We start from the raw sequence: 72,089 nt of genomic DNA on the forward strand, positions 1-72,089 counted from the left end.
TTCTGTCCCCAGCACCCCATATGTTCTCCCAAGTCCTCTAGAAGTAATTCCTGAGTTCAAAGCCAGGAGTAAGTTCTGAGCATTTCTAAGTGTGCCCCCCTCCCAAAAAATCTTTATTAGGGACAGGGTCAGCAGGCTCGGGTACATGTTTTGCATGTAAATGCCCTGAGTTGGATATACAATACTATATGACCCTCCAATGCTGGGAGTTAATCTGGAGCATTGAGTTGGGAATAACCTCCAAACACCACTGGGTGTAATTAAAATAAATAAATAATTTGAAGTGTTTTAAGATAGGGCTAGATAGATAGTACACAGATTAATGTACTTGCCTTGAACACTGCTGACCCTGGTTCTATCCCCAGCCCCCAAGTCCCACCACAAGTGATCCTTGAGTGCAGTCAGGAGTAAGCCCTGAGCATCACCAGGTATGACCCAAAATCAAAATAAACAAACAAACAAACAAAAAAAAACCCTCTTAGTTCAAGAGTTATGTTCTTGGGGCCGGAGAAATAGCATGGAGGTAGGGAATTTGCCTGCCTTGCATGCAGAAGGATGGTGGTTCGAATCCCGACATCTCATATGGTCCCTTGAGCCTGCCAGGAGTGATTTCTGAGTGTAGAGCCAGGAGTGAGCACTGCCAGGTGTGACCCAAAAAAAAACAAAACAAAACTGGCCCAGAGAGATAGCACAGTGGCGTTTGCCTTGCAAGCAGCCAATCCAGGACCAAAGGGGGTTGGTTCGAATCCCGGTGTTCCATATGATCCCCCGTGCCTGCCAGGAGCTATTTCTGAGCAGACAGCCAGGAGTAACCCCTGAGCACCGCCGGGTGTGGCCAAAAAAAAAAAAAGAATTATGTTCTTTCTCCAAATAAACAGGCTCATGAAAAGGTGTTCCTCATCATCTATTGTTAGGGGAATTCAATTCACCATGAAGTCCCTCTTACCTCACACTGCTGAAAAGGACCTACATCAAAAAACCCCAATCATATATATATGATTGTGAGATTTAAAGGAACAGTAAGGGACTGCTGGTAGAAATGCACATTGGTTCATCCTCTAGTAAAACAGGATGGAGGCTTCTTAGAAAATAAAAATGGAAAGTCCATGAGATTTAGCAGTTCAACTCCTGCACATATATCCCAAGGAAATGAAAATACTTTTTGCAATTTAGAGAGCTAGTACAGCCAATATGGTGCTTGCCTTGCATGTGACCAACCAATGTTAGAACCTTGGCACTACATATGATTTTCCCCAAGTTCCACCAGTAGTGATCCTTGAGTTCAAAGCCAGGAGTAACTCCCTAAGCAATCTGGGTGTGGCTCAAACACTAGCAACAAAAGTGGACTTTCTATCTGCAGATGGTTGGTAAAGAAACTATGGTATATACAGCAATAAAAAAATTAGTTAAGGGCTGGAGGGATAGCATAGAAGGTAAGGTGCTTGCCTTGTGTGTAGTCAAGCCCAATTCAAATCCCCAGCACTACATATGGTCCACCAGGTATGTGCCCCCTCAGAAAACCCAAACCAAATTAAAGATGAATGAATCTATTTTATTTCCTCCCCTTTGTCATTTCTGAAGTTGCTACAATGACTGAAGTTGGCTCAGATCCCTCTCTGTGATGCTTGCACACTCTCAGCTGTAATACTCACATATCTGGTTGCTCCCACATTTGGCACTAATGCTTCCTAAGTTTGCACTCCTTTAGATATGATGCTTGCACACAAATCTATGGTGATGAAGCCCACTGGGCCCCACTGCAGTGACCATACACACAGTGACATACACACACATGCCTGATGTCACAGTCCCTCACTATGGAGATCAGAGATCTTTTTAATTAATTTTTAATTGAATCACCAGAAGATACAGTTACAATGTTGTTCATGATTGAGTTTCAGTAATACAATGTTCTGAAACCCATTCTTTCACCAGTGCACATTTCCCACACCAATGCCCCCGTTTCCTTCTCTCCCCACTTTTTATTCCACAAATAAGTGTGATCATTCTATGTTCATGACTCTTCTTAGCTGCAGTTGCTCTCTAAAAATCGTACCCTTTTTAGTCGTCCTTACATAATAAACACACAAAGCTCTGGCATAGTCAGAAATTGTTTGCAGTGTTAGACATTGAGACAGCAGAGCTGGCAGAATCACACCAGTAAATGTGGAACACCAAGAATCTGAACTGAATGACCATATATTTGCAAGGCAAGTGCTATAAGTCAGCCCCTGTACTATTTCTCTAGGCCCAAAATAGATAGACAATTACTAGGTGGTTTCACTGATATGCAGAATATGAGTAAATAAAGAAAGCTAAGGGACAAAACACAAAACTCACCCCTAGACTCAGGGAGGAAGGGAGGGAGGGAGGGGAGGAGGGAGGGAGGGAAGGAGGGGAGGAAGGAAGGAAGGAGGGAGGGAGGGAAGGAGGGGAGGGAGGAAGGAAGGAAGGAGGGGAGGAAGGAGGGAAGGAGGGAGGGAGGAAGTCAAGAGGGAAGAAAGGAAGGGAGGAAGGAAGGAAGGAGGGGAGGAAGGAAGGGAGGGAGGGAGGGAAGGAAGGAAGGAAGGAAGGAAGGAAGGAAGGAAGGAAGGAAGGAAGGAAGGAAGGAAGGGAAGGAAGGAAGGAAGGAAGGAAGGAAGGAAGGAAGGAGGATGGATGGGAGGGAGGGAGGAAAGAAGGAAGGACGGAAGGAAGGAAGGGAGGAAGGAAAGAAGGAAGGAAGGAAGGAAGGAAGGAAGGAAGGAAGGAAGGAAGGAAGGAAGGGAGGGAGGGAGGAAGGAAGGAAGGAAGGAAGGAAGGAAGGACGGGAGGAAAGAAGGAAGAAAGGAAGGAAGGAAGGAAGGAAGGAAGGGAGGAAGGAGGAAGGAAGGAAGGAGGAAGGAAGGAAGGAAGGAAGGAAGGAAGGAAGGAAGGGGGGAGGGAGGGAGGGAGGGAGGAAGGAAAGAAGGAAAGAAGGAAGGAAGGAAGGAAGGAAGGGAGGAAGGAAGGAAGAAAGGAAGGAAGGAAGGAAGGGAGGGAGGGAGGGGGGAGGAAGGAAAGAAGGAAAGAAGGAAGGAAGGAAGGAAGGAAGGGAGGGAGGGAGGGAGGAAGGAAGGAAGGAAGGAAGGAAGGAAGGAAGGGAGGGAGGGAGGGAGGGAGGAAGGAAGGAAGGAAGGAAGGAAGGAAGGAAGGAAGGAAGGGAGGGAGGGAGGGAGGGAGGGAGGAAGGGAGGGAGGGAGGGTGGGAGGGAGGAAGGGAGGGAGGGAGGGAGGAAGGAAGGAAGGAAGGAAGGAAGGGAGGGAGGGAGGAAGGGAGGGAGGAAGGGAGGGAGGAAGGGTGGGAGGAGGAGGGAGGGAGGGAGGGAGGAAGGAAGGAGGAAGGAAGGAAGGAAGGAGGAAGGAAGGAAGGAAGGAAGGAAGGAAGGAAGGAAGGAAGGAAGGAAGGAAGGAAGGAAGGAAGGAAGGAAGGAAGGAAGAAGAAAGATCAAAAATGTAAAAATTTCATTCAATTTCAGACATATTTATTTGTATATAAGAAATTAAAACCAGGGGCTGGAAAGATAGCATGGAGGTAGAGCATTTGTCTTGAATGCAGAAAGACAGTGATTCGAATCCTGGCAACCCATATGGTCCCCGAGCCTGCCAGGAGCGATTTCTGAGCATAGAGTCAGGAGTAACCCCTGAGCGCTGCTGGATGTGACCCAAAAAAAAAGAAATTAAAACCAGAATATTAAAAGGATAAACACTGATGAAAAGAAGAGCACAAGAAGTAACCAAGATGGGAGACTAAAGGAATGGGGGAGGAGCAGGAGCAATAGCACAGCAGATAGGGAAGTTTCCTTGCATGAGACTGCCCAGTTGATCCCCGGTCTCACAAGCCCACCAGGAGTGATTCCTGAGTACAGTACCCTGAGAATCGCTGATTGTGGCCCCAAATGTTACAAAAGGAATGAGGGAGTAAGTATAACTGTACTAACTATTCACCTTTTATAGCAGAAAATCAATACTGTATAAAACTGAAATATGGGGTTTGAAAAATCAATGATTCATAACCTCTTCATTGTTTAAAGGTTTTCATAATCCTTTTCCTTCAACTATTTTTTTTGTTTTGTTTTGTTTTGTTTTGTTTTTTGGTTTTTCGGGCCACACCCGTTAGATGCTCAGGGGTTACTCCTGGCTACGCGCTCAGAAATTGCCCCTGGCTTGGGGGGACCATATGGGACACCGGGGGATCGAACCGTGGTCCTTTCCTTGGCTAGCGCTTGTAAGGCAGACACCTTACCTCTAGCGCCACCTCGCCGGCCCCTCCTTCAACTATTATGAAGGAATAATATTTACTTTATATCTAGTTCAATTGTTCTTCTTTGCTGAGTTCAATTTCAACTGATCTTAGATTTTGATCATATAGCAAGTAGAGATCAATTTTTACAAGATTCTTTCTGTCTAATCTTATCTAAAATTTACATGTACATTTTTATTTTTTCTATATATAAAATGCTAGGAGATGTTTGAAATAACACTGCAGGTGTCTACTTAGGAACGCCAAAGCAATGTTCAAGGGACACTTCCTTGGAAGCAATAGGGTAGGGTGATTCATTATCATGTTGTGGTGCTGCTCAATTGTGATGCTCAGTCTTCAAGGACACACCCAGAGGTGCTCAGATGTGCACACACACACACACACACACACACACACACACACACACACACACACCACCTCCCATTATCTTCTATCTTCGAGTTGGGAGTTGAAGGTAAGTGGGCAGCAAGAATCAAACCCAGGAATTCACATATGCTAGTGCTCTGTTGCTGGCCAGCATCCCCAACTTTTTCTCCACATTCTTATTTCTGACCTATTTTAAGATCTCTAAGAGAATTTCCACCAGTCATGTCTGTACTTGGGCTACAGAAACAGCCATGCCCTAAAGAACACGGAAGATAATCCAGGACCATGGACAGTACCAGTCACAGCTGCTCAAACAAAGTAATCTTCACCCAGCGAGTTTCCCAGAAGGAGTGCCAGTCTAGTTTGGCAGCCGGCACCTCATAAGTCAAACTCATGGTCCTTTTCTAAGTCAGTCTTAGAAAACCCTCTTGAGCAAGATACCAGGAATGTTTGAGGAACAAGGGCCATGCTCTCTAACAACTAAAAGTAAGAAATTAAGTCAGTAAAGTTATGTTAATATTTACATGTTAACCAGCACTGAACCACTTAAAGAAATATAAAATCCTAAAATACTGACAGTCAAGTCTCCTGCATTCTAGTCCTCCAGTTTCTCTCCTAACAAGCATCTGGTGACATTGGCTTCTTGAGTCTCCTGTGTATAAGTCAGCAGATGAATACATTTATATAAAATGTCCCCCTTTATTTATTTTTGGGGGTGCCATACCCAGCAGTGCTTGGGGCTTACTCCTAGCCCTGCACTAAGGGATCACCTATGGCAGTGCTTTGGGGGACCACATTGAGTGCCAACGATCAAACTAGGGTTGACCACATAAATGATAAGCCCCTTACCTGCTGTACTATCACTTCAACACCAATCTTTCCCTTTTGAGAAGTGGCAACATATTACAAAGTGGACTTGGTGTACCCTTTTTTTATAATAGAGCTTGAAAAATCTTCCTAAGTACTTCCCTTAAAGCTGCATTTTTATAAAGCCCTATAACTTGTACAGTCTATCTCTTTATACTGAAAGAATATTTAAATATATAAATGTAAAAGATATTATCTTTTTAATATAACAATAACAATGATCATGAGCCTTTAGGCATAAGGCAAAAGCTTTATACTGTAGTAAGATCCAACAAGGTTCAACTTATGTTTTCTAATATTCTAGGCCAGTTTTAACTTTAGACCAGCTAGATGCACTATCTATGCTTGGTTTCTCACCTGCAAAGTGGAAATACTAACACTGCCCTGGCATCCTTTTTAGAAGGAGCAAATGAGAAGGTGTGTGTATATGTATATATTTAGTACAGATTGTGTCCCAAGAGGATGACAAACCTAACAATTGTCACCAAATATTGAGTATTTATGACATCTTATGCTCTTTGATGAAAATTCATCCTTCCATCCTCACATTCCAAAATGTAAAGACAGCTATTTCCTGGGACTGGAGAGATGGCACAGGTAGCACAGCTAGGGTGTTTGCCTTGCAAGAAGCCGACCCAGGACCAAGGGTGGTTCAAATCCCAGCATCCCATATGGTCCCCCATGACTGCCAGGAGTGATTTCTGAGCACAGAACCCCTGAGCACCACCAGGTGTGGCCCAAAAAACAAAAAACAAAACAAAAAAAAAAAGATAGCTATTTCCAAAAAGTAATAAAACAATTCATCAGTGTGGCCCTCAGCTCAGAAGGCAGCAGAGCACGTTTCAAGTTTAAGGCTTGCTGATATCAAACCTTAATATCAAAACTTGATATCAAAGTCCAGCTCTGAATTGTGTCCCCATCAATCACCTGTTAGCCTCCACCTTTCATAGGCCCATTGAATACTGAGTCATCCATCTGTACCTCACCTTTTGTCTTCAGATTCACAAGCTTTAGGTGCAAAATAAAAAAGAATAAAACTGGTTTGTTTGTTTAACCATCAATGCATAATATGCAAATATAATCTGATGGTCAGTAGACTTTTAGAAACAACTGTCCTGGAGCCAGCGAGGTGGCGCTAGAGGCAAGGTGTCTGCCTTGCAAGCACTAGCCAAGGAAGGACCGCGGTTCGATCCCCCAGTGTCCCATGTGGTCCCCCCAAGTCAGGGGCAATTTCAGAGCGCTTAGCCAGGAGTGACCCCTGAGCATCAAACGGGTGTGGCCCGAAAAAAAAAGAAACAACTGTCCTTTGCTGATTTATTAATCACTTCCTCTGGCTTCAGCTCCCTCTGTATGCATGTATTTATGTGTATGCCTCTGCATATACCCAGAGACCCTTCACCAGTCACGTACTCAGAGAAATTGCTCTAGGAACTAGGCTTTGGCAGGTAGAGCACTCATTCCACATAGTGTTGGTTTGAAAAGATTCATATTTCATGGTCCACTGGGTCAACATCAGGAGCAGAGGCAAAGAACAGTAAAGAGGGGCATGTAGGAAAGGGTGGCTTGTTCAACATGGAGGTAGTACATCCCCTACCAGATGTTCCCAAACTTATTTAACCTACCATCTCCTTTTCACAAAAAAAAAAATATCTCTCTCAGTGTGTCCCTGGAAATGCACCTTTTTAAAGTAGCCACCAGTGGTACCCAAGACTACTACCACCTTCTAGAACATTCTAACACCCCTCAGGAGGCAGTGTCATTTCTTTAGGGGTGGCTCCCAACTCCTCTAATCACTCACCAGTAACAGCGATAATAGATATAGAATATAGTAGAAGAAATGAATTAGCATGGAGGTAAGGCATTTGCCTTGCATGCAGAAGGACGGTGGTTTGAATCCCGGCATCCCATATGGTCCCCTGAGCCTGCCGGGGGTGATTTCTTTTTTTTTTTTTTTTTTTTTTGGTTTTGGGGCCACACCCAGCTTGCTCAGGGGTTATTCCTGTATTCCTGGCTATCTGCTCAGAAATAGCTCCTGGCAGGCACTGGGGACCATATGGGACGCTGGGATTCGAACCAAGCATCTTAGGTCCTGGATCAGCTGCTTGCAAGGCAAGCACTGCTATGCTATCTCTCCAGCCCCGATGGGGGCGATTTCTGAGTGTAGAGCCAAGAGTGGCCTATGAGCACTGCTGGTTTGACCCAAAAACCATAAAAGAAGACCACATCTCTGAATTCTCACAAATAAGAAAACTAACTGGACATCCTGAGGTCAAGTGAGCTACCAAAAGTCAAAGTAGCACAGCATAGCAATAAAGATTTGAATCCAGGGGACTGGAGCAGTGATGCAAGCTGTAAGGCATCTGCTTTGCTCAAACTAGCCTAGAACGGACCACAGTTTGAACCCCTGGTGTCTCATATGGTCCCCCAAGCCAGGATAGAGACCATGGTAGCAGGGAAAAAAGAGACCCACTGACTAAATGAGGACAAGCTGCAAGAGGAGTGAGGCCATAAACACCTGCAGGTCCTCAGAGATGCCTTGGTGTGAACACTCCAGAACTGCTTAAAGCCCAAAGCACTGATCCAAGGAATCAGGTTCTTTCCTCTGAGGAGGCATCGTAGGGGTGTTTGGGGTGGGGGTGGGGGACACAACATGGACTAGGGCCAGGAATAAACAGTGTTGAATACAAATGTTCCTGATTAAAGCCTCTCTCTTTCTCACTCTTTCTCTCTCCCTCCCTCCCTCTCTCTCTCTCTCTCATACACACACACACACACACACACACACACGCACACACACTTGATCTTCATGTGTGCACTAACACCACGCTAAGTATATGAAGCAGAAACAAGTGATAACTCACAATCAGGCCAACCCTGGTCCCAATCCAGATTCCACTTTTAATCATCTGTGAGATCCTAAGTGACTAGAAAAACATCAGTTTTGGGCCCAGAGAGATAGCACAGCAGCGTTTGCCTGGCAAGCAGCCGATCCAGGACCAAAGGTGGTTGGTTCGAATCCCGGTGTCCCATATGGTCCCCCGTGCCTGCCAGGAGCTATTTCTGAGCAGACAGCCAGGAGTAACCCCTGAGCACTGCCGGGTGTGACCCAAAAACCAAAAAAAAAAAAAAAGAAAAACCTCAGTTTTATCCTTGTTAAATGTCGCTGAGATTCCCTTCTGGGCCAGAAAGATAGTATAGGGGTGAAAGCTCTATGTTTGTCTAGCATGTGGCCACCGTTGATTGGATCCTTAGCACCCCGTAATGTCTTCTAAGCACTGCCAGGAGTGATCACTGAGCACAGAGCCAGGAGTAACCCTTGGGCATTGCCAGGTGTGTCCCCAAAACAAAAACAAATAAGCAAAAAAAGAAGATAGTAGATACATAGATGGTAGATAATAAATTGTAGATAGCAGATAGATAATAGATAGGTAATAGATGATAGCAGGTAGATAGATTGATACACATCATTTCCAAGTAACTTCACTGCATCCCAGAAAATCTTACTGATGGAAAAAGTAAAACTTATTAGGTGTCTATAAATTCCATAGCTGTGCAGCTATATGCTGTATGTATATTATATATCATACTTCATAGTACTCTCACTTTGATGACCCTTCCTGAGTGTTGCAATATTAGTTCCAGTTGTGCAGATGATGAAGGAAGGCTAAGGAATACACAGGAGGTCCACATTCAATAAACAGTGCTTCCCTCAGCTCCCTCCCCCTCCTTGCCTGCAGCTAACACTACCCAAAAGACTCTTCTCTAAGGGCACATCCACTTCAGAAAAACCAGTCTTCAGGAGACCAGTGGTCTCTGGCCAGGCTTCTGGGACAAACATAAATGAATAATGAGTTGGAGTTGGGATGCCAGCTTCAATTCACTGGTAGGGAGGCCTGAGTCCCCTCTCCCTCTCTGAGCCTGTTTCACCCACCTGTAGTGTGTGGGTGGAAAGAATTCACATCAAATTTCCTCAGAGCCAATCAACTTTTTAATTTCTTTTTTTTGGGGGGGGGGCACACCCAGCAGTGCTCAGGGGTTACTCCTGGCTCTGTGCTCAGAAATCCCTCCTCGTTCGGGTGACTATATGGGATGCCAGAGATCTAACCCGCATCTGTCCTGGGTCAGCCGTGTGCAAAGCAAAAGCCCTACCGCTCTGCTATCACTTCAGCCCCAACTCTTTCATTTCTGAGGTCAAAAGACCTGAATAATACTCTCACTAAAATCTGATGGTGGTGAACTTCATATCTTGAGCCAATCCTTACGGCCCTCAACTCTGGAAATTATTTGAATGTCTTGAGTGCAGTTAGAGAAATAACAATGCTGAGAACTATCATAACAATGCCATGGAGTGAGGGATGTAGAAAGTCTGTCTCGAATATAAGCTGGGGTAGGGAAGGGAAGAGGTGGGAACATTGCTGATGGGAAGGTTGCACAGGTGAAGGGGGATGTTCTTGTTATGACTGAAACCCAACTACAATTACGTTTGTAATCATAGTGTTTAAAGAAATTACTTAATTAAAAATATCTGATGGTAGAGGATGTCAAATACAGGAAAGCAAAAAGTATTTTTCTACTTGTCTAGCCTTTCTTTAGAGGTTTCTTGCACCTATAAGAAATCGTTCTTCAGGGCCCGGAGAGATAGCACAGCGGCATTTGCCTTGCAAGCAGCCGATCCAGGACCAAAGGTGGTTGGTTCGAATCCCGGTGTCCCATATGGTCCCCCGTGCCTGCCAGGAGCTATTTCTGAGCAGACAGCCAGGAGTGACCCCTGAGCACTGCCGGGTGTGGCCCAAAAACCAAAAAAAGAAAAAAAGAAATCGTTCTTCAAAAAAAAAAGAAGAAGAAATCGTTCTTCTTGGGGCCAGAGAAATAGCATGGAGGAAGGGTGTTTGCCTTGCATACAGAAGGATGGTGGTTCAAATCCCAGCATCCCATATGGTCCCCCGAGCCTGCTAGGAGTGATTTCTGAGCATAGAGCAGGAGGAACCCCTGAGCTCTGCCTGCCAGATGTGACCAAAAACAAACAAACAAAAAAAAAAATCGTTCTTTGGGCTGGAGAGATAGCATGGAGGTAAGGCGTTTGCCTAGCATGCAGAAGGTCGGTGGTTCGAATCCCGCCATCCCATATGGTCCCCTGAGCCTGCACTACCGGGTGTGACCCAAAAACCAAAAAAAAAAAAAAAAAAAAGTAAGAGAGAGAGAGTGTGAAAGAGAGAGAGAGTGAAAGAGAGAGTCAAAGAGAGAGAAAGAGTGAGAGAGAGAAGAAGAGAAGAGAAGAAAGAAGAAGAAGAAGAAGAAGAAGAAGAAGAAGAGAAGAGAAGAAGAAGAGAAGAAGAAGAAGAAGAAGAGAAGAAGAAGAAGAAGAAGAAGAAGAAGAAGAAGAAGAGAAGAAGAGAAGAAAAGAAGAAGAAGAAGAAGAAGAGAAGAAGGAAGAAGAAGAAGAAATCGTTCTTCTCAGGGAGGCAGAGATAAAAGTGTGTTGGCGTTCCACATAGCTGAAAGAGCCAGAAGCCAGAAGCACCACTGGTCCCGGGAAGAGCTTCTCTTCAACTTTTGTGTATTACCCAGTTTGGCCAGAAGATGGCACTGCTCCTCTGTGTGCTTTCAACACCATTTCTTCTATCAAAAAACTTTATACTGGGCACATAATAAATTCTAAGAGGATTGCAATATGGATTCTCTTTCCAGAACCTAACTTTGGTTAGGTTGCTACAACCTAAGGTAACAAGAGATTACAGAGGAACTTTGATTCTTCTGTAAAGAAGTTGAGTATTATTTTAAAGTACTGACTGCTTTACAACCTTTCTTTTAAAAACTAAGTGGTCTATGCCAGGACTTCTGTTCCTCTTCCACTGGCATATTGGGGGTACTGAGCTGGACAGCTAGCCAAAGACCCCCTGACTGACAACTTAGTCCAGAGGACTAGATCCCCCCACGCCAGAATGGCCTTCACTGCCTGACCTGGTAACCTGGGCCCTGGGGGGAGGGAGGTAGAGGAAAACTCCTCCCCTATGCATTTTCAAACTGTAGAGGGAGGCTGCAGTTGGACTCAGGAGACCCCACATGCCAGGGCTTTGTCTCTTCCACTGGTATGTTGGGGACACTGGGCTAGACAGCTAGCTAATGACCCCCTGGACTTGACCACTTAGTCCAGGGGACTAGATCCCCCCAAGCCAGAATGGCCTTCAGGGACACACCTGGTAACCTGGGCCCTCCGGGGGAGGGAGGTGAAGGAAAACTCCTCCCAAATCCATACACAAACAGCAGAGGCAAGAGCTGGGCTCAGAGACCCCACATGCCAGGACTTCTGTTCCTCTTTCACTGGTATGTTGGGGGTACTGGTTGAAAATTCCCATATGCATACTAGGCCCCCTGCAGGGGTGTCTTTTCTTACTGATATTCATTTTCAAAAGTGCGCAGGCGCAAATACCCTTTTTAACATCATCCAAAATATTCTTATCCTTAAGTTATGTTTTGTGTATGTAGAATGTCCATTTTGTATTCTGCCCTTTCACACACCCCACAAAGCTCATTTTTACTCCCTAACTCTCTCACTCCCCCAACCATCAGTACCCCACATTACTCTTTTTAATTTCAGTACTGCACAATCCTAATCACAGACCAAAGCCGTGCATTGAATCTAACAACCCCCAACTATTTCAAAAGACATAAAATGGACACATATGTCTTTTGAATATTTTATGTGTTTTTTCTTTGACAGCTACATCTCTTACTAAATATTCTCTTATACAGTGATGGTTCTACCCACTTTTTATCTTTTCTTCTCTTTGTGAGCTGTTCAATAAGGAATTTTGGTGAAAGAGTCCCTCAGTTTAATGCTTATGATTGAACCATGTCATGGGTATTGTTGAACTTGTTCTTATGGCCCCCATATGCGCTGATAACGCCACGTGGCATTGTTCCTTGTTTGCATAGGCACATTAAAATGGGAAAATACTATATATACAAATAAGATTTTATCTATTGGAACACACAAATCTTGTAGTGCAATGGGACCTTACACCCTGAACATTTACCTAATGATCTGGCACAGCCTCAGAAGAATGGGCATTCCCCATTCACCCCTGAACCAGGGAAGCTATCTTTGAAACATCCAAGGTTTTTTATAACATCACCTGGAAGCAATCCTCTACCAGGGAAGACCCTACCGCTGCTCTGACATCGACCTGCTCAAAAGAGACTTCCCTTAACACTAAGAAGACTTGACAACAACAACGACCTGCTTACAGGCTGTGGCTCTCTGCATTGCCCTTTAATTGTGAGGTGAAACGAGAGGACGCTTCACATCCTGACTTCAATGTAGGATATGAAGATTCCAGGATCTTTAAAACAGAAACATGATACCAACAAAAGAGACTGTGAAAAATAAAAGTGTGTTGGCACTACAGGCAATGACTTGGATTGAACAAACTAGTTTGCCTGGAGCCTAGAGTTGGTCTTATGCCAGGAAACTTCAGGGGTAAGGTCTCCTTGTATTTAGTCCAAGGCTTTTCCTTTCCATGTCCCTCATATGGGCCTATGCAAACAATAACTGCGAATCTAACACCATTTTTACTGTGCTCCTTTGACTCTAATTCTTTTTTTTTTTTTTTTTTTTTTTTTTTGGTTTTTTGGGCCACACTCGGTAACGCTCAGGGGTTACTCCTGGCTATGTGCTCAGAAGTTGCTCCTGGCTTGGGGGACCATATGGGACACCAGGGGATTGAACCGCAGTCCGTCCAAGGCTAGCGCAGGCAAGGCAGGCACCTTACCTTTAGTGACACCGTCCGGCCCCCGACTCTAATTCTTAAAAAAAACAAAAACAAAAAAAACAAAAAAACACTTAAACTTTTGAGGTTAACTTAAACAAGTATGCATGTGCATGGAAATGTAAAAAAAATACTATGCTGGGGCCGGTGAGGTGGTGCTAGAGGTAAGGTGCCTGCCTTGCAAACGCTAGCCAAGGAAGGACCGTGGTTTAATCCCCCAGCGTCCCATATGGTCCCCTCAAGCCAGGGGCAATTTCTGAGTGCTTAGCCAAGAGTAACCCCTGAGCATAAAACGGATGTGGCCCAAAAAAAAAAAAAATACTATGCCTTTAATGTTTAAGGAGTTACATAAGTTTTATGGCTTTAGATTGCTTTGTGTGCTAAGAAATATTATAATGTATTACAATCTGGGGACTTGAGGGACAAAATAATTGTACATGGGTTCTGTTTTATTTTTCTTAATGTTCTTTGGCCGAAAGTTCCTAGTTAAGATATCAGCAAGGGGACTTATTCTGAAAATTCTGTTTATGGGTGATTGTCCTTTCATTGTAACTTTACCTTGTCCTCTTTTTTTGCATATTTGTCCTCATAATTAAAAAATAAAAAAAAAAAAAAACTAAGTGGTCTGTCTCCAAAAGACCCCAGGCAATCCCTAGCACCGAGAGCAAGGCAGCACACATCTTTGAGTCTTCACGTTGTTGAATCTCCAGACTGCTTGGCTAAGAATAACTAGAGTGCCCCCAGGCCTCCTGGGCACTGCTTGGGAGACCCCAAAACAAATACCACCAATATCATCATTTTGCATTACTTGGATTGAGTGAATCAGTTGTAACTACAGATGGAGATCCAGAGATTCAGTAGGTGAGGAGGGCCAGAGAAAACTCCATTCAGACCTACAATTTACAATTTCTGGAGACAAAATGAGGAATGAAGGAAGAAAGGGGACGAGGAGAGAGCCAATATGTAAGACACCAAAAATTGACTTTCTTCCAAACCTGATGTATTAATAAAATGTTTTTCCTTTATCACCATCTGCTCTATAAGTTAAATCTTTATGTCCCCACTTAATAGATAAGAAGACTGAGGCTGCCACAATTCATAGATGACTTAGAAGTATAGTATGTATAGAAGTATAGTATGTATTATCCCCAAAAGTAATAGTTTATCTCAAAGGGGACAGATGGGAAGGGGACACCAAGACAATGGTGGAGGGCAGTAATTATTCTGGTGGAGTGTGGATGCATAAAATTTTATCACTAACAATACTACAAGTTACAGTGCTTCCTATAAATCTTTTATAGGAATTACAGTTTGGGCTGGAGCAATAGAACACAATAGGGTGTTTGCCTTTCCCTCAGCCAACCCGGATGGACACTGGTTCAATTCCAGGCATCCCATATGGTCCCCTGAGCCTGCCAGGAATGATTTCTGAGCACAAAGCCAGGAATAAACCCTGAGAGGTGTGATCCAAAAACCAAAATCCAAAAACCAAAAAAAAAAAAAAAAAGACAAGCTTATGGGCCAGAAAAATAGTACAGTGTTTAGGGCATTTGCCTTACATGGGGCCAACCTGGTTCAACCCTGAGAATCCTATATAGTTTCTCTCTTTGATGCCCCAACACCACCAGGAGTAATTCTTGAGCTCAGAACCAGGAGTAAACTCTGAACACCACCAGGTGTGGCCCCAAAACAAAATGATAGTTTACATTTTAATAGTTCCTGATAGTTTCTCAAGCACTTTCATATATACTTTTGTTTTTTGTACTCTGATCAGTACCTCCCCATTCCCCAAAACTGTTACCTCTGGCAACTACCATGCTATTCTGTTTTTACTAGTTTGACTTGCAATGAAATCACAGTATTTGTCTTCTACTGGCTTAGCATAGTGCCCTCAAGGCTCAACCAAGTTGGCCCTGAGAAGCCTAAGTGGCTCCTAGATGCATTTCTAGGAGGGTGTAGAGGAAACCTCAGACCCCCAGTGATCGGGGAATGCAGGTCTGGAAGCAACGCCAACACAAGAAATAATACACACAGGAGGGGCTGGAGAGATAGCATCAAAGTAAGGCATTTGCCTTGCATGCAGAAGAACAACGGTGGTTCAAATCCCGGCATCCCATATGGTCCCCTGAGCCTGCCAGGAGCGATTTCTGAGTGTAGAGCCAGGAGTAACCCCTGAGCACTGCCAGGTGTGACCAAAAAACAAACAAACAAACAAAAATACACATAGATTAGGGAGATAAAAACAGGTTCAGGAATTTCCACCATCAGTTAGCGGCAAGCAGGTAAAAGGCAGATAGGCAAGCTATGGAACCAAATACTGGTGAAGTCTCTTTAACACAAGGTCTTATTGGACAGAGTACGACCACCTCCAAAGGTGAAGAACAGGTAAGGACAGGGGGCCAATCCAGAGATTCTTACAGCCCAGGCAGGACAAGCACATTCAAAGAAAAAAAATATTGGGGCCGGGCGGTGGCGCTAAAGGTAAGGTGCCTGCCTTGCCTGCGCTAGCCTTGGACGGACCGCGGTTCGATCCCCCGGTGTCCCATATGGTCCCCCAAGCCAGGAGCAACTTCTGAGCACATAGCCAGGAGTAACCCCTGAGCATTACCGGGTGTGGCCCAAAAACCAAAAAAAAAAAAAAGAAAAAAATATCATGGGCCGGAGAGATAGCACAACGGTAGGATATTTGCCTTGCATGCAGCCAATCCAGGATGGACGGTGGTTTGAATCCCATATGCCCCATGCCAGGAGTGATTTCTGAGCACAGAGCTAGGAGAAATCCTGAAGCACCACCGGGTGTAAACCAAAAAATACAAAAAAATACAAAAAAAAAAAAAAAAGGAGAAAGAAAAAAATATCATGACTAGGGGAAGACCAGTTGTTCCAATAGATGGGAAGATGTAAAAAGTTCAAATCAGGGCCAGAGTGATAGCACAGTGGTAGGGCATTTGCCTTGCACATGAATGACCCGGAATGGACTCGGGTTTGATTCCAGGCATTCCATATGGTATCTTGAGCCTGTCACGAGCAATTTCTGAGCACAGCCAGAAGTAACCCATGAGTGGCACTGGGTGTGGCCCAAAAACCAAAAATAAAAATAAAATAAAAAGTTCAAATCAGGGGCCGGAAAGATAGCACAGCGGCATTTGCCTTGCAAGCAGCCGATCCAGGACCTAAGGTGGTTGGTTCGAATCCCGGCATCCCATATGGTCCCCTGTGCCTGCCAGGGGCTATTTCTGAGCAGATAGCCAGGTTGGCACCGCTGGGTGTGGCCCAAAAACCAAAAAAAAAAAAAAAAAAGTTCAAATCAAGGGACTTGGGATACAAGAGAAGTGGGTCCACTACAACATGCCCAGGCTAAAGAATCTATGCTGTGGCTGGTGAGTTCTTTTTCCATGTGAGAGTTATGACAAAGAAAGAAAAAATTACATTAGTGCCACTTATTTGAATTTTATAGGTCTTGTCATGTCATTTGTATGAACTTGTAATTTTGCTTTCAGTTTTATAATCAAATGAAAGCTATAAGAATACATTTATATCTAGTTCTATGCTTATACATACTTAAGTAATATGACAAAATTAATTTGTCAATACTTGAGTTCTGGGAAGCTTTTTTTTTTTTTTTTAGAAATGGACAAGTTTTGGGGTCAGAGCAATAGCACAGCAGTAGGGTGTTTGCCTTGCACACGGCCAACCCCAGACAGACCAGGTTTGATTCCTGACATCCAGTATGGTCTCCCGAGCCTGCCAGGAGCGATTCTGAGCGCAGAGCCAAGAGTAACCCAAGTGCCACCAGGCGTGTCCCAAACGCCCTCCCCAATAAAAAAAAATAGAAACAAGTTTTTATTTTTGTTTTAGGCCACACCTGACAGCACTCAGGGTTTACTCCTGGCTCTGTGCTATAGGCGGCTTCTGTCCTATGGCCATCAGTGAGATTTTGGTGAATCCACTTTAGGGAGAGTGGGTTGCACAGAAGGCGAAATATGAAATAATTGAGGCCACACAAAATGCATTATATGGGGACCCACGTCTATGAGACGAGAGACAAACTTTACTTTTCAGCTGATGACATTTTAAGCACAACTCTGGTATGCAAGGTATTTTCAGGGAAACAAAGGGCAGAGGATCCTTAGGAGGGACAACACAAGGGTACCAAACCCTAGAATCTACATATCAAATAACTAGCGGATGTAGGTGAGAAAGAGCCCTGCTAGAGGTAAGGCAGGGGAAAACATGAGATGGAGGTGTTCTGGTTTGCAAGATGTTTGCTGTCTCCGAAAAGTAGAATTCAAGAAAGGCAGAAACTATTGTTTTAGCACCAGGAAGCTGAGAGCAGGAAAAAGCAAGTTGCTGAGAACAGGCTTGGCTCAACCTTTGAGTTGCAAATATACTAGCCAGCGGGGAATTTAGCAGTCTTGGTGCTGAAAATTTCTATAAGATTGCAGGATAACTGAGGCTGAATATCTGTAGTTTAGCAAGGGAGGCAAAGCCAAATAAATAAAAGTAAAGAGATATATAATGTCACAGCATGTCAGAAATATAGCCAGTAATCCATGCAGGGGTTATGATTGACTTCCACCGACGGGCCTTCTGGCTGAATTATTTCTTGGGGAAAATTAGGCACTTCACCAGGAAAGCCAAAAGACACATCTGGAGTATGCTTTCCCTTATAGTGGAGACATCCATGTTACGTGCAGTGACAGCTCTGCTCTAAGAAATCACTCCTAGCAGGCTTGGGGGACCAAAAGGAATTCTGGGGATTGAATTTGGATCAGCTGCATGCAAGGTAAAGGATCTACACGCTGTGCTATCACTCCAGTCCACTTGGAAATATTTTCCCTTTAAAAGAACTGTTCAGGGGGCCGGGAAGGTGGCGCTAGAGGTAAGGTGTCTGCCTTACAAGCGCTAGCGTAGGACGGACCGCGGTTCGATCCCCCGGCGTCCCATATGGTCTCCCCAAGCCAGGGGCGATTTCTGAGCTCATAGCCAGGAGTAACCCCTGAGCGTCAAATGGGTGTGGCCCAAAAACCAAAAAAAAAAAAAAAAAAAGAACTGTTCAGGGGCCAGAGCAGTGGGTAGGGCTCTGGCTTTGCATTTGCCAACATGGGTTCAATTTGACATCCTCTAAACCCCACAAGAGTGATCTCTAAGTGCAAAGGCAAGAGTAAGCCCTGTACACAGCTGGGTGTGCCCCCCCCAAAAAAATTTTTTTAAATAAATAAAGACTGGGGCCAGAGCAGTGGCGTAGAGCGGTAAGATGTCTGCCTTGCCAGGGCTAGCCTAGGATGGACTCTGGTTTGATCCCCTGGCGTCCTGTATGGTTCCCCAAGCCAGGAGCAATTTCTGAGCTCATAGTCAGGAGTAACCCCTAAGCATCACCAGGTGTGGCCCAAAATAAATAAATAAATAAATAAATAAAAAGACTGGGCCAGAGAGATAGTTTAAAGAGTGAAGCTGGGGCTGGCGAGGTGGCGCTAGAGGTAAGGTGTCTGTCTTGAAAGCGCTAGCCAAGGAAGGACCGCGGTTTGATTCCCTGGCGTCCCATAAGGTCCCCCCAAGCCAGGGGCAATTCCTGAGCGCTTAGCCAGGAGTAACCCCTGAAGTGAAGCAAAGAGCTTTCAAGGCCTAATTTTAATTTTCAGTATTGCATACCTCCCCCACCCCCACCCCAGCAATGCCAAGTGTGGTCCTGGGAAACCCAATATCACTGGGTCTAAATAGTACATAACAGGTCTACATAACAAACAATTGGGCCCACAAAGCCATGCCATGTACTGCCAGTATTTACCAGAGCCATAAGCACTGCTGAAAAGTGCCCACCAAAAAGGAAGAAAAAAAGGCACATAAAGGATTACTGGTGCTGGAGCACAGCTGACCCCAATTTGATCCCTGGCACCACTTACAGTCCCCCAAATCCTGCCAGGAGTGACCCAAGTAAAGAGCTGGGAGTAAGTTCTGAGTACTGCTGGATATGGCCCAAAAACAAAAAGAAAAGAAAAATTGAATTTGTTGGGGCCACTTTGCAAGCCGCTGACCCGAGCTCAATCACAGCACTGAGTATAGTTGCTGAGCACTAAGAGTGATGTCTGAGCACAGCCAGATGTGTCAAACTGCCCCCAGACAGAAAAAAAATTTTTTTTTAATTTTTAATATTTTTAATTTTTAAAAGCCTGTTCACAGAATTAGGGTAAAACATATGTCTTATATGTTTAAGACCCTGCTAACACATAGAAAAGGAAAAAATTCGGGCCTGGAGAGATAGCACAGCGGTGTTTGCCTTGCAAGCAGCAATCCAGGACCAAAGGTGGTTGGTTCGAATCCCGGTGTCCCATATGGTCCCCCCCGTGCCTGCCAGGAGCTATTTCTGAGCAAACAGCCAGGAGTAACCTCTGAGCAATGCCGGGTGTGGCCCAAAAACCAAAAAAAAAAAAAAAAAAAAAAGAAAAGGAAAAAATTCTTCACTCAAAAAAATCTTAAGACACCAGTGATTGTTTGCTCTCAAGTTTGAGCATCAAAAAAAAAAAAAGACTGGGCCAGGGAGATAGGTCAGCAGACTGGAGAGCATGCTTTGAATGAAGGAGACCTTGGTTCCATCCCTGGTACCAATATGGTTTCCTCAGCACTTCCAGGATTGAGCCTGGAGCAGAGTCCAGAGTAGCTTCTGACAATGGAAACCTGAGAACTGGGATTCAGTATGATATACGCCACCTAAGGGGGTTGAGGAATATGGAAGGGAAAGCAACCTCGGTGGGCAGGAGAAGGTGGTGCTGAAAGGCAGTAAAGTGTTTATGTATGAATATTGTTATTATTAGCAGCAGTACTATAATTCACAACACAAAAACTTTATATATGAGCTGCAGAGATAGTACAGTGGGCAGAGTATTTGCCTTGTACACAGGTTCAATCTCCAGCCTACCATTTGGTCCCCTGGGCATTATCAAGAGAATCCTCTGTGCAGAGCTAAAAATACACCCTGGGCATTGCCAGATGTCACACATACACACTAAATAAAACTACCCAAGCATATATATATAAAGTGTTCCTCTTGGGAGTGGAGTGATAGCACTACAAGTATGGTGTTTGCCTTTCATACAGCTTCAATCCTATGGTCAATCATATGGTCTCCTGAACACTGCCAGGAATGATGCCTGATCGCAGAGCTGGGAGTAACCCCTGAGCACCGCTGGGTATGGTCTACCAAAGAAAAAGTGGGTAGGAGCAAAGAGTGGGGGCTTTGGTAGAGGGGAAACTAGTGAAAGGAGGGGTGTTGAAACAATGTGTATCTAAAACCCAATCATAACTTTGTAATTTCAGTGGCTGAATAAAATAATTTTTTAAAATAAAGTGTAGCCCCTGAATACTGCTGTGATTCCTCCTGAAAATTTTTCCTCATTAAAAAGACAAACAAGGGGCCGGAGAGATAGCACAGCGGTGTTTGCCTTGCAAGCAGAAGATCCAGGACCTAAGGTGCTTGGTTCGAATCCCGACGTCCCATATGGACCCCCGTGCCTGCTATCAAATATTTAATAACAAAAGTTGGAAAAATTAAAGAGATTAGATTGGTTCCCAACTCATTCTAAGAGGCTAACAGTCTAATGACAAAACCAAAGGTATTATAAAGAAGGAAAATTACAGCAGACATTCCCCCTGAAAATAGGTACAAAGTTTTTGGATTTTTGGGGGGAGTGTTGGGGGCATACCCAACAGTGCTGGGGGCTTATTCCTGAGACTCAGAGACCATATGGGAGGTCTGGGGACCAAACCCAGATTAGCCATGTGAAAGGCAAGTTCCCTACCCATTGTACTATCACTGACCCTTTATTTTGGGGTGTGTCATGTAGTGGTTGGTGCTCAGGGCTCATTACTGGTGGAGCTCAGGGGAATCATGCAATCCTGATTTTAACTTTTTTTGATTTTAGGGCCACCCCTGGTGGCACTTAGGGGTTACTCCTGGCTCTGCACTCAAATATTGCTCCTGGCAGGCTCAGAACCATATGGGATGCCCAGGATAGAACCCAGGTCAGTCCTGGTTCAGCCACATGCAGGGCAAAAGCATAAACACCATGATCAGGTGAAATTTATTCCAGCAATGCCAGTTTAGTTTAATGTTCAAAGATCAATGCAATTTCCTATATTAGGAGGAAAAGGGGAAAATACATGATCATTTCAATGTGTGGGATAAAATATTGACAAATGTTATAAAAACTTCCAGAAACTAAAAAAGTAAACTTAAACTTGAAAAAGGTCACAAGTATTACATATAAGTGTGTATATGTATATACACTTATATACATATAATGTACATATATATACCGCTGGGTATGTACATATATATGTAATCATGTATATATACACACTTATATACATATATACACACACACGTATATATACATATATATATATATATGAAGTCCTGATAGTTTATACTGAAAGATTTCACTTAATGGTAAGTTAAATGTTTTCTTCCTAAAATCCATAGACCAAATACTTTCATCATCCCTATACAATAAATACTGAGAGTCCTAGAAGTATAAAAAGGAAAAATAAATAAAACTACTTCCATTTCTTCTTACTGAAACACAGGATAACTATATTACATTGGGTAAATTTTTACTTTTTTTGGGGGGGGTCACACCCGGTAGTGCTTAGGGGTCACCCAGACTCTACGCTCAAAAATCACTCCTGGCAGGATCGGGGGACCATATGGGATGTCGGGATTCGAACCACCAAACTTCTGCATGCAAGGCAAATGCCTACCTCCATGCTATCTCTCAGGCCCCAAACATTGGGTAAATTTTAGGTGCCATTTTTTTTTATTTGGCAAATAAGCATAGACCAAGACAGGGGTGAGGAACTTCTAACAGTAAATTCATGGGATCTGGCTCTGGCATATAACCAGATAGAAATATGCTTCCCGGGCCCGGAGAGCTAGCACAGCGGTGTTTGCCTTGCAAACAGCCGATCCACGACCTAAGGTGGTTGGTTCAAATCCTGGTGTCCCATATGGTCCCCCGTGCCTGCCAGGAGCTATTTCTGAGCAGACAGCCAGGAGTAACACCTGAGCACCGCCGGGTGTGGCCCAAAAAACAAAACAAAACAAAAAAATGCTTCCCATTGGCTGTTGACAGCCTGTTTGCCTATATTTTATGATTCACAAATGATCTTATATTCCAATGGCCCTTGGCAGAAAAAAGTAATTTCTGCCCTTGGACTAAGGAATGTGTAGAAGTGGCATGTTAACCAAATGAGAACAATGATGGCCAATTTTATGTATTAACTTGATTACGGTCCTATACCTAAATATCAAACACTAATTTAGGTGTCAGGTGTTGCTCTGAAGGTATTTTGTTGATATGATTAGCATAGAATCAGTTAAAGTTATACAGGATATTTTTAATTATGTGGATAGCTCTGATCCAACTAGTTAAAAGATCTGAGTTTTTGGGGCCGGGAAGGTGGCGCTAGAGGTAAGGTGTCTGCCTTGCAAGCGCTACCATAGGACGGACAGCGGTTCGATCCCCCGGCGTCCCAAATGGTCCCCCCAAGCCAGGGGCAATTTCTGAGTGTATAGCCAGGAGTAACCCCTGAGCATCAAATGGGTGTGGCCCAAAAACCAAAAAAAAAAAAAAAAAAAAAAAGATCTGAGGTTTCACGAAATTCCACTTGCAAAATGACAGCATCAAAGAAGTTTCCAGGCTGACCTTCCTTACAGCCTGCACTGAGCCTTCCAGACTTACCTACCTACCCAGAATTATATAAGCCAATTCTTTTTTTTTTTTTTTTTTTTTTTTTGTGGGGGGGGAATAATTTGTATTTTGGATTAGCCAGCTGGACTGTTTAGATTATCCCAATCTTATTGGCAACATCCAAGGCATCATAGTCAGGAGCCAGCCGAACATATGCTTTCTTCTCTCCATCAGGTCTAATCAGGGTGTTGACCTTGGCCACATCAATGTCATAGAGCTTCTTCACAGCCTGTTTAATCTGGTGTTTGTTGGCTTTGACATCCACAATGAACACGAGTGTGTTGTTATCTTCTATCTTCTTCATGGCCGACTCAGTGGTCAGAGGGAATTTGATGATTGCTTAATGGTCAAGCTTGTTTCTCCTAGGGGTGCTCTTCCGAGGATATTTGGGTTGCCTTCGCAGCCTCAGAGTTTTGGGTCTTTGGAAGGTGGGTGATGTTCGGATCTTCTTTTTGTGGCTGTGAACACCTTTCAGGGCGGCTTTCTTAGCCTTCAAAGCTTTAGCTTTGGCTTCAGCTTTGGGAGGTGCAGGAGCTTCCTTCTTGGCCTTCGGCGCCATCTTCGTAGAAAGGTATGTAAGCCAATTCTTAACAATCTATGAGTAGATAGTCTGAGGCCTCTGATTTTAAAAAAAACTGCTATTAAAGGGGCTGGAGCTGTGGCGCTAGAGGTAAGGTATCTGCCTTGCAAGCGCAAGCCTAGGATGAACTGTGGTTCGAACCCCCGGTGTCCCATATAGTCCCAAGCCAGGAGCAATTTCTGAACACATAGCCAAGAGTCAACAGGTGTGGCCCAAGAAATGCAAAAACAAAAACAAAAACAAAAAAAAAAAAGATAAAAAAAAAAAACTGCTACTAAAGCCACTTAACATACAAAAATATCATGCACACCTTAAGAATTGGAACTTGTTTTTCATCAAAAAGGAATCACATTTATCAGGTTTAGTAACCAAAACTCCTCAGCAAGTCCCAGCAGTTGAAAGGATTATTCTGCAAACCAGAGCTAGTACAATGTATAGGATTTGTTTCGGAGACATACCAGCTGTGATTAGGGCTTACTCCTGAGTGTGTCCAGCTTTGGGCACTCTGGACACTCCTGGACAGCTCTGGGGACCATATGGGATAACAAGGATTTGAATCTAGATCAGTTACCGTATTTTCCGGCATATAAGACGACCCCCTAATTTTACAGTTAAAACATAGGTTTAGGCCTATATTTGCTGTATAAGACATAATGTTCCTGTGCTGCAACTGTATCTTCCACAGTGAGCCAATCACAACAAGCAAAGGTCCAAAGGTTATACTGTCATAGACTCCCTCTCTGACTCTGGCCAATCTGAGCTACAGTGTAGATTTGGGTCCAGAACATTGTCTAATTTGCATGCATCAAAAGCCTGCTTGGATTGGCTGAGTTAGAGAGGCGTCTGAGCAGCCTGGCAGTGATTGGTGCAGGATCGAGTTGGAAAATTCGTTTTGTGGCAATATTCAGACAATTTTTGTTTAGCGGCATATTGAAACATTTTTCGGGATATACTCGGCGTATAAGACGACCCCGATTTTCGGTTGACTTTTTTTTGTTTCAAAAGTCGTCTCACACGCCGGAAAATACGGTATGTGAAAGGCAAGCACCCTACCCACTGCACTACCTCTTCCACCCTATTAGGGCTTTTTGTTTTGGAGCCACACCTTGTAGTGCTAAGTGGCTACTTCCAGCTTCTTGCTGTGCACAGACCAAGTGCTACTTGGGATCCAACTTGAGTCTCCATATATAAAGTATTCACTCCAATCTATTAAAAAGAGGGAAGAGGTTGGCTTTGGTTTTGGGGTCACATTGGGTGTTCAGAACTTACTCCTGGCTCAGGAATCACTCCTGATACTGGGAGACCACTTCGAATGCTGGGGATTGAACCCGTCAGCCAAATGCAAGGCAATCTCACTATTCCCTACACGATCTTTCTAGTCCTAATTTTTTTTTTTTAACCTGGTTTTGGGCCACATACAGCAGTGCTCAGGGGTCACATCTGGCTCTGCACTCAGAAGTCGCCCCGGCAGGCTGGGGAACCATATGGGATGCTGGGAATCGAACCGACGGGTCCCTCCCAGGTCGGCTGCATGCAAGGTAAATGGCCCACTGCTGTGCTATCTCTCTGGCCCCTAATTTTTTTTTAAGCTGTTCCAAGAAAACTGAAGGAATTTCTGCAGAGAAGTTGAAAACTACCTAAATGTCAAATAATGAATAAGCAAAATGTGTTATATTCAAATAATGAAGCATCACTTGGCCAGAAAAAGGAATGCAGCACTGTTAAATGCTGCAATACAATTTTTAGTCTTAAAAATATAATAAGGGCATCGTTATCTGATTTGAGATCCAAGATTCATCTGTTGTGATGCACGGATGACTCCATGAACACATCAAATAAAAGAAAGGAAAAATGATAGAAGAAAATTTAATTCAAAAATTATAATTGCACCAATTGGATTTTGTTCCAAAAATGTATGCTAAGTGAAAAGCCAGATACAGCACTATATTGTATGGTTCCATTCCTGTAGCAAAGTGTCCACAACAATTCAGGCACAGAAGTAATTTCTAGTAGGTAGGGAGAGTAGAGTGACTATAGATGACTGTTAAGATTTCTTTGGGGAGTGACAAAAACGTTCAGGATTTTCTATTAACCTAACATTAACACTTCAGTGGGTTAAAAAAGGAATCTGATAGGGGTGATAGCCACACAACTATAACTATTATAACTTTTTTTCCCCCCTTCTTATAAGAAACTTTTTCTTTTTTTCTTTTTGGTTTTTTGGGTCACACCCGGCATCGCTCAGGGATTACTCCTGGCTCTATGCTCAGAAATCGCTCCTGGCAGGCTCAGGGGACCACATGGGACGCTGGGATTTGAACCGATGACCTTCTGCATAAAAGGTAAATGCCTTACCCTCCATGCTCTCTCTCCAGCCCTTAAGAAACTCTTAATTTGTATACCATCAGCAGCTATAGAGCATTCTGAAGCTTAGTAGGGAGTCAGTTGTGAGCTAGTTAGTGCCTCCTCCATCTCAAACCAGGATTTGATCTGGGAGTCAGAAAAGAAAGTTTTGCATGCCAGTAATCTCAAACCTTCCTGACCTAAATTAAAATTTCCCTCTTACGGGTGCCAAAGAGATATTATGGAGGTAGGGCATTTGCCTTTCATGCAGAAATACGATGGTTCGAATCTGGCATCCCATATGGTCCCCCAAGCCTGCCAGAAGCGATTTCTGAGCACAGAGCCAGGAGTAGCACCGCCAGGTGTGACCTCCCCGCCCCAAAAATTCCCTCTTACATTTTCTTACTTTTGTTTTGTGGTTTTTGGGTCACACCCAGCAGTGCTCAGGAGTTATTCCTGGCTCCATGCTCAGAAATTGCTCCTGGCAAGCACGTGACCATATGGGACACCTGGATTCGAACCAATGAGCTTCTGCATGAAAGGCAAACGCCTTATCTCCATGCTATCTCTCCGGCCCCACATTTCCCTAAAGATTTAACTTCTTTATAATGGTGCCATTGAACAAAGGATGATGTCACAAAGTATGAAGTTGCGGGGCCACAGAAGTAATATATAGCAGGTCACTTGCCTTGCACAAGACCAACCTGGGCTTGATCCCCAGTACCTGACATGGTCTCTCCTTACGCTAGCCAAGAGTGAGCCCTGAGTACTGCTGGGTATGGCCCCAAAACACAAAGTGTGAGAGGGAATCAGGAAAGACTGACTTCCTCTAAAACTTTCTCTTTTCCCCAATCAGTATCTTCATCACTTCTACTTCAAAACACTTTCACATACAATGTCATTTGCTCTTCATACCACCTTTTGGGTAAAAAAATAAGTCTTTTAAGTCGAATGACTTCTGTTCATACAATGGGCTGGCTAAATGCTGGAGTACTGACTCAACCCCAGGTCTATTGGCCATTGATATGTTCTTCCCATACCTCGTTTTCCTATGGCCTCCCTGGAAATCAATATCCAATAATCTCACCACACACTACAAAACTATTGAGTGAAGCAAGGAAGGGCAAGAACCCTTGAGCCATGAGTTCTCTTTACTAGCCTTTATATAGGCACAGGAATAATCTACACCTGCAGCAAGAGTATGTCTATATACTGACATGTACACTACATGAGTTAAGTCATCCATGTTTGCTTATGCATAAATGTGGCTGTTGTAATTCAGTGACATATAAACTAAGTGTCTGAAAGGGCAAGGCTTGAACACACAATGGCTATTCATTCCTCTCCAGACAGCAGAAATTAAGAGCCTAAAATGCAAGAGTAGTAGAACTACAGGCAGCAGTCTCTTCAGGAAATGCCAGGTTGCTGCCCATACTTGTTAGCATTTTCCCTCCACCCCCCCTCAATTTGACACTTAATTCTTGTGAGATAGTTGCTGTATACTACACTGAAAGACAGTAATGGGAAATGATTCTGCTCACACACAGCTTTTATTCTTGCTGTGGAAGACTAATAAGTAAACAGGCACATCCAATGTTGGCAGGTGCTATGAATAAAACTGGGTTAACAGTGTAAATAGATGGGCCAGAGTACAGCAGGTAGGACTTTCAGTCTTGCCTATAGTTGATCCAGGTTTGTCTCCAGCACCATATATGGCCCCACCAAGAATGATCTATGAGCACAGGCCCAGGGAGCCTCAAGTACAGTCGGGTGTAACAAAAATCAAAAGATGGCGAATGTGGGGCCAAAGCAGTGGTGCAAGCGGTAAGGCATCTGCCTTGCCCACATTAGCCTAGGTCGGACCGTGGTTCAATCCCCCGGCGTCCCATATGGTCCCCCAAGCCAGGAGCAATTTCTGAGCGCATAGCCTGGAGTAACCCTGAGCGTCACCAGGTGTGCCCCCACCAAAAAAAAAGATGGTTAACAAGTGCTATTTCATGGGGAAGATCTGTAGACCCATGTAAAAGAAACCTAGTAGACCTAAAGAAGTGAAAGGAGGGGCCGGAGAGATAGCATGGAGGTAAGGCGTTTGCCTTTCATGCAGGAGGTCATCGGTTCAAATCCCGGCACCCCATATGGTCCCCTGTGCCTGCCAGGAGCAATTTCTGAGCCTGGAGCCAGAAATAACCCCTGAGTACTGCCGGGTGTGACCCAAAAAAACCATAAAAAAAAAAAAAGTGAAAGGAAAAAGATTTAGAGAGAAGATATTATGTACCCACTCTCCTGCCAGGCCACTCTGACAATATCTACATTCCTTCACAATTCCCAGTGGATTTACACAGAACCCATCCTCCCCACCCCTGAATGAAGGTTCATCCTCTCCATCTCTTGCCCAGAGTCCTTTTCAGATTAGTTTTGTACACCTACCTGTGCTGTGATGTATCATTCATAAATGTCATCTGAAACGCCTTTTCCCAAAGCTGGAAGAGGATGAATTTGAACCACAGATACCCATGATAAGCAAAATGGAGACCTCAGTCTCCTTGCCCCAAAGCTCCAGTTTACCACACTAACTACATCAGCACAGGCAGATATCTATATTGCGGGGCCGGAGAGATAGCATGGAGGTAAGGCATTTGCCTTTCATGCAGAAGGTCATCGGTTCGAATCCCGGCGTCCCATATGGTCTCCCGTGCCTGCCAGGAGCAATTTCTGAGCATGGAGCCAGGAATAACCCCTGAGCACTGTTTTTGGGTGTGACCCAAAAACCACAAAAAAAAAAAAAAAGATATCTATATTGCATTTAGTTCCGTGTCCCTTTAGCAGCTGGGGTTTGGGAGTTTCTGGGATTCTCCCTCAGGATCTCACTATTCCAAGTTTAGATGTCTTAAGATCCAGCCCATCAAATTGGGAAGAAAAGCTAATCTACCTACACCAGCTCAGTTAAATTTATTTCATGGAATGTTTAGCACCACTGAAAAATGCTCATCATCACTGACTATATGAATTCCTATTTGAATATATATGCAATGGAAACTTACCTATATCTTGTTAACAGCTTTGTAGGTCCAAACACACAAGCAAAAGTTCACAAAATGTTTTTGCTAAGTGACAGTTGAAATGAGTAAAAAAAAAAAAAAAAAAAAAAAAGTACCCATATGCTTACACCTCCCAGGCTACAAAGTCATAGCCCAAAAATCACTGTCTTAAGGCTATGGGGTAGGCAGACTCTCAAAAGTAAACAGCTGACTTATAAAAACCTAACTGGGACAACCAGAATAACTTATGAGACAGAATTCAGGTGTCCACCAAAAGTTTGCCTCTTGAAGTTTTTCAGCTTTTTCATTAAAGCTGATCGTCTCTAATGTCAAGGAAATCTAGAATGAGGAGAGCTATGAGTTTTTGGCCAAAGATGTTAAGCAGCAAACTCTTCAAATCTAGGAGAGTAGGTAAAATCTGGGAGATGGGGCCGGAGATCTAGCAGGTTTTTGCCTTGCATGCAGAAGGACGGTGGTTCAAATCCCATATGGTCCCCCGAGCCTGTCAGGAGTCTGAACGTAGAGCCAGAAGTAACCCTGAGTGCTGCCGGGTGTGACCCAAAAACAAAAACAAAAACAAAAAAAAAGAAATCTGGGAGATGGATGAGGCCAAAGAGATAGCATGGAGGCGGGGTGTTTGCCTTGCATGCACAGAAGGATGATGGTTTGAATACCAGCATCCCATATGGTTCCCCCCCAAGCCTGGCAGGAGCGATTTCTGAGTGTACAGCCAGGTGTGACCCAAAAAAACTAAAAAAATCTGGGAGATGGAAATCAAAAACCCATGAGTGCTAGTTCTCTCAAACTTAAGAAGCCCAAGAGTAACGCCCTTCAACTAAAGGCCCAATTCAAGCCAATCAAATCTGTTTTGTCTTTCCACTTCATCTGTCACAGGAGGTCTACCCTAGATAGATACCTTCTATCAATATCTGTGTAGAACCATAGCCACCAGTCCAGTCCAACCCTTTGTCCCCCAAAGAAACCCAAACAGTTCAGAGGTGCATCAATCAACCTTTAATGTCCAAAAGAGGCATGGATGCAGAGCATAGGAGATGTGGAGGGGTATCAGCCCCTGCTCCAGAAATGAAGGAGAGATGAACACAAACCAGACATTTCCAACTGGCCACACAAGTCTGGGAGGGTAAGGAGAAACAAAGACTTATACATTCATTAAAAAAATAAAATCAAACAACCAATCCTATACCCAAAATGTTTGATATAGGGGACTCATTCACAATCCCAGTCCCCACCCTCCCCAGTCAAAGAGAAAACTCAGTCTTTCTCCTGCCTCCCCACTAACCCCAAAGATGGAAGGAAAAGAAATGAGCTGGATCCCAAACCCACCCCACCCAATGTCAACCCTACACACGAAGAGATTTGAAGGTGATGTCTAAGAGTCTAAGAATCAGCAGCTCACCAGCAATGACTAGTCTCCCATCCCCATTTGATAAACAGACAAAATTTCCCTTGTACTCTCCCTCGAATCTCTTCCCATAGTGGTCCTGTTCCAATTTCTGTTACCTGGCCTCATTGCTCCAAGACTGACCTCCTAACAAAGCTCCTCATAATATACTAACACATCCACTGGTACCTCTCAACAGTTCAAGAAATTATAGGACTCCACAGTCACTTTCCCTCTCCACCAAGACCCAGCTCCACAGAAGGGGGCAGTATGGTTATTTCATTGTAGACAATCCTCTAAAGGTCTTCCAGGAGCACAGTCACAGGAAAAGCAGAATGTTTGAGCTAGATGCTGAGGGGGTGACATCTGTCTTTATTCCCACAACAGTCACCCCAGAGGTTTTTAACATCAAGTCCACTTATAACTAACTGCATCCTATCTATCCAAACTCTCTAGAGATTCCATTCAGTTCTGCCCACCCTCCCCTCTACTCCAAACCAATACACATACATACACACACACACACACTTAAACACACAGAATCAAAAGACATTGGTTTGGTTTGATTGCTAAGACTTAACTAAGGAACTACAGTCATCAGAAATTCCCTTACTAGTCAACTAGCAGGGGCTGCTCTAAAGAGAATTCCAGAGGAATGAGAAAACTGAGGGCTAAGCAGGGAGCAGACAGGAGAAGAATGAAGGGGAGGGGGGCTAAAACAAAAAAAACAAAAAATAATTCAAGCTAATCCTACCCTCAACATCCTCCTAGCATGAGCTCTAGCAGGAGAATAAAAAGTAATCCACAAAGACACAGCCCTTACTTAGAAATTCTTTTGACAGACAGCAAGACGAATCTGCTCCCCACTCCCACACACCACAGACAAACACGTCTCAGGGCCCCTTAAGAATCTACCCTCCCACCCCACCCTCTGCCCCAAGCCGTGGAATCACAGTTCAGTGGAATATTCTCCCTGGTACTAGAGATCAATCTCCCTCACCCTCCATCCTATCCCTCTCTCTCTTTGCCAATCCTAACACTGCCCACTCAGCAGCCTCCTTTGTCCTCCCAAAAAAGCAGCATCCACCACCAGAAAGAGGCAGCTGTACAATTTTAGTTCCACCTCCAGAAACCTGTTTCTTTTCCTCAACCCTCTAATCTTACAAATAGTTGAGGTTTTTTTTTTTTATTTTGTAAAGGGAGAGAAAGAGAAAAGAGAGGGGTGAAAGAGATTTCCTAGTGCAATACAACCAAAAACTTTTAAAGTCTTAAAAATAAACATAAAGCAGCCTTCTTCCCCAGGCAACTAAACAGAAAAAGTTTGGTTTTGTTTACTGCAACATACACATGAAATCGAGTATACAGTCCATGCAGTAGCACAGCCATTGGAGAGGACATCCTGATGCTGGCCCCAGTGCAAAACAGTCCCAGCAACGCCGCCTGCTTGCCATCGCTGCCACCGCCACTGACACCTTCACTGTGGCCATCTAGCCTGACTTGAAAAGGAGGATTGCAACTTGACCCAAGTAAAAATAGATGAAGTGCTTTGTCTCGTGTGTGACGTAGCTGCCAAAATTTCGGCCCACAATACAATGCCAGGTAGGATTATATTTCTTGTCAAATTCCTAAAATAAGAAACAAAAAACAAATGGATTAGAACAGTGAGCGAATGAGAAATCAATTGGATTTGTTCCCTAGAAGTCCAGCACCCACATTTTAATTATCATCCTACTCCCAGCCCATGGCATCAGGCCCCTGAACCCCAAGCTCAAGTTCTAGGACACTCCTTCCCTTGTTAATAATTTAATACCAAAAGGGCTCCATTATTTCCCTCTTAGCATGCTACACCCTTACACCCAATCGCTCTCCTCCCTCTAGACACCTTACTCCCTACCCTACACCATGTGATAATCAGCAATGGAACCAGAGAAGTCAGTGGAATAAAGGAGCAATCCAGAGTCACACAGCTTGAGTTAAACAGAGGAGCAAGTCTCCATAACTCACCCTTCCCTGAATCTCACACATAACTAAACAAGTATTCCAAAACTGAAGGAGGGGGAAGTCAGAAGACAACAGACACTAGAGCAAAGTAGGAACCAAACATCAGAAGTACCATGAAACAATCTGATATATTTTAACATTAAAGAGGCTAGGGAAATAGTTAAAGGGGATGGACATGCTTCGGGAGGCACAGAGTCTGTTTCCTAGAAAAGCATAGCCTGGCCCACAAGTACCACTGGGGTGGTCCTGGCAGCCACCAGAACTACTGGGTCCAAGCAGCACTGGATAAAAGAACAGAACATGAATGTCATTAAACCAAGAAGCTCATGATTTCTCTTGAGGCACAAGTTCAGCATGATTATCACCTATAAAATTCTTATGATTGGATGGGGGCCAGAGTGGTGGCTCAAGCGGTAAGGGGTCTGCCTTGCCCCCACTAGTCTAGGATGGACTACGATTTGACCCCCCAGCGCCAGGAGCAATTTCTGAGCGCATAGCCAGGAGTAACCCTGAGCATCACCGGATGTGACCCAAAAAAAAAAAAAAAAAACCCTTATGACTGGAGCTGGAGGCACAATACAGCATTTGTCTTGCACAGACGACCCAAGTTCAATCCCTGGCACCCAATATGGTCTTCCCTAAACCCATTAGGAGGGATCCCTAAGCACTGTAGAATGTGGCCCAACAAACAAACCTTTATGACAATCAGACAGGGAACTCCTTCTACCCTATGGACACAGAAGACAACTCTAAACCAGTGTTCCCAGAAATGGGTTATAGCATACCCTCCCCCCATGGGGTGTTTGCTTATGTGCTGTAACAATCCTAGTGATGGTAATAGTCCAGAGGGAACTTTCTGCTAAAATATTAGGAATGCAAGGGACTGAAGAGAGAGCAAAGCTGTAGAGCATTTTTGCCTTGCACGCAGAGGACCCAGGATGGTCCCCCAAGCCAGGAGCGATTTCTGAGCATAGAGCCAAAAGTAACCCGAGTGCCGATGGTATGGCCCAAAAACCAAAAAAAAAAAAAAAAAAGAATTAGGAATGCTTATTAGCAGGTTTCTTTTGGGGGGGGGTTAGGGGCTGGAGAGACAGTACATGGGTAGGGCTTTATCTGATATGCAGCCATCATAGGTTCAATCCCTGACATCCCATATGGTAGCCGGAGCACCACCAGGAGTAATTTTTTTGTTGTTTTGTTTGGGGGGGCACACTCAACAGTACTCAGGGATTAGTCCTAGCTCTGAGTTCAAAAATCACTCCTGGCAGTCTCAAAGGACCATATGGGATGCCAGGGATCGAACCCAGGTCCATCCTGGTCAGCCACAAGGAAGTCAAAGGCCCTACTGCTGTGCTATCACTACCAGGAGTAATTTCTGAATGCAGAGCCAGGAGTAACCTGATCACTGCCAGGTGTGATTTTTAAAAAGGCAGGGAGTGGTAAGCCCATAAACTGGGGAACTTCTGCTCTAGATGCTTGTGTCTTATATAAAATATAGATCGACCAATGCTACCAAACTTGGACCTTTATCCCCCAAGGGTTCAAAATGCAACTCAGTTAGCCTCTTTAATCACTATAGAACATAACCCCCTAAGAGAGATCTCTGTAAAGGACATTATCAAGGACAGGGACCACCAAATCCAGCTTTAATCTTAGCTCAAGACTGACAACAATAGCTAGAGTCACTTCCCTAGGTATTTTCTTTAGAAACAAAATAAGCTGGGCCAAATATAATCAAATTTTTCTGGCTCAGAGTCCTTAATTCTGCAACCTTGCTATGTACAAGACACACTGTCACCATCTCCCTCAAAGTACCAGTACCCTCCCCCTGAGCAGACTTGTCTCCACATCCAGAAAAATTTCAAGATACCAAAGTTTTCTTTTCTCTCCCCCATTAGTCTTGGTAGGTAGGAAAGCAGAGATCTTCAAAATTCAAAGATCTGGACCAAAGTAATAGTGAAGCACATGGCTGTCCTGGGTCAGATCCCTAGCATCCCCTAAGATCCCTGAGCTCGTCAAGAGTTGATTCCTAAGCACGGAGCCAAGAGTAACTGCTAAGCACCACCAGTGTAGCCCCACCCACCCACCCACCCAAAAAAGGAAAAGCAAAAAATAAAAAAATTTCAAGGAGTTACTACCATCTCTATATACCAGAATGGCAATTCTCAGGCATCTTTCTTGAAATACCAGATTTAAGAATATAAAACACTGGGTCTAGGTGACTTGGATCCTGCCTAGGAATTGGCCCTCAGCAGTTTCTTCCTCATGGTAACCACTCAAGGAATTTTTCAGGGGCTAAGCTTGCTAATACAGCTAATCCACTGTTTAAAATTACATAATCGGGGGGCCAGAGCAATAGCACAGTGGGTATAGAGCTTGCCTTGCATGCTGCTGATCCAGGACCTGGGTTAGATCCCCGGCATCCCATTTGGTCCCCCCCTCAAGCACCACTAGGAGGAATGCCTGAGTGCAGAGAACCAGGAGTAAGCAAAACTCCTAAGCATCATTGGGTGTGCCCCCCCCCCCAATTATATATTCAAGCCTACTCCTCTACCAAAGAAATGTTTGGGAGAAGGTGGTAATGCTGTATGAATCCTTTTTAAAAGAAAAGGAAACCTCTCACATTAGGAGGATTATAGGGATGGGTCCCTTAAAAATGATAGCTTGCAGGTTAGGTATGCAGAGCAATTTCCTTCCATATGGGACCCTGGTTTGATCCCTGGTACCACCAAAAACAAGAAAAATCAGTTCCCTAAAAATGTATATATTATTACTGATTCAAATATCCTTGACCTTTATTCTAAATAGACCAGTTATATTTAATTCTGAGGCTTCTCTCACTAATGCCTGTACACACACATATTTATGTTTGACTTGAATGATTTGACAATCTCTCCAGAGATAGTAAAGCCAGTACAGAACTGCCTTGCTCACAAACGACCTGGCATCAATATGGTCCTCTAAGTCCAACCAGGAATGATCCCTGAACACAGATGGATATAGCTTCCCCGCCCCCCAAAAAAAGTCACTTCCTTATACATCTGCCCTGCAATAATAGGAAAGGATATATTGCTTTCTTATGTCACTAATTCCAGCCCTTCCTGAAGCATAGTCATCTACTCATCCCCACCCATGGTCAACAGTCACAGCTCTCCCCACACACCTTCTTGATATAGGCAGCAATGTCTTTCTCTATGTTATACTTCTCCATAGCCTGTGTGGCGCAGTCAACAGCATCTTGTTGCATGTCCTCAGACATGTCCGCATTCTTGATTACTGCCTTCCGGTCAGACATCGTGACACTGTAGAAGAAACAGAGAAGTGAGACTGATAACCCCACGATCAATGGGCATTAGTTACTCGGTATTAATGGGTACTAATTAATACAGGGGTACAGAATGTAAAGGCAACGGAAACACAAGTGGCTACGCTTTTGGCCACTTTCAGCAGCTTCAACTATTTCCAACAGCAACAATGGCTGGGAAATACTAGTAAAAAGGGCAAAACGCATAATAAAATTGTTTTTTCAATTCATTTCCATTATGATTAACATTAGCACCAACAGCCAAGATAGAACAATGTATTAGCTGTACCCTGGAGCAAGTTACTCAGCCTTTGTGTTTTCATGACACCATCTTAAAATAAGAACTATAGGATTATCCTGAGGTAAACTAGATGGCATAACACCTGAAACACAATGAACAACTGACTTAATGATTGTTATATCAGTGGTATCATAGTGGAAAAATGATAAGCTAGGAATCAATAGGCCTGACTTCTAGCCCTGATTATGATCTCTGGTGGTATGAACAAGTCACTTAACCTTTCTGCATTTGACTTACTTCCATTTTAGCAATAAGACTTCGTCTATTGGGAGTTGTTATAAGGATTAACGAAGGTTGCAAGAACATTTGCAAAGATAATCTATATAGGGTTCCATCCTATTCATCAAATTTAGTTCGCCACCTACTTTTGTAAAGTTTTTATAGGAAGGAACACACTCCACTGGCAGAGTTGTCACAGGGCTCATATAGCTGGTAATGGCTAGAATGCTTACTATCTGACCCCTTCACAAGATGGCAATCCCTAGAGTACCAATGCCCACTTTATGACAGTTAACAAAAGATGGCTTTTATTCAACAGATTTCATGTCCCTGCTCTTCACCCTATACAGAAACCAAATTTTCCAGGGTACACCTCTAACGACCCTTCCTAGGATGTCATAACCACAAGCTTGACCATCTATAGCGAAGCTCGCAGAAATGAGAGCTGCAAAAACTCCTAACCTGTCCTTGACCACAGGAGCATCACTCAGAGTAACAATCTATGACCCATCCACCAAACAGCCAAAAGTTGCCACACTGTGGCCCGCCCGAAGGACAAGACAGTCACTACCAGCCCTTCCAGATAAGAGGTTATTCAAAGAGCCTGCTCGCTCAAAGCGATCCCCAGTACTATGCAAGGCCCCTTGTTCCAAGTCCACACTAGCCTGAGGGCTGGTTTGACTGAAAGGGGAAGCAGAATCCCTGAGGACTCCTCACCAGTGGCAAGGAACTCATTCATGCCAACTGCCAACGAGGCAGCCCTTGATCCAAAACACCTTTGTCGGGCATAAACGAGGCAAAGCTGGTCACACTTCAGTAGAAGTTGGTAGGGCAAAAGATAATAAGTGATCAGCAGTCGACCACCCCCAAGCCCCCAAAATGAGATCCATGAGAGAAATCTGCGCACCACTAGGTACTGAGAAAAGGTGCTAGGCCTGACTAGCCAGTGTGACCTTGGACAAAAGATTATCTTCGTTTCCAAAAAGAAAAGCGGGCCAACTTCAGTGGTGTGGAGACAGCAGCAACACCTGGCGAGGAGGTTCTGCTACCATCAAGATCTGGATTCCTTTAAGGAGTGTCACCTGGAGGCCACTCACAAAGGGGGGCACTGTTTATAAAGGTGGGGGGCGGAGAGGGGGGAGAACCAGTCACTTGCAGCTAAGTGTCAAACTGGCACCATTTCACGAAGCAAGCTCACCGGCAGGGCTCCACTCACTGCCTCGCCGTCCCCAAAGTCCAAAGGTGCAATTTGGTTCAGAGTAATTAAAAGGCACCTTACTCTCCAGGAGAGGGGGGGGGGCTATTGCTCTGTTGGAGAATACAAATCACCTGATTTTTCTTCACCCTGCACCGGGGGGGGGGGGGAGAATAGATGAATCCTAGTAGCCCCACCAGGTGCCCAAGAAACCCATGAACCAACGGGGGAAGGAAAAAAAAAAAGCCCAACCAAGCCCCGCACACCCCACACCCCACCTCACCCCAACCGCGGGGTGCGGGAATGGCGGAGGGAGACAAATCTGAGCCTAGGGGAAAAAAAAAAAAAAGATAAGACAAGATTGACCACAGGGACCTAGGCCAGCAGTCAGTCGGTCGGTCGGTCGGTCACGAGCTCGGGGCGCTCTCCAAAGCGAGAAGGGCACCTGCGGGGAGCGAAAACCCCCCATGCCCGACCCCTCCGAATGGACTTGGGTGGGGGATTTTTTTTTAAAAAAAGAGCCTTTCCCCTCTGCACGCCCACCCGCGCCCCCACCACGTTTATTTCCTCCCCGGAGCGGACGCCCGTCTCCAGACGCCACCGGCTCTTCCTCCGGGGCGGCCTCCTCCCCGCACGCTTCAGGGGCCAGGTCCGCAGGGGCCCGGCGCGGGGTGACGGGGCGTCCTCGCCGCAGGAAGGACGCCCCTGGGGGAGAAGGGAGAGGGAGAGGGTCAAGGCGGCGGCGGCGGCGGCAGGAGCCGCGTCACGCCCGCGCCCTCGCCCTCGCCAAGCCCTCCGAGGCCTCCGTGGACGCAGCCCCGGGCGCCGTGCGGGGCCGAGGGGGCCGCGGGAGCAGCCGGTGGCGCAGCTCGGCCCAGGCGGGGCGGGCTGGGGGGTCGGCGCCGCAGCCCGGCCGGAAGGAGCCGCTCGCCCTCCGCTGGGCCGGCCCCGGGCCGCCGCTCACCTTCGCGGAGGCGAGTCCGGCCGGGGCCCGGGGCTGGGCGGTGGGTGCGGGGAGAGGCGCGAGGGCCCGAGGCAGGGACGCCGGCAAGGGCGGACTCTCTCTCTCTCGCAGCTCCTTCAGGCTCCGGCCGCGCCGCCGTCGAGGCCGCCGCGGTGTCCGGGCTGCCGCCGCCTCCGCCGGCGAGCTTCCCCGGCCTTCCGCGCCGCTTTTCCTCGCGGCCCGCCTGCTCCGCGTCGGCGCCCGCTTCACAGCTCTCTCAGCTCCGCTCCGCTCTGCCGCTCCAGCCAGCCGGGCCGACGCGCCGGCCCCCCCGCCCTCAAATAGCGCTCCGCCCCGCCCCCCCCGCCGCACGCGCCGCCGTCCGCGCTTCCCATTGGCTGAGCCCGGCCGGCCCCGCACTGCGGGCTTCTCCCCGCGCCGCTCTCGCCCCACATCTTGTTTCCTCCCACAATGCCTCGGGGCGGGGAGCGGGGCGGGGTGGGGAGGAGGAGCGGTTCGGTTGGGGTGGGGGGGGGTGGAGATGGAGGTGGGGGAGGGAGCTGGGGCCTTAAGCAGGAGAAAGAGAGAAGAATGCGGACTCTGCCACTCTTAAAGGGGTTGGGGGGGTCCCAGGCCTAAAAGGGGGCAGTCAGGGCTCCAAAAAAGGGGGGAGCGAAGGGGACACCAAGACCTCAGCCTGAAAAAAAGAATAAACTGGAGAACTGGATGGAGATTTCAGAGCTTCTGGGGAAGGAACCAGAAGAGGGAAAAAGAGAATGGGAAGGGAAAGGAGGAATGTCACCACTTTATCAAGACAGAACTTTTTTTTCATGCCAGGTCCAGATCTGGAAAAGAGATGAAGAGCCTCTGTCCAGCAATGAGGGGGGCCCTTTTGGGAAGGTGGGAAGGGCCCACCCATGTTTTCTTCCAGAGTCTCAGGGCAGCAGGACCTTAGCTCCCAGCAGAGCAAGAGGGCACCTCAGCATAACTGCGAGGACGCAAGTGGTCCAGGGGCCTCCCTGGATAGAGGTGAAAGTCTGCCATTGCTGATGGCACACACATAGACACATGTGTGTGGTGGATGGGGCTGGAAGGAGGATGGAAAGAACCTAGAGAGATGCCAACATGGTACATCAGAGCTATGAGCTAGCACTTCAGGGTTAGGAGCTGGCATATCACCCTCTGGATCGCTCACATCCTAAAGAAAACTAGGGTACAGAAACGACCACCTCTCAAATGGCTACAGGGCAGAGCCTGGTCCACTGAAAACCAGTGTTTCCTGGAATTAACTCTTCTAGAGAGGCCAGGCTTGGGGCAGTGTGTGTGTCAACTGAAACCAGCCCATCAACTCCAGAAGGCAGAAATTATGCTTTATTTCCTCACTTCTACCCATCCACAAAGGAAGTGTCTTAGCAGGAGTGCTGTGAGTACTAAGTGCCAGGCATTTGTGCCCCCCAGTGAGGATACGGTGCTTCTACTTGTTGCATCTCTTCCCCATTCACCATGGTGAAATAGTCAGACATGCCCTAGCCACTCTGAGTTGGAGCATCATTTGGGATACATTATATGTCAGTGAAATCTGGAAAAAAATCTCCCCACACACACCTTTTCACTGCCCTATGACTTTCTAACCTCAGTCAAGATAATTTCAGAGAAAGAGGCGAGGGGGGAAATATTCCATCACCTCCAGGGTATTCTGATGTCAGCAACCCTGAGTGAAAAGGGTCAGGGCCCCTGTGGAAAAGGAAGAAGGGAAATAGAAGAAGAAACATTTAATCACTAGGCCTAACCTCTGAAACTGCAAAAAGAAAAAACCTTGAAGTTCCAGCCCCTCTTAGGACTAAAAGGTATCGGGGCCTGAGTATCAGCACAGCGGCAGGCACTTGCCTTGCACCTGGCTGACCCAGGATGGACCCAATTTTGACCCCCGGCATCTCATACAGTCCCTCAAGCCTGCCTGGAGCGATTTCTGAGCACAGAGCCAGGAGTAACCTCTGAGCGCCACTGGGTGTGACCCAAAATAAAAACAAATAAAGGTATCATTGCCACGTATGATTATACATATTGTCTCTAGACTTTAGTAAGTGGAAACTTAACGCTGCCCACACTCTACTTTCTGATCTCTGTGCCTGCTACAGAAAGATATGCAATGTCCTTTTCAAGGCTGTATCAAAGTCCCTACTGTCCCTTTTAAGATTGCACTGCCAGGATATCAGTTCTCCCTCTGCCTGGTCCTTTGTGCAAGAACATTTCATTCCCAGTCCTGGGTTGTGATTATGTGGAGGTAGAGGCACAGAGAACAGAAATCAGAGTCAAGACTTTTGACTTCTAATAAATATGGACTTCTGAACAATGGTGAAGGGATGCATGTTGGAATATTGTATGACTGAAACTTAACTATCAACAACTTTTTTAGCTCTGTATCTCACAGATTTAATTAAAATAAAAACTGCAGATGGGAAGCATCATATAATGCCCACTTCACAAAGAAATCGGGGCAATGGAGTAAGCCGGGAGGAAAATCAATGGTTTAAATTTCCCAGATGTTAAAAATAAAGCTGAGACCCATTTCCCAATAGTAATTATAATATAGTAATAAAAATGGGTTTCAGTGTATATGTGTGTGTCAGGTTAAGAGAGAGTGGGAGCCAAGGTTATTGAAGATATTTGTTAATAATAGTGGTTTATAGGTGGTAATGTTTATGCACACTTCATTCTGCCAGGCTCTATTCTAAGTGTGATAAATGTATTACTGCATTTAGCCCCAAGAATAAGCAGAATGTATCACTACAGCCCTGCACAAGGAAGAAACCAGAAACCACCTCTGAGGGATATTCAATACCTTACCCCAAACTATCCAGCTTGTCAGTGGCAGATTCAACCCCAGCTGTCTGTTCCCAATATCTATGTCATACTTATTCCACTGTTCAGCCTCCTAATGGAGAAAAGTGTAAGCTTTTCTTACACTTTGGTTGGCTCTATCGAAACTCAACTGGCACTTCATAGCTCCAAAACTCCTTTTTATCCAAATATTTATTAACATCTCCAGGAACTACTATTCCACAGGACTCGGTTTGGGAAACTTGTGCTATACTAATTACTGCTATTTATGTAAAATGCTTACTGTTTAGGATAATTACTGTGCAAGATAGTAACTGTTATAATTAATATGTCGCCTTAACTGGGTGGACGCTTTTCCTTGAAGCTGCTGCATTGTGATTGCCCACTTGTGTGTTAACAGTCATGGCTTCGGATTTGAAAATCAGAGGAGACTGTTTTTTTGTTTTGTTTTGTCTTCATTGGTGGCTTCTTATCCTCTGACCACTTCTATTTCCTTAAAGTCTATGTTCCCTTGGATAATCTCAACTTAAGTAGTTTTTTTTTTATATTGATAGTTCACCATGTTCTGGGCCCTGATAGTTTCCCTAAATCCCAGACCTCTCTCTATAGCAGACTCTATAGACTCTACATACATGTACTTAAAGCCTGCTCAATAAAAGCATTGGCTTAGCCAAGGCCAGTTTCAAACTCGTGGCCCTCCGTACAACATTTTGTGGCCCTGCCCTAGAGGAATCTTTTTTTGTTTTGTTTTGTTTTAGTTGTTTGGGTCACATCCCCCAATGTTCAAGGCTTACTACTGACTTTGCACTCAAGGATCACCCCGACTTTGCCTCCTGCGGCCCCCAGGTAAATTGAGTTTGAGATCTCTAGGAGCTATATTATAGCAGGTAGGGCATTTGATTGCACACAGCTGACCCAGGTTTGATCTCCAGCATCCCAGATGGTCTCCCAAGTCCACCAGGAGTGATTCCTGAATGAAGAACCAGGAGTAGTCCCTGAGCACCATCAGGTTGTGGCATGAGGGTGGGGAGGGAGGGAGGGAGAGAGAGAGAGAGAGAGAGAGAGAGAGAGGAGATAGGAGAGAGAGAGAGAGAGAGAGAGAGAGAGAGGAGAGGAGAGAGAGAGAGAGAGAGAGAGAAGGAAGAGGGAGAGAGGGGAGAGGGGGGGAGAGGGGGAGAGGGGGAGAGGGAGAGAGGGAGAGAGGGAGAGAGGGAGAGAGGGAGAGAGGGAGGAGAGAGGGAGACGAGAGGGAGACGAGAGGGAGAAGAGAGGAGAAGAGAGGGGAGGGGAGGGGAGGGGTGTAAAAAGAAAATTGACCTGGAGCCAAGTGTTTCTGAATTCAAACCTCTTTGCCACTCTAGCTGTACAGATCTACTCAAACTACTCTACATCTCAAAATTTAATTTTTCTCTTCTGTAATTGGAAACTAGCAACGAGAGAGAGATGGGCCAGAGTGTGAGATTTGTATGTGGGAGCAGGCCCATGTGTGAACTTTGGCATCACATGATCTCCCAATATCTCCAAAAGTGACCTCCAAGGCACAGAGCTGGAATTATCCCCCAGCATGGCCATGTGTGGCCCCCCCCAAACAAAAGTACATGAAAGCTCCTCGCATAATGTCTGACACATATAAGTGGTTAATAAATGTTAGCCATCACTACTCTCCCAAATTTGTTCCCTTTCTTTCTATTTTGTATGTCAGTTCATGGGCCCTTAATCCACTGTGTCAGAAATTTTCAAGACATCTGCATTTATTTCTATCACTCACGAGCCTTCATCACTGTTCCAATCCATCTCTTCTTTCATTATGAAACCTTCACTCTCATAATAAATGAGAAACAGGGAACCTGAGAGATAGTATAGCAGGTAAGGTGCTTTTTCTGCACGTTTTACCCTATTCAATCCCTGGCACCCTGAGTGGTCCCCTGAACTTTACCAGGAGTGATCCCTGAGGACAAAGCAAGGAGTAAGCCCTGATCACAGCCAGGTGTGCCCTGCAAGAAAAAGAGACTCAGGTTGGATCTATCGTATAGTGGGTAGGGCATTTTACCTTGCTCACAGCGGACCCTTGTTAGATCCTTGACATCCCATATGGTTCCCCTGAGCAAAAGGCTAGGAGTAACTCCTGAGCACTGCCAGGTATGGTCCAAAAACAAAAGAGGAAGGGAGGGTGGGAGGAAGGATGGGAGGGAGGGAGGGAGGAAGGAAGGAAGGAAGGATGGAAAGAAGGGAGGGAGGGATGGAGGGAAGAAGGGAGAGAGGAAGGGAAGCAGGGGGAGAGGGAGAGGGGGGAGAGAAAGAGACTCTCACACCCCTCATCTATTCCAGTTGGTTCTCTGACCCCATTCTTGATTCTTTCTCCTCAAATGCACTTCATCCCTGCTCAGAAAAAAATTTACATCTCAGCCTTACCTTTCCACATTTCCCTCACACTTTCCATGCTGTAGTAACAACATCAGTTACTTGGGGTTTTCCCTACACCCAGATTCCACACCTTTGTTCGTGTGGTTCTGGAGCCTGTGAGGTTTTGGCTTTCTCTCCTGCTGACTCTTGAATTTGAGTTTCCCTTGTGAATCTCCCCTGAGCCCATGGAATGCATACTCCTCTTTTGTGCTTTGATAACATCCAGGACTTGTTGACCCAATTCTATTAAAGCAACTAATCTTGTGCTTGTCTTAGTTTTTGCAAACAAGTATCATCTCTTATGTGTGGGCTCCAGGACCTAGCACAGTTACTATGACCTGGAAAATACTTCCTAAATACTAATTAAAATCATCATGTCCATTAATGACAAAGATATAGCTTGGAAGGATATGCCACAGTTGCTTCTTCTTAAAGAACTGTGGCCAGCTTTTTCTTTTGTCTCTGTCCCAGAACTAACAATGTTTACTATTTTCACTGGATCCTTCCTTATCCAGAGCAAGTTGCTATCTAAAGTAAATAATTTCCAGCCTTTGGAGTCCTACCATTTTTCTCTTCTTTTCCAGGATTCTTTTTCTAATCTGGGGCACCTAAATTTCCATATGACTTTCAGGAGTAGTTTATTAATTTATTTTTTAATCCATGGGTGAGAAAGATAATACAGTAGGTAAGATGCTTGCTTTGCACACTGCTGACCTGGGTTCAGGTTTAATCCCCAGTACTACATACATACCCTAAGCATTATCACGAGTGAATCCTAAATACAGAGCCAAAAGAGAGCCCTAAGCACAGCGGGTATGGTCCAACAGCTAACAAAAAAGCCAACTGAACTATTTGCAATAGCCAGAATCTAGAAACAACCCAGGGGCTCAATAACAGATGAGTGGCTAAAGAAACTGGTACATCTCCACAATAGAATATTATGTAGCCATTAGGAAAAATTAAGTCATGAAATTTGCTTCTACATGGATGGACCTGGAGATTATTATGCTGAGTGAAATGAGTCAGAGGTAGAGGGATAAACATAGAATAATCTTACTCATCTGTGAGATATAAGAAAAATAAAAAACTGTGGCGATGCTACCTAGAGACAATAAAGAAGAAAATTAGTAGGACCAGTTTATGGTAGGAAGCTTGCCACAAAGAGTAGAGTGCAGTTAGAATAGAGAAAGGTTGGGGCGGAGAGATAGCACAACCATAAGGCATTTGCCTTGCACACAACCGACATCAGGACAGACCGGGTTTGGTTCCTGGCATCCCATATGTTCCCCTGAGCCTGCCAGAAGCGGTTTCTGAGCACAGAGCCAGGAGTAACCCCTGACCACATGTGTGGCCCAAGAACTAAAATAATAATAATAATAATAATAATAATAGAATAATAGAAAAGGGTCTACTATTAGAGTGATAGTTGAAATGATCTGTTTGGATAAGAACTGGGTACAGAAATGGGACAAAATTACATATATGGTACCCCTTCATTAACAGTAACAAACCACAGTGTTAAAAAGAAAGAGACAGAGAGACAGACAGAAACAGAGACAGAGAATGAAGTAAATGCCTTCCTCAGAAGCAGGCAGGGGAAGGTGGGTGGGAGGGAAGAGGGTACTATGGAGTGTGAAAAGGAAATTGGGGGACGTTGCTGGAGAGAAATGTGCTCTGGTGAAGGTGGTTGTACATTGTATGACTAACTCAATCATGAACAACTTTGTCTGTGAAGAGGAAAAAAACTGTATTATGAACAATCTTTGTAACCAAGGTATTTAAATAAATAAATAAATAAATACATAAATAAATAAATAAATAAATAAATAAATAAATAAATAAATAAATAAATAAAAAATAGCTATGGTCCAGAGCCACAGCACAGCAGTAGGAAGTTGCCTTGCACACAGCCAACTCAGGACAGACCTGGATTTGATCCCCAGCATCCCATATGGTTCCCCAAGCCTGCCAGGAGCAATTTCTGAGCGCAGAGCCAGGAGTAACCTCTGACCACCGCTGGGTGTGGCCCAAAATCCAAAAAAAATTTTTTTAACTAACTAAATAAAAATAAAAACCAGCTGGATGGGACCATAGTAATAGTACAGTGGATAGGGCATTGCCTTTCATGCAGCTAACCCAAGTTCAATCTCATGCATCTCATATGGTCCCCCAGGAGTAATTTCTGAGCACAGAGCCAGGAGTAACTGTGGAGCAATGCCAGTGTAGCCCCAAAATCCAAAAAAAAAAAGCCAGCTAGGATTTTAATAGTGACTGTTGCATCATAGCTGAATTTGGGTGTATATCGCTACTTAGCAATATTAAGTTTTCTGATCTGAGAACATGTAATTTCATATCATTTGTTTAGTCTCTTTTAATTTATTTTAATATGTTGTGATTTGAGATTCAGAGTAATAGCACAGTGGATAAGGTGTTTGCCTTGCATTCAGCTGACCCAGGTTAGATCCCCTAGCTTGACAGAAGTAATTTCTGAGTGCAGCTGGGTATAGTCCAAATAAATAAATATGTTGTGATTTGAGACTAGAGAGATAGTATATCAGGTAGGCTACTTGCCTTATTCTCAGCCAACCTAGATCTGATCTCTATTACCCCTTAAAGTCCATAGTGCTCCAGGAGTGATTTCTGAACTCAGAACCAGGCATTGCTCTTTTAGGTGTGGCCCAAACACACACACACACAACACACACACACACACACACACGTGTATATGTACATATATATCTATAGAGAGTGCTATTCAGGACATATGTTTTGTATTTATTTTGGGAAATACATTTTTAATGCTATTGTAAATTAAATTGTCTTGAGTTCAAAGAGATCTTTACTTGTATGTGGAAATACAAAAATAACTTTGTTTCTTGGGGCCAGAGAGATAGCATGGAGATAGGTTGTTTGCCTTGCATGCAGAAGGACGGTGGTTCAAATGTGGACATCCCATATGGTCCCCTGAGCCTGCCAGGAGTGACTTCTGAGTGTAGAGCCAGGAATAACTTCTGAGTGTTGCCAGGTGTGACCCAAAAACAAAACAAAAATATAATAATTGCGTTTTTTCTTTCCAGTCTGGGTGATTTCTTTTGGGGGAGGGGATCACACCCAGCAGCACTCAGGGGTTATTCCTGACTCTGTGCTCAGAAATTGATCCTCAGGGAACCATATGGGATGCCAGGATTCAAACCACCATCCGTCCTGGGTCACTGTGTGCAAGGCAAATGCCCTACCACTGTGCTATCTCTCCAGCCTCCAGTCCGGTGATTTTTATTACATTTTCTTGTCTTATTGTCTTGGCTAGAACCTTCATTAAACTGTTGAATAGAATAGTGAGAGCACACTACCATTGAGCTACAACCTGAGATCTCCACTTGAAGTGCAAAATTTTCAATCCTTTACTACTTATTATAATGTTAGAGTTGGGGAAAAAGATAATAGCAGAAATGCTTTATCAAGCTGTAGAAATTCACATCTATTCTTTGGTGTTTTTTCTTTTGTTTTTGTTTTTTGGGTCATACCGGCAGCACTCAGGGGTTACTCCTGGCAGGCTCAGGGAAACATATGGGATGCCAGGATTTGGACCACTGTCCTTCTGCATTCAAGGCAAATGCCTTGCTTCATGCTATCTCTCCGGCCCCTGGTGGTTTTTTCTTTTTCTTTTCTTTTTCCTTCCTTCCTTTTCTTTTTCTTTCCTTTCTTTTCCTTTCTTTCTTTCTTTTACTTTCTTTTTCTTTCTTTCTTTCTTTTTCTTTCTTCTTTTTTCTTTCTTTCTTCTTTTCTTTCTTTCTTTCTTTCTTTTTCTTTCTTTCTTTCTTTCTTTCTTTCTTTCTTTCTTTCTTTCTTTCTTTCTTTCTTTCTTTCTTTCTCTCTCTCTCTCTCTCTCTCTCTTTCTCTCTCTCTCTCTTTCTCTCTCTCTCTTTTGGGGGGAGGGTCACACCCAGCAACTCCTGGCTCTCTACTCAGAAATTGCTCCTGGCAGACTCGAGGGATGCCCATATGGGATGCCAAGATTCGAACCACCACCTTCCATCCTGGGTTGGCCATGTGCAAGGCAAACACCTTTGCATTGTGCTATCTCTCTGGCCCCCTTCTTTTTTTAAGAAAAACAGTTGGTGGGGCCGGAGAGATAGCATAAAGGTAAGGCATTTGCCTTTCATGCAGAAGGTCATCAGTTCGAATCCCGGCGTCCCATATGGTCCCCTGTGCCTGCCAGGAGCAATTTCTGAGCATGGAGCCAGGAGTAACCCCTGAGCACTGCCGGGTGTGACCCAAAAACCACAAAAAAAAAAAAAAAAAAAAAAAAAGACTGCCAGAAGCAATTTTTGAGCATAGAGCCAGGAGTAACCCCTAAGTGTTGCTGGGTGTGACCCAAAAACCAAAACCAAAACCAAAAACAAAAACAGTTGGGTTTAGGGAGAAGGGGTATTCTTAGGCCACACCCAGTAGTCTCATGGATAACTCATTGCTCTGTGCTTAGGAATGACTCATAGCACTACTTGAGAGACCATATATATCAGCTTTCAAACTGAGGTTGGATGCATGCAAGGCTAGTAGTGCCTTAGCCCCTATTTCTCTTTTTTTTTTTTTTGGTTTTTGGGCCACACCCGGCTGGTGCTCAGGGGTTACTCCTGGCTGTCTGCTCAGAAATAGCTCCTGGCAGGCACGGGGGACCATATGGGACACTGGGATTCGAACCAACCACCTTTGGTCCTGGATCAGCTGCTTGCAAGGCAAACGCCGCTGTGCTATCTCTCCGGGCCCAATATTTCTCAAACCCCAAGAAAAAACTTGTTTTATTGATGAGAGGAAAGGTGAAAAAAAAAAGATTCAAGGAAAGAAAAATAAAGAAATTATATACCCAAGTTGGGATGTAGGTAACTCCCAAAGAGTGCAGACATAGAGAAAAGGGAAAAGGTTGGCATACCCAGTGTAGGGGGGTGTGGGCAACTCCCAGGATGGGAGGTTTTTAACATAAAAGGGTATTGTATTTTTTTTTCAGTTTTGGGGAGCCACATTCCAACTTGTTGGAATTCCTTCTTTGCATATAAGAGGACTGGGTGTGTTTGATCTCAAGCTCTGTATAGTTTCCCTCCCCATCCCCCCACTACCGCATCACCAGAAATGACCCCAAGATACAGCCAAAAACAGCCCCTGAGCACTACTGGATGTGGCTCCCTGCCAAACTGGAAAAACAATACAATAATACCCTTTCATGTTAAAAAACAAGCATAAAAATCTTAAATTTTTAAAAATATTTATAAATATTAAATTAAGTCTTGTAATCCTGGGATAAATTCCACTAAGTGAGAATACATATTCTTTGTTTAATTTTTAATTTTTAATTGAATCAACATGAGATACACAGTTACAAACTTGTTAATGACTTAGTTTCAGTCACATAAAGTTCCAACAATACTCAGACCTTCACCAGTGTATATTCAAGATATAGAAAGAACTTAAGGCACAGAGACTGGCACACATCACAAAGAACAAGAACAAACAGTGCTATCAGGGATGTGGAGGGAAAGGAACTTTTATTCACTTCTGGTGGGAATGCCGTCTAGTTCAGCCTTTATAGAAAACAATATGGAGAGTCCTAAAAAACTGGAAATTGAGCTCCCATATGATCCAGCTATACCACTCCTAGGGATATACCCTAGGAACACAAAAAATGCAATACAAAAAATCCCTTCCCCTCAGGCTGGAGAGATAGCATGGAGGTAGGGCATTAGCCTTGCATGCAGAAGGACGGTGGTTCAAATCCCAGCATTCCATATGGTCCCCCGTGCCTGCCAGGGGCAATTTCTGAGCACAGAGCCAGGAGTAACCTCTGAGCGCTGCTGGGTGTGACCCCAAAACAAAACAGAAATCCCTTCCTCATACCTATATTCATTGCAGCACTATTTACAATAGCCAAACTCTGAAAATAACCAAGATGCCCTTCAACAGATGAATGGCTAAAGAAACTGTGGTACATATACAACAATGGAATATTATGTAGCCATCAGGAGAGTTGTAGTCATGAAATTTTCCTATATGTGGATGTACATGGAATCTATTAGGCTGAGTGAAATAAGTCAGAGGGAGACAGATAGACACAGAATAGTCTTACTCATCTATGGGTTTTAAGAAAAATTAAAGACATTATGGTAATAATGCCCAGAGACAGTAGAGATGAGGGTCAGAAGGTCTGAAGGACAATATGAAGCGCACCACAAAAAGTGGTGAGTGCAGTTAGGGAAATAACTACACTAACAACTAGCATGACAATGTTAATGAGTGACAGAAGTAGAATGTCTGTCTCGAATAGAGGCAGGGGATGGGGGAGGAGGGAGATCGGGAGCATTGGTGGTGGGAATGTTACACTGGTGAAGGGTGTGTTCTGTTTATGACTGAAACCTAACTACAATCATGCTTGAAATCATGGTGCTTAAATAAAGATTTTATATTTAAAAAGTAATAAAAATAATAAAGGGGGTATAGAAAAGATAATAATAATAATAATAAATGATTCTAATTAGAAATTTATATGCCCTGCATTTTGATTTGTTTGGTTAGCCATTCTTTGCAATAAAGTTTTAAAAAAAAATCTTAAGGAGAAGTGGTAGATCCTGAACAAGTATCAACTTATCATGGCTTTTTGGGTTTTTTTTTTTGGTACAAAGTTGTTCATAATTGATTTGGGGGGGTGGTTTTTTTGGGGGGGTTGTTTTTTGGTTTTATTTTTCCTTTCGTTTTTGGGCCACACTCAGTGACGCTCAGGGGTTACTCTTGGCTATGCGCTCATAAATCACTCCTGGCTTGGGGGACCATATGAGACACTGGGGACTGAACCCAGGTCCATCCTAGATTAGTGCATGCAAGGCAAACGCCCTACCACTTGTGCCACCATTCCGGGCCCATAATTGAGTTTGTTATACAATATCCAACACACAACTCTTCCCTGGTGCATATTTCCTGCCACCAATGTCCCCAGTTTCCCTCCTCCCATCCCCCTGCCCTGACCTCCTCAATGCCTGCCTCTAGGCCAAACATTTTCCTTCTGTCTCCCCGCCACTATAGCAGGAATCCTCTCTTTCTCTCTCTCCCCTCTCTCATATGCACACTCTTTTTCCCCTTTTTTTCTTTCTTCTAGACTAGACACTGTTTGCAATGTTGTTATTGAAGGGGGTCACTTTACCTTATTTCAGCACCCAGTTCTTGTTCAGAATGATTATTTCCAAGTATTGTTGTCATAATGGTCTCTTTCTGCCCTAACTATACTCCCCCACTCTTTGTGATAAGTTTCCTACCATGGACCAGCCCTCCTGGACTTCATCTCTATTGATTCTGGATATTATTACTATGCTATTTTTTGTTTTATATCCCACATATGAGTGGACTCATACTATGTCCATTCCTTTTCCTCTGACTCATTTCACTCAACATAATACTTTCTATATAAGCAAATTTTAAAACTTTATTTTTCCTAACAGCTGTGTAATATTTCATCTACATGTTAAAAGTACCAATTTCTTTTTTGTTTGGTTGTTTTTGGGTCATACCCAGCAATGCTCAGGGGCTACTCCTGGCTCCAGAAATTGCTCCTGGCAGGCTCTGGGGACCATCTGGGATGGCAGGACTCAAATCACCGTCCATCCTGAATGGGCTTTGTGCAAGGCAAATGCCCTACCACCGTGTTATCTCTCTGGTCCATGTACCAATTTCTTTATTCACTCACCTGTTGTCGAACATGTAGGTTGTTTTCAGATTCACTCTATTTTAAATAGCACTTATAGAAATGCAGGTGCTTTTTCTGCATTGTAATTTTGGATCCTTAAGGTATATTCCCAGTAGTACTTTTGCTGGATCATATAGGAGCGCAATTTCTGTTGCATATGAAGACTTCCAAGAAATAAATTTAGCTAGAGAACTGATATAATCCATGGAGAGTGGCAGAAAGAGATGATTTAAGAACTCTTAATTTGATGAGGGTCCTGTATTCACTTAGGCTTGGTTACCATTAGATAGGAATTTTTGTCTATTAACAACATCTGCCTTTTCTCCCATGTTGATTGACACTCAATAAATATCATATGTAGGGCCGGAGAGATAGCATGGAGGTAAGGCATTTTCCTTGTATGCAGAAGGATGGTGGTTTGATTTTCGGCATCCCATATGGCTCCCTGAGCCTGTCAGGAGCAATTTATGAGTATAGAGCCAGAAGTAACCCGAGTGCTGCCAGGTGTGACCCAAAACCCAAAAATAAATGAATAAATAAATAAATAAATAAATAAATAAATAAAAAATATCATATGTAAAGGACAGTCTGAGCATTCACTCCACGAGGCTGGGAGTTCCCTTACCCCATGCTTTTCTCTATTATATCTGTCTAGTTTTCTTTTCTTTTGGGGTGTTACTCCTGGCTCTATGTTCAGAAATCACTCCTGACAGGCTCAGGGGACCATATGGGATGCCGGGATTCAAACCAATGACCTTCTGTATGAAAGGCAAATGCCTTACCTCCATGCTATCTCTCCAGCCCTGTCTAGTTTTCTTTTCTTTCTTTCTTTTTTTTTTTTTTTTGATGAATTTTTTTATTTAAACATCTTGATTACAAATATTATTGTGATTAGGCTTTAGTCATGTAAAGAACACCCCCCTTTAACGAGTGCAACATTCCCACCACCAATGTCCCAAATCTCCCTCCATCCCACCCCACCCCCACGTATACTTCAGACAGGCTTTCCAGTTCCCTCATTCATTCACATGATTATGGTAGTTCTCTGTGTAGTTATTTCTCTCTCTCTCTTTTTTTTTTTTGTTTTGTTTTTTTGTTTTTGGGCCACATCTGACAGTGCTCAGGGGTTACTCCTGGCTGTCTGCTTAGAAATAGCTCCTGGCAGGCACAGGGGACCATATGGGACACCGGGATTTGAACCAACCACCTTTGGTCCTGGATCGACTGCTTGCAAGGCAAACGCCGCTGTGCTATCTCTCCGGGCCCTGTGTAGTTATTTCTATAACTGCACTCACCACTCTTTGTGGTGAGCTTCATGAAGTGAGCTGGAAGTTCCAGCCCTCCTCTCATTGTCTCTGAAGATTGTTGCAAAAATGACTTATTTTTCTTAAAACCCATAGATGAGTGAGGCTATTCTGCGTCTCTCTTTCTCTCTCTCCCTCTGACTTATTTTACTCAGCATGATAGATTCCACGTACATCCATGTATAGGAAAATTTCATGACTTCATCTCTCCTGACGGCTGCATAATATTTCATTGTGTATATGTACCACAGTTTCTTTAGCCATTCATCTGTTGAAGGGCATCTTGGTTGTTTCCAGAGCCTGGCTATTGTGAATAGTGCTGCAATAAATATAGGTGTGAGGAAGGGGGTTTTGTGTTGTATTCTTGTTTCTTGTGTTCTTAGGGCATATCCCTAGGAGTGGAATATCTGGGTTGAATGGGAGCTCAATTTCCAGATTTTGGAGGAATCTCCATATCACTTTCCATAGAGGTTGGACTAGATGGCATTCCCTCCAGCAGTGGATAAGAGTTCCTTTCTCTCCACATCCCCACCAGCACTGATTGTTCTCATTCTTTGTGATGTATGCCAATCTCTGTGGTGTGAGATGGTATCTCATCATTGTTTTGATTTGCATCTCCCTGATGATTAGTGATGAGGAACATTTTTTCATGTGCCTTTTGGCCATTTGTATTTCTTTTTTTATCAAAGTGTCTGTTCATTTCTTCTCCCCATTTTTTGATGGGATTAGATTTTTTTTTCTTGTAAAGTTCTGTCAGTGCCCTGTATATTTTGAATATTAGCCCCTTATCTGATGGGTGTTGGGTGAATAGTTTCTCTCACTCGGTGGGTGGCTCTTGTATCCTGAGCACTATTTCTTTTGAGGTACAGAAGTTTCTCAGCTTAATGTATTCCTATCTGTTGATCTCTGCTTCCACTTGTTTGGAAAGTGCAGTTTCCTCCTTAAAGATGCCTTTAGTCTCAATGTCATGGAGTGTTTTACCAACGTGTTATTCTATATACCTTATGGTATCAGGTCTGATATCAAGGTCTTTAATTTATTTGGATTTTACAATCGTACATGATGTTAACTGGGGGGGTCTATGTTCGCTTTTTTGCAAGTGGCTAACCAGTTCTGCCAGCACCACTTGTTGAAGAGGTTTTCCCTGTTCTACTTAGGATTTCTTGCTCCTTTGTCAAAAATTAGGTGATTGTATGCGGAACATTGTCTAAGAACTCAAGCTTATTCCACTGATCTGAGGGTCTGTCTTTATTCCAATACCATGCTGTTTTGATAACTATTGCTTTGTAGTATAGTTTAAAGTTGGGGAAAGTAATGCCTCCCATTTTCCTTTTCCCTACGAGTGCTTTAGCTATTCGAGGGTGTTTATTGTTCCAGATGAACTTCATAAGTGTTTGATTGTATGTCTGGAGAACATTGTCTGAGAACTCAAGCCTATTCCACTGATCTGAGGGTCTGTCTTTATTCCAATACCATGCTGTTTTGATAACTATTGCTTTGTAGTACAGTTTAAAGTTGGGGAAAGTAATGCCTCCCATTTTCCTTTTCCCTACGAGTGCTTTAGCTATTCGAGGGTGTTTATTGTTCCAGATGAACTTCATAAGTGTTTGATCCACTTCTTTGAAGAATGTCATGGGTATTTTTAAGGGGATCGCATTAAATCTGTATAATGCTTTGGGGAGTATTGCCATTTTAATCATACACTACGACCAAGTAGGTTTCATCCCAGAAATGCAAGGATGGTTTAACATCCGTAAATCTATCAACATCATACACAACATCAACAACAACAAAAAAATAAAAATCACATGATCATATCAATAGACACAGAGAAAGCATTTGATAAGGTCCAACACCCATTCTTGATAAAAACTCTCAGCAAAATGGGAATGAAAGGAACCTTTCTCAACCTAGTTGAAGCCATCTACCACAAGCCAATGGCAAATATTATCCTCAATGGAGAAAAACTAAAAGCCTTTCCTCTAAATTCTGGTACAAGGCTGTCCGCTCTCACCACTCCTTTTCAACATAGAACTGGAAGTGCTTGCTATAGCGATCAGGCAAGAAAAAGATATCAAGGGAATCCAGATAGGAAAGGCAGAAGTCAAGCTCTCATTGTTTGCAGATGACATGATACTCTACTTAGAAAACCCTAAAGACTCTACCAAAAAGCTTCTAGAAACAATAGACTCATATAGCAAGGTGGCAGGCTACAAAATTAACACACAGAAATCAATGGCCTTTTTATACACCAATAATGATAGGAAAGAGATGGACGTCAAGAAGGCAATCCCATAAACATTAGTGCCACACAAACTCAAATACCTTGGAGTCAACTTGGCCAAAGACATGAAGGACCTATACAAAGAAAACTATAAAACCCTGCTCCAAGAAATAAGAGAGGACACACGGAAATGGAAACACATACCCTACTCTGGGATTGACAGGATTAACATCATTAAAATGGCAATACTGTCTAGTTTTCTTAGTTTTTGTGGCACTGCTTCAGACCTATTTACCCAGGGCTGGAATCCAGAAAAATTTTAATTTTTTTTGAGGAATGTCCATATTGTTTTTCAAAAAGGCTGTATTAGTCAACATTCCCACCAGCAATGAATGAAAGTCCCTCTCTCTTTGCATACATTAGCCCTGGTTTTTCTTCTTGGTGTGTGCCAGTTTTCAGGCATGAGATGACATCTCATTGTTTTAGTTTGCAGATCTCTGATAATAAATGATGTGGAGCACTTTTCATGTGCTTTTTGGCCATCTGTATTTCTCTGTGGAAGTTTCTGTTTATATCTTCTCCCCATTTTTTGACACGGTTAGATAATTTTTTTCTTGTTAGTTCTACCAGTGCCTTATAATATCATAGATATTAACATAATTCTTTATGTACCTGATTTGTTTTGCTAGTGTTTTGGGCCACACCCCGTGGCGCTCAGGGGTTACTCCTGGCTATGCACTCAGAAACCGCTACTGGCTGGGGCGGGTGGGTGGGGGGATACCATATGGGACTCTGGGATTGAACCAAGGCCCATCCTGGATCAGCCATGTGCAAGGCAAACGCCCTATTGCTGTGCTATTACTTCGGCCCTTTATTCAGGTTTGGTTTTTTTTTTTTTTTTCGTTTTTTTGGGTCTCACCCGGCAATGCTCAGGGGTTACTCCTGGCTCCATGCTCAGAAGTTGCTCCTGGCAAGCTCAGGGGACCATATGGGACGCCGGGATTAGATGACCTTCTGCATGAAAGGCAAACGCCTTACCTCCATGCTATCTCTCCGGCCCCATTATTCAGGATTTTTACATCAATATTTACGTGATACTGCTGGAGCAATAGCACAGTGATAAGGTATTTGCCTTGCATGTGGCCAACACAGTACAGACCCCTGTTCAAATCCTGGCATCCCATATGGTCTCCCAAGCCTGCCAGGAGCGACTTCTGAGCACAAAGCCAGTAGTAACTCCTGAGCACCACCAGGTGTGGCCAAAAACAAAAACAAAAAAAAATTAATAATATTAAAGTATACTTTCTTTTTGTTGTTCTTTCATTTTGTTTTTAGTTTTTGGGTCATGTCCAGTGGTATTCTTATAACTTATACCTGGCTCTGCATTCCAGGGTCACTCGTAGAGGTGGTTAGGGACTATATGAGATGCTGGTAATCAAACCTAGGTCAGCTGCATGAAAAGCAAGCTCTACCTATTGTACTATTGTTCAGATCCTGAGGTATACTCTCTTGTGATGTATTTGTCTGATTTTGGTATCTTTGGTATCTACACTCATAAATACACTCATAAAATACAATGAAAAATGCTCCCTCCTGTGTTTTTGCTTTTTATTTATTTGGTTGGTTTGTTTTTTGGACCACAGCTGGCTCTCCACTCAGGAATCACTCTTGGTGGAATCAGAGGAGCATAAAGGATGCTGGGGTTCGAGCCCTGGTCAGCAAGGCAAATGCCCTACCCAAGGTACTATTGCTCTGGTTCCCCTCCTATGTCTTTTGAGAGTAAAGTTTATTCTATATTCTTTAAATAATAGACATAATTCACCAATCAAGTCATGTAGGTATGAAATTTTCTTTATGAAATGTTGGAAAACATTCTAATATAATCTCTACCTGTTTTAGATTTATTAAAACAATTCCTGAAGATGATTTTATTATTATCTTTTTGAGGATGTATTAAAGATAAAGATGTATTATAGATAAAGGTTATTTAATTTAATGTCATGTAATTGTCCACAATATTCCTTTACAGCCCTTATTTCTTTAGGGTATGTAGTAATGTCCTTTCACTCTTGATTTAAAAATTAAGTCTTCCCCTGTATTCTTAGTGAGTATTACTAATGATTTATCAATTTACTCAGATCTTCAAAGAACTCACTTCTAATTTCATTAATTTTTCTAATTTTTTCTACTAATAATGTGATTTTTTAGCACTTTAATGATACAAGCTTGTAGCATCAATGAAAATTCAGGCATTCAGAACTATTTTCTTAAACTCAAATGCAATTTCTTGCCTGTTCCCCCTTTAAATTGGTGTTCTCTATTTTACTGTCTCCCTTAGCTCCTTTACCCCTGAAGTGAGATAACAAAAGAGACAGAAACTAAACTATTATTTGGGGGATCTGATGGACAATAGTTCTATTAACTTCATAAACCATGTTTAAACATGTATAAAGGAATAGGAATGAATAGCTATACATAGTCTCATACTTTTCATATTCAAGCTTACTGTATCTTGTGAATAGAAGATATGTATATAGGGCCCGGAGAGATAGCACAGTGGTGTTTGCCCTGCAAGCAGCCGATCCAGGACTTAAGGTAGTTGGTTCGAATCCCAGTGTCCCATATGGTCCCCCGTGCCTGCCAGGAGCTATTTCTGAGTAGACAGCCAGGAGTAACCCCTGAGCACCGCCGGGTGTGGCCCAAAAACTAAAAAAACAAACAAACAAAAAATAAACCAGAAGATATGTATATACATATATGTATATGTATATATGTACACAACCAAGTTCAATAGAGGTCATGTGTTATGATGGAGACTGAGCAAACTACTCTGGCAGCATGGGATGAGGAGAGGACAGTTAATCTGTCCAGAAAAGATAGAGAACACATGAGTTAGCACTTAAGTATTAAATTTTAGGTAGGATTCTTTGAGGGACAGGTAGGGGAGAATGAAGAGAAGGGGGTCCATCAGTCAGAGAAACATGCAAGCCTAGGCAGAGAATTTGGCCTGGCAGAAACAATATGAACTGGCAAGGGCACAGAAAAGCCAAGGCCAGATTTTGGCAGGATCTAAAGGACCTGCTAAGAGCTAGAACTTTATCCTGAAGAAATTAGGAGTTCTCTGAAGAGTATTGAGCAGAATGAGATGACTCCACTTGGCTTTGTTGGAATTTATGGCACAACAGACAACTAAGTGGTTCCTTCACTCTCAGAAAAGTCACAGAGAAGGCCCTTCTCACAATTGTTGAAGGATTTCCCACCCACCCCCTACTTTCCCTAGCACAGCACTTACTTGATTTCCCTCTTACCCCAATGGCTGTCCTTTCCAGTCTCTTCAACAGGCTTCTCTTCCTTTGTCCTTCCTTAAAAGTTGGTGTTTCTCAGATTATTTTCTCTTCGTACTAGAACATTCTCTCTTGGTGATCTCATATGTTACCATGGACTCAATAAACAACTCTAGATCAGAACTCCCAAACCTATGTACAGTTTCTTAGGACTCTTTTCTATTTTTGTTTTGTTTTGTTTTGTTTTGGGGTCACACCTGGTGACACTCAGGGGTTACTCCTGGCTATATGCTCAGAAATCACTCCTTGCTTCGGGGACCATATGGGATGCAGGAGGGGGGAGAGGGGAGGGAACGGGGATCAAACCGAGGTCCATCCTAGGCAAGTGCGGGGAAGGCAGATGCCTTAATGCTTGTGCCACTGCTCCGGCCCAGAACTCTCTTTTTATTGGAGTCCATCAGCTCTAACAGGCCTTTGGACATCTCCATTTAGGTACTATACTCGTTAGAAATAAATTCAGGGACTGGAGAGATAGCATTGGAGGTAGGGTGTTTGCCTTGCATGCAGAAGGTCAGTGGTTCGAATCCCGGCATCCCATATGGTCCCCCAAGCCTGCCAAGAGCGATTTCTGAGCATAGAGCCAGGAGTAACCCTTGAGCGCTGCTGGGTGTAACTAAAAAACAAACAAACAAACAAAAACAAAAAAACAGGGGCCAGAGATATAGCACAGTGGTAGGGCTAGAAGAAGAAGGACGGTGGCTCGAATCCCGGCATCCCATATAGTCCCCCGAGCCTGCCAGGAGTGATTTCTTCTTCTTTTTTTTGGGGGGGGGGGTTTGGTTTTTGGGTCACACCTGGCAGCGCTCAGCAGTTACTCCTGGCTCCATGCTCAGAAGTCGCTCCTGGCAGGCTCAGAGGAGCATATAGAATGCCGGGATTCAAACCAATGACCTTCTGCACGAAAGACAAACCCCTTACCTCCATGCTATCTCTCTGGCTCCAGGAGTGATTTCTGAGTGTGGAGCCAGAAGTAACCCCTGAGCACTGCTGGGTGTGACCCAAAAACAAAAACAAAAAAAGAAAAAGAAATAAGTTCAGCTGTGGGTAGAGGGAAAAGATCCAGCAAAGTGGACCAAAATAAATAGAAGATTCTTTTTCAGATAAAAGAAGCCCAGAAATACTAAATCCAAACCTGTTATGGCAGCCTGGGAGTCATATCTAGAAAGCCATCCCCAAGTCAACATCATCCTCCAGATCACCACAACCACTTCACCATTCTTGATCTTCTCAAATGTTTTCCCTACAGAGATACTATCTACCATGGGAGGCACTAAACAAGTTGTAAGTGAACACTCAAAAGGGTGCTGCAAACTAAGGCGTGTTATAAGTATTAGATGCAAATTGAATTTGGGGGCTTGATATGAAAGCTAATATAAAATATCATATTAATATCTTTTTTTGTCCCCCAATTCACAATACAGACCAGGCAAAGGGCCTGGGTTGAGGTGTATATGGGGTGCATTTACTGTACCTCCTCTTTTTATTCATATTAATATCTTATTAGGAACAATAGTACAGCAGGTTTGCCTTGCACGCAGCTGACCCGGGTTCAATCTCTGGCATATGGTCTTTCATATGGTCCCAGAGCCTGCCAGGAGTGATTTCTGAGCGTAGAGCCAGGAGTAACCACTGGGCGCTGCTGGGCGTGGCCCAAACCAAGCAAAACAAAAAGGTAAAGCCTGGCAGTTAGGAGGGAGGCCCAAGTTAATACCAGAGTAGAGCCTGTCTCCCTCTCCCTACCCCCCACCGGGCCAGGCCTGATATACAGCAGCAGGAAGAAGTGATTTATTCCTCCTTTCTCTCTCTTCTCCCAAACTCCAGAGCTACAGGCCTCCTCCTCAAGACTAAACTCTCTAGCCAATGTTCTTTAGTTCAAATCCCTGCCTGCCTGGGGAAGACTTCAGGAGATGTATGGCAATAAAACGTTCTCTCTCTCTATCTCTCCTTTTTCTTTTCTTTTCTTTCTTTCCTTCTTTCTTTTTTTTTTTTTGTTTTGTTTTTGGGTCACACCCCGCGGTGCTCAGGGGTTACTCCTGGCTGTCTGCTCAGAAATAGCTCCTGGCAGGCACGGGGGACCATATGGGACACCGGGATTCGAACCAACCACCTTAGGTCCTGGATCGGTTGCTTGTAAGGCAAACACCGCTGTGCTATCTCTCCAGGCCCTTCTTTTTTTTTTTTTTTTTTTGGTTTTGAGTCACACTTGGAAGCACTCAGGGGTTACTCCTGGCTCTATGCTCAGAAATCGCTACTGGCAGGCTCAGGGGACCATATGAGATGCTGAGCCTGCCAGGATTCGAACCACCGATCTTCTGCATGCAAGGCAAATGCCTTACCTCCATGCTATCTCTCCAGCCCCTCTCTCTCACTTCTTAGGCTAAGTTGTGGGTCACTACAACCACTTCACATGAAAGTAAAAAGGATTTCTAAAATAGAAATCTGAACATGGCATGCATCTTAAAAACTTTTAGCATTTTTATCATTGTCCTTAAAACAAAGTTCACTGGCCTCTGTATAGTGGCCAAATCTTTTAAAAGTTAACACCAGCCTCATTTCTCTTGGGGCTGGAGCAGTGGCGCAGCAGTAGGGTGTTTGCCTTGCATGGTGCTGACCCAGGGGATTGACTGCTATTCAATCCCCCAGTGTCCCATATGGTCCCTCAAGCCAGGAGCAATTTCTGAGCGCATATCCAGGAGTAACACCTGTGTGTCACTGGGTGTGGCAAAAACAGACAAAAAAAAGTTAACACCAGCCTCATTTCTCATTACTGCTCCCTGGACCTGACCACTGCACATGATGCTGAAGCCTGTGTACATTTTACCATTCCATGAAAGTATCGTGCACTCTTTACCCTCAGACTCCACATGCACTAGTCCCCAGGCCCAGACACTCTCCTCTCTTGACTACTGTCATTTCTCCAATCTAAGCTGGGCTAAGTTTCCTCCCTGGGAAGCCTTCCCAGCTCCTTCTCTGAGCTTCTTTGACCTCCCTGTCCTGTCTTCATTTCACCCCACCCCCAAATAGCAGTGTGCCAACAACGGTGTCCTTTTCCTGATCAGAAACTTGCCTGTTGTGTTCACTGAGGTATCTCCAGCACCTGGAACAAAGACAGGCACGTGATCAGTATTCAACAAATATTGGCTCAATAGACCTGGGATGACTCAACCAAAGCCAGATAAGCTAGGTTGCAGATAGAAGATAGGAACAGACTAAAGGCTTCTAAGTCTCAAAGAAACAGCCACCTAGTTATCATTTGGTCCCCAGCTTAAAAGGTGGAAAGTCAAGGAATCTTTCAGCACACTGTTCTTTCCTCAGTGCTCTGAAGGCCCCTGGCTGGCTCCTGGAAAGGTCACTGTCCTTCTCAGGAAGGTCATACCAAACCCACTATCCTAGAAAAGCTCCCTACTAGGAGCTCACTAATTGCCACAAGAACTCTATGGAGGATGCTCACTTGAGATGATCTTCTCCTGTGGTGAATAGGGGGAACAGAGGTAGGGGGAGAAAGAGAAGAGTTAAACAACCCCAGGGTGCTAGTGACTACTACAAACTACTGCTTAGCCAGGACCAGTAGTGAAGATGTATTCCATCTAAAGTAGTTGGAGCCTTTCTTGGTGATTTTCTTTCAGGAGACAAGAGGAGAAGGAAATAGGGAGAAGGGATAGGGACTGGAACTGAAGACAGGAAAGGTTGGAAGATCAGAAGTTTGAGGGCTTAAGTGACTTTTTGTTTTCAATAAGTGACTTTTGAGCAAAGGTATGAATACACAGCAGTTAGGATTGAATCATAGCAAGATCAACTGCCTGCTGCAATGAAGTATAGACTGGGAACACAACTTCTGAAGGGTCCTGGTGTCACAGTTCCTTTTTTTGAGTACCAGAGGAAAGGAAGGAAGAGTTTTACAGATGAATAAGAGGTGTGGAGTGCATCCCCTGCCTGTCTGAAATTACAGAGCCTCCTGAGCGGGGTACTGCTGGCAGCTTGCTGGGGAACGTGTTTTTCAGTTCTCCTAGCTGGGAACTGCAGGTACTTCTGATGGCTTTGTGGATCTAAATTGGCTATAAAGGAAAAGAAGACAAAGCTAGTAAAAACCTTAAACCAGTGATTTCACTAGGTGCAGGCCCTGCCCTGACAGCCTTTCATAACCCACTTGGCCAGGACAGAGGGGAACCTAGCCACCTTTCCCATGCTCAGCTCTTATGGGATCAGGCTCTGTACCTAAAGCAGCACCTGGCTGGGTGGTATCTGACTGGATTAAATCTCTAATATGGTTAAGGATCTGTCACCCTTCCAGATGAGGACTGACAGGTGGCCCTGGGGTTTATAGCACTGGGAATACAAAGAACTAGGAGAGTGAGCAGCATCTACAAAGTATAGGTTCATGTTCCCCTGGTGTGCCAGAAGCAGTGAGGGCCCCACCAAAGGGGACTGTGGCTTTTGCCAAGGTTTTGTTCAAAACTCAGCTACTCCTGGGCCAAGTTTAGAATGGTCAAAGCAAGTCTTAGCTAGGGATTCTGCCTTTGTATGAACCCACTTTGGTTGAGCTTTGAGTTGGTTTTTGTTGTTTACAGAACCCAGGTTAAGAAAATCCTTAAGAAAATCACAATCCTTTGTTCCCCTCCTACCTGAACAAGATGGCCTAAAAACCTTGTATTTACATGGCCTTTTTCTGATACCTATACTTCAAAGACATGTGCATTCATTATTTCCTACTCTTAGGAATAGCCAGAAAGTAATTGTGGTGGGAATCTTTGCACTGGTGAAGGTGGGGATGTTCTTTACATGACTGTTATCATACAACTACAATCATATTTGTAATCACGGTGTTTAAATAAAGATAATTAAAAAAAAAAAAAAAGAATAGCCAAGGGGCGGGTAGGTGGGCGCTGGGAGGTAAAGGTGTCTGCTTGCAAGCGCTAGCAAGAAGGACCGCGGTTCGATCCCCCAGCGTCCCGATATGGTCCCCCCAAGCCAGGGGCGATTTCTGAGCACATTGCAGGAGTAACCCCTGAGCGTCAAAGCTGGGTGTGGCCCAAAAACCAAAAAAAAAAAAAAAAAAAAAAGAAATAGCCAGAAAGTGGAGATGTAGAAGGGTTAGATTTCTCGTTGGGTGAGAGGGTACCACACCGGGAAGTGCTCAGGAGTTATTACTAGCTCTGTACTCTAGGGATCTTTCCTGGTGGGCTGAGGGTGCCATATGGGATGCAAGGGTGGATTGAATCAGGACCAAAATCCCTACCTACTGTACTATATTACTTTTGCAAAGAAAGAGTCCATACGCACTGTACTATTACTCTGGCCTTGGAAAGCAAATTCGTTTGACAAGGAGAATTGAATTCATATTGGCTACATGCAAGGGCAAGTGCACTAGAAGGTGACACACCTAATGTGACCCCCCCCTTTTTACTTTTGGAAAGCTCACAGTCTAGTAAGAAAATCAAGGTATCTGATGTCAATAGCTACAATGAAGTCATATAAATAAAATACTAGGCAAGAAAAAATATTTGGCGAAGAATAGTTTCTGAACAGAGCTACATTTATTGTGCACTTCATAGTTTTTATTTGTATAGCTGGATGTTTGTGACAACCGTACATTGAGCGAGTCTGTCAGTTGCCATTATTTCCAACAATGTTGTGCTCATTTTGCATCTGTGTCACCTCTGGTATGTACATTTACTATTTAGGACAATGGTTTATTATATGGTTAACAGGAACTGGTCTTATGTTCTAGGAAATCAAGGAATTCCTGTGACTCACTTTTTGGTGATATTTGCCTTATGGTGGTATTCCTAGGACCACAATTCCTACAAAGGTGTGCCTGTAGTGTAGTGACTGTGACTGTAGGTTTTGGGGATCCAGGTCTACTGAGCAAAGTAAAAATGTGGTTGTGGTACCTGTCTCCAGAATTCAGTCATCTGGAAAGGCTGGTCCTACCTTTCAGGCAGACTGAACCCTGGAATCAGGCCCAGTAAGAAAAGAATCATCTTACTTTACATTGAGAGAAGTGGGCAATCTCTGTTGCTTGGAAGGCTGGGGCACACAAGCTGAGAATAGGCTCAGAAAAGATGGTCCAGTGAAGAAGGAGTGGGATAGGCAGGCTAGGCTGGATCAGATTCAAAGTTGCCATCCACTAGGACTTTATATTCTTTGGACAGAGGCTTTCTCTCTCCTGTTTTGGAGTGGGGATGGCCAAGGAACAAAGAGTCCATCAAGCTTAAAAATAAATGGAGAGTTCCTGCTGGGAAACTACAAAGGAAGGGAAGGGGAAGACCCCAGAGATTGTCAGATCAGTGTAGGGTTATCCCCAACCTGAATTTAGAGGAAAGATAGGCACTAAGCAGAAGGTTTCAAGCACGTGGGTTTAACTACACAGGAATTCAAGCATACAGGGTTCAAAATGCAGGGGTTCAAATACATAGGAGCCCAGAACATGGGTTCAAGCATACAGGAATGTAAGTACACGGTTTCTAGCAGGGAGCTGCAGGGGTGAAAGTTTGGGCAGTCCTCCCCTGGGGGAGTCCAGGAGTCCCCATCTCGTCAGCTTGTGCCTCTCCTTTTGTACAGTCCTCAAGAAAGTCACTTACCCTTTGCCTTGGTTTCTCCCCAGTCAAATAAGAAGTTTTTCTGGAAGGATTATCAGAGGACTTTCAGAGCTCTGGAAAATGCCCCTGGCTCTCAGAATAGGAGGGTGCAGGGGGTAAGTCCTAAAGATTGGGAGGGAACCCAGAAATAGCTAGAACCTGAGAAAAGTGAAACCAGAAAGGGTGCAGACAACTTCAGAGTGGAGGAGGGGCTGAAGGAGGTTTGAGTTATGTGTGTGTTTGGGGGGCTGGGGTGAGGAGGGAGGCAATTTGAGCTAAGCTAGCCCCTGACTTTTCAGGCTAGAATGGGTAAGTTCTTCTTGCCTACTCCAGCTACCTCAGGAGCCTGTGGAGAAGCTGCATTATAATCGATAGCCTCATAAATAAAATAAAGAGTCAACAACATTCCTGTTTCTAGCGCAGGACCTTCTTGGGGGAAGTGGGAACCTCGACCCACTTCTACTGGCCCATTTTGGACTTCTGCAGAGGCCTGCAGAGGAAAGGAACTCTTGCAGGTCTTATTAGAGGCCCGTTTCCTCTCTAGAAAGGCCTGCAGGTCCCCACAGCTGAGAAGAGCCAAAACTGGGCATGCGCCCCTTCCTGTCACTCCCATTCAGTCCAGTTCCCAGAGGCTCTTCCCTCAGGCCACAGGTGCCCACGCTAGTCAACTCTTGCTACCCACCTTCAGCTTTTGTACCCTGGAACTTCCTTCTCCTTTCAGCTGGGGGTCCTTCGTTTCTCCCCCTCCTTGAGCCTTTCTTCAGGGCTGCTGCTAGGCAACCAGGCAGTGTCAGCAGTGACAGGAAGGAGTTGCTCCCCACTAGATTCTCCCCTCAGTCCCCCACCCTCTGGGTTCCTTGTAATCATCTTCACGGAATTCCTCAGGACCTGACAGAGGAAATGCTTTTCTGGAAGCCATGGACAAAAGACCATCAGGAAACTAACTGTAAAACTCCAGTGTGCCAGTCAGTTGGACTGCCGGACCAAGGACCAGCCTTCTGCTCTGCTGAGAGGGACACCACTGAAGAAGTGCTTCTTGAACATCCTCTGGTCAAGAAAGTTCAGTATTTTGGGACCCCAGGAGGACCCAAAGGATTGTCAGCCTCTGCATGTTAAGGACAACTACATTCTGGGAGTATCTAGAAATACCTTGACGATCCTTTCCTATGGCTTGATGCCTCAATTGAACCACCATCTCACTTGGCTGAGCCAATAGAAAGCTCCCAGGCCCAACGTTCTATTCCAGAAGGACCATTCAGAGTGGTGCATAGAGAGGGGGGCTGTGGAGACCAGATAGAGTCTTTGTGAGAAGCAAACCCATACTCCAGGCTGAAGATTCCCTTGAGATGTCTGACTAGAAGATGCTATTCCATACTTTCTCTTAGTATAAAAGCAAACCATTGAAAATTAGGGCCGGCGAGAATAGCATGGAGGTAAGGTGTTTGCCTTACATGCAGAAGGACGGTGGTTCAAATCCTGGCCATCCCATATGGTCCCCAGGAGCCTGCAGGTGGTGCATTTCTGAGTTTAGAATCAGGAGTAACCCGCTGAGTACTGCCGGTGTGTCATGTGGACCCCCCCCCAAAGAAAAAACCTTTGAAAATTAAATTTAGGGGGCACATCATGTGCTCCTGGACCGTATGTATTGATGCTGCTCACCTGTATGTTGCCAGGCCCATGCACATGACACCACACACTGTGGCTGGGAATGTCCCTTCTATGGACATACACTTTCATACATTCATATTTTCATGTTGGGATGTGTATGAGGGGCTCTTCCACCTCCAGAGAAGCCACATTCTCTCTTGAGCATGATACTCTCAGTTCTCTTTCTCCCCTTCCATCTGAATTTCCAAGTAAAACCTGCTTTCAGTTAAAAAAAAATGAAATTAGAGGACAGAGGTAATAGTACAGTATGTAGGGGTACCTAACTTGCAAATGGGACTCAACCTGGGTCCAATTCCCAGTATCCCATGCAGGGGTCCTCAAACTTTTTAAACAGGGGGCCAGTTCACTGTCCCTCAGACCATTGAGGGTCTGGACTATAGTAAAAACAAAACTTACGAACGAAATTCTTATGCACACGTGCATATATCTTATTTGTGCAATGAAGAAACAAAACAGATACAAATACAATATGTGGCCCCGCGGGCCATAGTTTGAGGACCACTGTCATAGGGTGTCCCAAGCACAGTCAGAAGTGAATCCTGAACACAGAGCCAGGGAGTAACCCCTGAGTATCTTCAGGTATGGCCCCAAAAACTAAAAATATATTAAATTTTTAATTAAAAAAATTAAAAAGAGGGCCGAGCGATGGCACAACATTAGGGCATTTGCTTACAGTGTGACCTACCCAGGACAGGACCAGTGGTTCAATACCCCAGTGCCCCATATGGTCCCCCAAACCAGGAGCGATTTCTGAGCACATAGCCAGGGAGTAACCCCTGAGCATCACCGGGTTGTGGTCCAAAAATCACAATAAAATAAAATAAAAAGACAGCATTTCTCTTCCCTTTCATACTTTGCCATGGCAGTTTCATTTCAGCTTCTCAAGTCCCCTGATTCCCTTTTCATTATCAGGTCTTTGCCAGCAGGGAAACTACTGGGACAGTAAATCTGATGCTAGAGGAAATCCTCCCCCCCCCCACCCAACACACACAACACACACCACACACACCACACTCACACACACACAGTAACTAAGGCTTTGAGAGACCTCTACACTAATATTCTCCAAATCTCTAAAGCTAAATGTTCCAGGAGAAATCCAGTCTTGGGAGCTGGCCAGCAAAAACTTCTGGGGGTCTTGGGCCGAAGGTGATAACACATTTGTTTGCCTGCATGCGGCCAACTCGGGTTCGATTCCCGGCATCCCATATGATCCCTTGAGCCTGCCAGGGTGCAATTTTCTGAGTGCAGAGCCAGGAGTAACCCCTGAGCTCTGCCAGGTGTGGCCCAAAAGTAAAAAACAAAAACAAAACAAAAAAATTAACTTTCTGGCCAGAAGAAGTGCAAATAGGGGCCTGCAGGAGCTGGTTACTGATTGCTGGGCTGCTCTATGAAACCCATTTCTCTGGCCCTCTCACTGATAAGAGAACTGAATGGTCTCTTGCCTGGGACAATACTCCAGCTGCAGCTGGACACAAAGTGTCATTCACAGTCCTTGACACTGTGAGCAGCCCCTCTATCTCTGCAGGGTCCAGCCTGAGTGCCCTGGAAGGGTCTGGGGACATGAGTCAGGCACTAGGCTCCAGGCTGTAGGCTGGCGCTGAGCAAACAGGCTGTGGCTGGTCACCGAGAGAAACTTGGCAGGCATGCATAGCAGGACTATGTTTTCTTTGCAGGCTGAGGATAACTAAAGGAGAGCTGAGAATTCCTTGGCTCTGCCTGGCTCATGCTGGGAGGAGGGGAAGGATGGCAAGGAGGTGCAGAGCGAGGGAGGAAGATGCAGGCTCCAGCTTCCAGCATGATCAGGCAGTGGCAGCGCAGGCGAAGAAAGGAGAGACAAAGTGAGGGCTATACAGACCTCCTGAGCAGGATGTTTGGAACGGAGCTTAGAACCCCTTCTCTGGAATGGCTCCAAGGATGTCACAATGGAGATCTGACATGTTTGGATACCTGCTATGTGTCAGGAAACTATGCTGAAGAGCTTCAGTTAACTAAGCGGTCAGCATATCTAAATAGCTGGGAATAGCGGCCTACATACGAGCCACATAACTGGGGTTCCAGTTCAATTTAGATACTATGAGTGTCCTGTGATCTCGGGGGTAAATTACTTATACTTCTCTGAGCCTCAGTTACCCGTTATTACTTTTGGGTTTATGTGTATGTTTTGTTTTGTTCTTTTTTCGTGATAAGAAGAGGGTTGGGCTACTCATACTAGTCCCTCAGGGCTTATAACTGGTTGTGCTCAGAGATCACTCCTGTAAGTGTTTGAGTGAACATATTCTGTAGGAGGGAATCAAATAGTGATAGAGTGATAGCCCACCTGCAAGGCAAAGATAGGGGCCTCCCCCACTCCAATTAATCCCTGTATTATCTATCTGGGCTCCATCAGTAAAATGTGGTAAAAAGTATCCATCTGGCTAAAATTGTTTATTATGATAATTAGGTGCAGTACGACTTAAAGCTCTTAGGACAGGAGTCCTGTAATAAGGAATGGTTAGTTTTGTTGCTACTACAAGGCTCTGATGCAGGTGGTGATCAATCCCAGAGGGCTCAGGAAGGGGATGTTGGTTCTGAGAGGTCCAACTCCACTTAATTGGGCAGCTTGAATGACCCCCTAAGCCCCTCTCTTTGAGGAGGAGGTAGTGGCAGAACCCTCCAGCCCCTCCTTTCCACCCCTCCATCTTCCCTGTAACCAATCCTGTCATTCCTGTTCAGAAACACAGGCTGTTTCCATGCATCAGGAACAAAGGTGAATGTCTGTTCTTCCCTGAGGCAGCTAGTCCTCTCGCCTTTCCCCTCTCAGCACCAGACAGCCTGGTGGCTCTGAGCCCCAGGTCCTTAGGGCCCTTCCCCCCAAGTGTGGCAGCGCCCAGTCCTGGGAACCTCCCAGATGCCTCACCTCCTCCACCCCTGCACCTCCCTCTCCTCCTGCATGATACTTGCTATACCTAGGCTCCACGGAGGGGACCCTTTGGGTTCTGGGGATAAGTAAACTACCTAGCCCTCCACCACTGGCTTGCTGCTTTCTGCCCCCCTCAATCCGCAGTTACACAGTCTCCCCTGTTTTCCTGCCAACTTGGCAGCTCATCTCTGCTGTTTACTATCAACACCTCGGAGGGAAGGAGGGAAGAGAGAGCAGCAGTCAGTGCTGGTCGCCTGTGTGCTCTGAGCAGCAGATTCGTTTGTCAGAGCCAGCCCTGGAAATTCTCCCAAGCTCTCAGATTCCTGGTAGGAACAGGAAGGTGGGCCTGAACTGAACCACTGAGGACTGCTGGTCCCCAAGGCTGCTGGGGAGTCCCAGGAAACAGTCAGCTCTGAGGCAAAAAAACTGCAGGAGGAGGCTGCAGGGCCAGGCAGGTACACAGGAGACACTTGGGGGTGGTGGGTCATCCTACTCAGACTAGCTTTTGCCACACACAGGTCAAGTTGGCCTCTGGGCTTTGATTCTTGAGATGCTTGGTTGGTCTAGGTTGGTGCAATCTGTGTAGAGGGCTGAGGAAACTGGTTCTTCTCCTTCCAGGCTATGCATCCTGGAATGTGTGGGCTGGGCCTTCTTTCGGCTCTTTCATGTGCAAAGTACTTGCACCCTAAGTGGAATAGACTCAAGAGCCTCAAGGAACCGTTTGTGCTGCAGCACATGGAAACTTTCCACAGACAGAAAATACTGCTCCTTTTTCCAACCCTCTCCCAGCTCTAGGGATCCCATTGGCTTTATAGCTCAGGCACTTTTCTGGCTCCAGCCAGGCCTCCTGGGATCCTGGTGGGAAGGAGAGAGAACATGGATCTCCAGGGAACCATGCCCACTGCAGTGCCCTTTTCTTTAGGGCCTGCTAGGGAGAGGAGGAGGAGTTTTGTGCCAATCTCCTACTCCCAAAGTAGAGGAATCACTACTGTCCCTCACACTGCTCAGCCACCTAGGCCACCATAGATGAACTGTGAGCTATTCTCTGGCTGCTGCCAACCCTGTTCCTTCTCTGTCACAAAGAAATAACCTTTATAACTCACTGGGTCAGCCAACAGCAACAAAAGACATGAAGCTTCTATTGCCTAGAGGCTTCTATAGTTCTGCTGGGCACGTACAATCCTTTCCTTTCCCTTCCCACATCCCTTCCACTTGTCTCTGCTCCCTCCGAGCTTTTATCACAGGCTGAAAGGAGCTCCAACACCCCTTGCTCCTGGTTTTAAAAGTCTGAAGACCACCACTAAAGGGACACAGCTTCCATCTGGATAAGGACCCCCAGGTCTCCAAAAATCCAACGGCCTTGGCAGGACTTTCAGGGCGATAGGACGACAGTGGGACACTTGGGCCAGCACCTGCAAGCTGCACTGAAGCCCTGTCAGCGTTTCCATGACAAACTCGCAGTTTCCAGAGCCGCCCCGCCAGCCTTTTGCCTGCAGAGTCTGCCTCGTGGTGAGACCTCACACTGGAAATGGGAACGCTTACATCATTCTCCCCCTAAAAAAATAGGCTGCAAGCTCTAAAAAGCCACCTGTTTGTCCATGCAGCCACTCCTCATTCTGGGTCTTACATGGTATGGGGACTGTACAAGGAAGGTGGGGTGGGGGGTTCTGTGGTTGGAGTTGTGGAAGCAAGGACATTATCACAAGCAGGAATGTTAAACTTATGTCTCCCTCCCTGACATAGCTCCCACATCTAATGGCCCATTCCGAAGTCTGCAGTTCAATGGAGACATTTACTACTTTGTTTTGGCTTGATTTTTGTTTGGGGCCACACCAAATGGTGCTAGGGGCCACTCCTGAGTCTGTGCTTAGGGTTACTCCTGTATTGCTGGAGGACTATTACTCACTGCTAAAATGGACTAAGCTACCATCTGCTGAGGGGTCAGAAAAACCATTGGTTGTTGGAGTAACTGGTTTTCAACCTATTTGGGATATTTCTTCTTTGCATGTGCTTGTCCCACCTGGGCAGGAAGAACTCTGGATTGGCCCCCTACCCTGTTCTCCACCCATGGGAGTGGTTCAACTCTTTCTAATATAGACCTCCTCGAGTCAGAGAGACTTCTGACCTTGTGGCCCACAGCTTGCCTGTCTGCCTGCTGGTGCCTTTTTGCCTGCTAGCAGCTAGCTTGTGGTGGAAGTTCCTGAACTTGCTTTCTCTCTCTAATCTGTGTGGATTATTTCCTGTGTTGGTCATCGTTGCTTTCGGATCCTAGTTCCCTAATCCCCCCAGGATTGGGGTATGAGGCTTCCTCTACAATTGGTCATCTGGAAGGTAGAAGAGCCCTAAAATAAAAGGTCAGGAGCATCTGAAATGTACCACCTATTCCACAGGTCTGCTGGGCCCACCTGGGTGGAGGTCTCTCACCCCATGTGTACATGCACACACATATTGAAACATATACACACTCCAAAAACCTGTACAGTGTTCAAAAACACCTGGGATGCTTCCAAAACTGCAGATCTCAGGCCTGGCCCCAACACTAATCAATCAGAGCTTTGGGGGCTGAAGCTAAGCCGAACAGATGCAGCAAGCATCCAGCTGTTGCCATGGAGTAGTCGTGATTGGAGAGGAAACAGTCACTTGACCCCAGGTCACAGCAGCAGTGTTTACTGAGGGGCCCTGAACATCATTATATTTTCCAAACCTGAGGCAAATGAGAAACCGCCTTCTCATGACCCAAAGGA

The 72,089-nt window shown here is 44.7% G+C and overlaps 1 protein-coding gene, 1 non-coding gene and 1 pseudogene across 2 annotated transcripts; all 3 read right to left on the reverse strand.

Moving 5' to 3' along the window:
* Window positions 1-23,080: 23,080 nt before the first annotated feature.
* On the reverse strand, window positions 23,081-23,592 carry LOC126007364 (60S ribosomal protein L23a-like; annotated as a pseudogene).
* A 6,389-nt stretch (window positions 23,593-29,981) lies between these two features.
* Window positions 29,982-38,649, reverse strand: DYNLL2 (dynein light chain LC8-type 2). The gene is made up of 3 exons (XM_049772761.1): window positions 38,377-38,649; window positions 35,557-35,695; window positions 29,982-32,017 (listed from the first exon to the last, which is right to left on the reverse strand). The coding sequence occupies exons 2-3, from the start codon at window positions 35,686-35,688 to the stop codon at window positions 31,880-31,882; spliced, it is 270 nt and encodes an 89-aa protein (XP_049628718.1). The 5' UTR covers window positions 35,689-35,695; window positions 38,377-38,649; the 3' UTR covers window positions 29,982-31,879.
* Window positions 38,650-59,593: 20,944 nt separating this feature from the next.
* On the reverse strand, window positions 59,594-59,721 carry LOC126032577 (small nucleolar RNA SNORA51). Its single transcript, XR_007503882.1, has one exon. It is a non-coding gene; the product is annotated as a small nucleolar RNA SNORA51 (small nucleolar RNA).
* Between the last annotated feature and the right edge of the window lie 12,368 nt (window positions 59,722-72,089).

This window comes from Suncus etruscus, chromosome 1, assembly GCF_024139225.1.
Source record: "Suncus etruscus isolate mSunEtr1 chromosome 1, mSunEtr1.pri.cur, whole genome shotgun sequence".
In the NCBI taxonomy this organism is placed as follows: domain Eukaryota; kingdom Metazoa; phylum Chordata; class Mammalia; order Eulipotyphla; family Soricidae; genus Suncus; species Suncus etruscus.

Bases quoted from the DNA above. Each gene is read 5' to 3' on its own strand.
- DYNLL2 (XM_049772761.1), bottom strand. From the start codon at position 35,688: ATGTCTGACCGGAAGGCAGTAATCAAGAATGCGGACATGTCTGAGGAC. The intron at 32,018-35,556 runs GTGTGTGGGGAG...TTCTTATTTTAG, and splicing joins TTGCTGCCTATATCAAGAAG to GAATTTGACAAGAAATATAA.